Below are 72089 nucleotides of genomic sequence, written 5' to 3' on the forward strand. Positions count from 1 at the left end.
TACATTTTCAAACAGGTACTTCAAAACATATTATTTTTTGCACACATATCTGTACTTTTAATTAAGTACGTCTTCCATCACTAGTATTAACCAGGAAATTCAGCACACAAAAAGCCTGGTAAAAAAAATCCACTCATCAACTCCCACGTGTCACCAAGTGTTTTTGATTATCTTGATTCCTCTTGGGCATGTAAACACAGACCAATAATCTGATCTAATGAATGGGTTATCTGATTATTGAAGTTGTCTGATTTTACACCGGGCTCTGTAAATGCACCCACTGTCTCCTAAACAACACCAGTCGGACCCCCACCTCTGCGAACCTTTGCCACCAAAGACCCTGTGTCTTCCCTTCTGTAACAGGAGATCTGAGGGTTTTCCAGTGGGTGAGGAGGAGAGAGGGAGGAGGGGAAGAAGGAAGGAGAGAGAAGGAGAGCGAGGAGGAGGCGGCAGCAGCAGAAGCAGCAGCAGCAGTAGAGGGCCTTACTTAAACTAATGGCTCCCAGCAGTGTTGAATAGCCAGACACTGTGGAGCCGCGGCCTGAGGTTTTGGAATGCCACTGAAGACTCAATGCCTGCCTTTCATCGACGGCGCACAGAGCGACCCAGAGAGAGAAGGAGAGAGGGAGGGAAAATAAGAGGAGAGAAGAAGAAGAAGAAGAAGAAATACAGACTTGGGGAAAGAGGAGGGGCTGAAAACACTCATTTGTTATGGGTGATACGAGGATGCCTGAAAAGCTTGACTTACAATCCTCACAGGTGGGTGTGGGTGAGACGGAGACACAGTCAAAAGAGAGAGGGCGTGCTGGTTGTGATTTGGAGCCCGGGAGGGGGTAAAGTGCCCGGGTCGAGTGATTGTTTTGAGTGAGAGCACCGTGGGGACCCCTCTGACCAATCGTCCCATTTGTTGCTAATGTGTTTGGGATGAGCCGTGAATGGGCCGCGGGGGAATACAGTGGATTAAAGGAGCGAGGGCCCCTGTCTGTGTGAATGCAGGTAGATGTTAACGTGCCCCCCGTGCAAAAGCCAGTCGTCACAACGGGGACGTAACAAATTAAGTGGCGTGACTGATTGCATACCTAACAGAGATGCCAAGTCTGCTTCTTAATAGACTTTGGGCTTCTTTTTGGGGGAGGAATTTGTCCTTTTCGCAATAATAGATCAAGCCAAATAATGACTAAACTATTGGATGTTACCGCAACTTTTAACTAGTTGCTTATTTTATTTTATTGACTTATTTTTGTGTAGCTGGGTTGCTCCTTTTTGGGTTTTTCAAAGGCTTGTTGCTCATTACTGATTGAAATGTGCGGTTATATTGTTCAATTTTGTGTTTGGATAAGAGAGTGGGCATTTGTGAATTGTTCTTATTGTTGTATAACTGCATTGTAAAAAAATATTCTTGTAAAACAGCAACTGCAGATGGAAATGAGCTATTTAGCTATAATCTGGTGCAGATCAGCTCTGTTTTCTATGAGTTTAATGACTTGTGTCTTGTCCTTTCAAATAAAAACTAAACTAAGCCATATTGTGACACATTACAAGCAAATCAATAACATATCCACCAGAAGAGTTACATAGTGCACCTTATGTTTTTTTAACTTATTGATTTAGTAAGATCCAGACTTTTGTCCTTTATTGATCCTATCTGCCTCTTCATACTATGCACCCATTTTATTTTTGCATAACTTTTGGGCTTATCCTATCTACTTGGACGGTGTATGAGACTGACAGTCCCTTTCATCCATTAGCCTATTCAAATATGAATCAGTTATCCCAGTGTACACATCTGTGAATAGAGGGAGTGACAACCTTTCAAATAAAGAGACCGCTTTACAAATTGCATTGCATCAAAATCATTCAGAGTGAGTCATATCGGTTGACAAAATACTCGAGTACAGGTAATTCCATTTAGTTGCATTTGTGGCTAAATGAGACGTGTCATTTCTAAATAAATACGCAGTTCACATTGTCCACGCCCTGGAACATGATACTAATATTTAAGAGAAAACTGAAACGTGAACCGCCAACACGGGCATTTCAAAACACGCAGCGGTCTAAACAAGTTGCATCTTCGTGGAGACAATAGGTCTACATTTAATTCTCTTTAATAATCTCCTGGAGCAGTTCTCTAACTTTCCATACCAGGAAAACGTTCTACATTCAGAGCTCCTTATTCAAACCAAGTCATTGACAGGACTATTCCAGGTAAGGCTAAACAAGGACTAACCAACCTTTAACATATCTATTTGCAACCGTTAAAAAATACCTACATCTGTTAGACCTTCTAATGTGCAGCTTAATAGAAAGTGTCCGATCTACAGTTCTCATATTTATTGCTTCCCATAAAGTCCGCCGTAACACTCCAGAAACATCCCATTAAACACACAATAGTCATGTAGTCCATCATCTATCTCCCTTTGAAAATAATATCTCATTTTTAGCCCCTTTCTATCGCGCTTTTCCCAGTAAGCGGACTTCCAGACAGACGGACAGCGACCTGGCAGATGACGTGTCCCCATTAAAGAGAAGTGCATGTGGCCGTCCCAGATCAGACAGGCTGGATCAGATTAGCCAGCATCAGGAGTCAGACGCAGAGACACAGGACTGATAAAGGGGCGAGTGGTAAACGGCAGGGGGGAGGGGGACCGGGGGGAGTAGGAGACGAGAGGGTGGGAGGGGTGGCTTCTGGTAACGAGGGATGTGATAATGAACGTTGGTGGGAAACGAACATGCAGCAAAGTTTATACTGTAAAACAAAGTAGGTTGTTTTGTTATTGCAATGTGTGGTTTTCGATAGTAGACCTGTCAAAATGATTTCTATATCAACCCATTGTTTGATACTAGTGTTATTATTATCTTATTTGTATTATTGTATAAGAGTTTTTCTACAAGAGTGTTTTTTTAATAAGTTATCTGCTTTTTATTATTTACTTATTATTTACTACTTCTGTACCTACTCTGGAATTTCCCCATCGTGGGACAAACAAAGGCTTATCTTATCTTATCTTATCTTATCTTGTTTAAAAATTATGTTGAAACTATGGAACAATCATTTTTGGGTTCATATTAATCACTGTTATTTTTACTTTTTCATGGTAAGATTTGAGCTGTAGACGGTTGAATAAAAAACTTCGGAAAACAACCAAAGTGTTTAATTTAATTTATAAATTATACCTTTAAAATAGTTTTGATGTTATATACTGTGTTATTTAATTTGTTGATAAAGTATTGATATTGTGGGCTGCTGTATCGCCATGAGCATTTTTTGTAAATTTTGGTACAGTGATACATTGTTGAATATCATGTGGAATATATAGTTTATTGCTGAGATTGTCATATCTTATTAAGCCCTTCCACTGTTTGTTAAAAATATGCCTACATTCTATAGGCTGGTACCATTCCATACATTACCGCCAATGCATTTTGAATGAAAGAGTTAGCGTCAGCGTTAAAAAAAAAGGCTGTTTTGGCGCCAGAGCCTCGTCAGGGAACGTTATCAAGCGTCGCACCGTTTTGCGTGGATTAATGACGTTAGCAATTAGTGCCTAAATGCTAACCACATAGTAAACATTTCTTATAACGTTAAAGATACTGACGGCATCAGAGGGAACGCCCACAAACGGAGCTCTGTGGGGGAAGCAAACTATTCATTACAATGTAGAAGAGCTGCTTTATCACCCATTGTTCAATATCACTATAAAAGCAAACACAGACTTTAGGAGTTATAATGTGCCAAATACAGGCACAAAGACACGGAGAAGAATAAAGTGGTCGAACGGCCCAAATTTGTATATCCAAGCATGCTAACGGCAGCTGCAGGCTCAATGAAAACCGTGAAGCTAGCGATGCCTGCTGTATTTTTACATCTTCAGAGCAGTTTGTTTATTTTTCTGAGGTAACGCCAGGTCAACAACCTCCTTTAAGACTCAATTGTGACTTGACTTGAATTAGTTGTGCTTAAAATACACAATTTGCCAGGAAACGTATTTGAAGACTTAAAAAGTTGCGTTTCTCTCTCACCAGACCACTCCCCCTAATATGACGCATTAGCAACTGTATCTATACTTGATAATAATGCTGCCAGTTTGACATTTAAATTATAGTTTTATTTCATCAAGCACCACAAAACATACTAATATTTGTGAACTTTAGAAACTGGCAAATGAAAAACAACACAAACATTTATTTGCGCTGCATACGAAGATTCTACTGCCCCATTGAAATGAATGTAATAGAATGTTAATATTAGTACCAGGCTGTGTGGAAAGTTATTTTAAACTCCTGGTAGCTTCTATTATTGTCATATTACGATAATATATTTGAAAGGGGGAAACAAAGTCTACTGTGTCTGCCCAGATTTGGTCAAAATCTAGTTCCAAGACCATCCATTTAATGCTGAATTGTAGTTTCATGTTTTCTTACTTAGTGCTATTCCCATGTTTGAAATAAAAGACAGAAATCAATCAATTGAATACATCAGGGTTAATAGTATTAGTTAATATCCAAAGAAATATCACCGCATGAAAATTGATTGATGTTATGAAGCTATGAAGAGCAAAGTTCACTTGCAAAAGAGACGTTTCAAGTCAGTTATGGCCATGTATCCTCAGTAACTCAGACTTCAATGCTGACATCTTGCACAGAATAAAACTCATTTATAAGGAAATCTCTGTCATCATCTCTTGCTGATTTGGCAACGCACACACAGTTTGGAGCAAGTTTTGAGAACATAATGCTCACAACATGAGCCGTATTATGTTCTTGATAAAAAAGATGTGCCTCCAGCTGCACTTCCTGTTTTCTTTTACTCTCAGAGGAGCTTCAGTCCTAAAGAGAATGTTCTGGAGGATATAGCTCTCCACTGGATTACCAGGGAGAACTGTGAGATACCCACTAAGACAACATTGTAATAATAAATGCACTCCAGCTCACATTTTTATAACAGTTTCCAGCGCTGCCGGCTTCAGTGATGTATGAATACAATAATTACAAAATAACAGCAGCATAGGGCATTACATTTAGTCCGTGGTTTCCATGGCTGCTCTTGTGCCCGAATGGCTGGCACACTGAGCAATTTAAGAACGTTTCACATTTTGGAGGATTTTGATCCACTAAGGACAGAGATTATGGACTGTTGGATTGTGTGATGTGAGTTGCATCCGTACGACCCTGCGTGGAGCTAGCAACAGTATACTAAACATGGTATATGGTCACTCTCAAATCAATTTACAGCAAGGACCCACGTTCACACTCAGACACTGGGGGCAATGCGGGTTAAGTGTCTTGTCTTGGACACGTGGGCAGTATTCACCCTGCCAACCTGTGGGTCAGTGGATTTGACTGCTCTACCAATTGTCAGCAACGGACTATTTACACCAAATGTGGCAGAAGTGGTTCCAGAGGAAATACTTTGAGAGATTGACCCGCCTCCATCCCGGCTCCATCTGGACTCTGTCTGTGAGACTCAGGTCCCAGAGGAAGGACGTTTTTGTCCTGGGGGCTGGTACTCTCCTCAAAACTGTGTCAAAACTTAAAGCAAAAACTAGAAGTACCATAACATTTTGCCATATACAAGGATTCCTGTAAAGTTTCTGTATGAAAAAGAATTCTACTTTTTATATGTCTGCCAGATATGCTCACATTATTGCAATGCATTTTCAATAGAACAGTTTCTTGGAGTATGTGAAAATTGCCACTTGAGAACAGGCCTATTATCAAAAGATCATGTTACAGTTTTTTTTACATGGAAGTCCCCTTCTGTCAGTTGTGTCAGTGACATGCCAGTGAGGTTAATTAGGTCTGTGGACATGCCTGGGCATACTCTGAGCTCAGACCATTTAGAAACCTTATTTCTATTGTAAATACACATGCCTTTTTAGCACAGGGATCACCACTCACCAGGCTGCGGGCCATTTACCAAACTAATAAAGCAAAAATAAGAGTAATAAGAAAAAATAATAAAGGTTGTATGCATTTTTCACTGTTGTTTCTGGCCCTGCCTCCTTCAACCGGACCATGGACATACATCTTGTGACTGCTCTGGCCCTTATGAGAAGTTGGGGGCCACTGTTTTAGCATGCACATGTACATTCACTACAAAACATAATGGAAATAATGCAATTTATATAATACATCCCTATGTACACATGCTTGTACACCATATCTTCATCAATTACATACATCATTTCATCCTATTGAACAGTAGTTGGAAACGTGTGGGACCTTGAGGCGCAGTTGGTTTCCTTGTTAGCGAGTAGTTCTGCTGCTGTTATTGTGATGCTAATTTCACCTCGCCATTGTTCTGTTTAGAAAGCACGCGTTCACAAAGAGAGGAGTTAAATGTGAATGCACCAGGCTTATGTGTGCAAATGACATTCAACGGCTCAGGTGAGAAGGAATACAGGAGGAGGAGGAGGAGGTTAATGCGTTCAGATACAAATAGCAAATGTAAGGTTTTAAGTGTGACAGGTTTTTACAATGTTATACTTTTGGTACATACGGATTATAGTTTTACACACATCGAGCAGGTATTTGTGTGGAAAACGTTGAAAAATGGATGGAAGTGACATCACACTGAGGACACAAGTCCAAGTCCACAAAATAAAGTCAAATTTAAAAAAGTGACATTATATGAGTTTCTGTCTGGTGGTTGCTGGGTAATTTCCTAGTGTGATGTCATAAATTTGTCATCAATGAGTATGAAGTACCGGTATCAATGTTTAGGTGAACATACTTAGGATTAAATGTATTTAGATAAGATTGAATAACAATACAGAATAGAAAAGTGTGAATGCAATTAAAATCATGATAATAATAAAGGCATTCACACAAAATATGTATCAAAATAACTGCAGAAAATAGTAGTACACAGTATATTAGCAGAATTGTGATTGACAGGTACAACATTTTATTTTAGAAGAAGATTTTCGTGCAATTTTTTTAACCTTGATATTATGAAGGTCATTTTCAGCAAAACTTCTTGGCTGTATAACGATGTCCGTATAGATTTATAAGCGGGTAATTCCACCATGAATTCAGCAAGCAAACTGACAGAACCGAACATTGTCCAGTGAACTTTAACCAACATATGACAAGTCTAATCCGCGGAGCCATCACCAGGGCCCTCACATCCTATGATCCCATGTTCCCTCTTTCTTCCCCAAACGCGCTGTTTACTTTCTCTAAAAGGGGAAGTTTGGCGGCGAGCGTGTGAACAGAAACAGATGCTGTACACTGGGGATCTGTGCTCTCTCTCTCTCTTTGCATCTCTCACACACTCATACATCCAAGTACAATGGCAAACAGCTGTGAGCGGCTTACGCTGTGAGGTCCCAGCGCAACATATGCAATTCGCCATCTGAAAACTTCCATCGCTGTTTTCACCTTTGAAGCACATTGAAACAGTTGAGATCAGAACGCGAAACATTTGAGAACATCTCTTTGTCAAATATGTCCGTATGAGCTTGAATTGAAATAAATCCAATGGTGGCGTCACATCTCTGCTGGTCTGCTGGTTACATAGTGCACCTTTAAGTCATTTTAGATCGTTTTTCATCAGAGGACTTGCAGTATATTGTTGCATATCAGACATTTTTGTGTTGAATATTATGCTTAATCAACCTTAATGAGCTTTTAACCTTGTTACAATGATGTTTCCTCATCGTTAGTTTACTCAAAGTTGTATTTTGATTTTTTTTTTTTTTTTTGAAGTGCCCAGAAAATTCCTGTTTTCACCTACCCCATATCTCCGCCCACATCCCTGTACTGAGTTGTGATTATATGACACATTTTAATTCAGAGTGACACATTTATACAGTTAAAACATGTCACGTTGCCACTTTTCCAAAACATGTAAATGACAATCTGCTGCTTGTTCCTGTGAAATGTCACTATGACGAGGCGGGGCTTATCAGTTCTGCAGTTTGGAACAGGAAGTGAATGGCCCTGTGTTTATTACTGAGCCATTTTAGATCAATATTGCAATGTTTAAAATGGACATAATGTTAAATCCTGATCCAGTTATGATATAGTTCAATGTATAAGAACCTGAAAAAAGCTCAATGTCTCACGCTTAATGTCTCTTTTAGTACTGTTTACTTCAATCTATTCCAAGTGCCCGTGCAGGCCCTCTACTACACATTACATTGACCTTCAGTATTTTTATCCTCTATGCCGGGAAGGGAGACTTTAACAGGAATGGCCCTCTGCTGCTGCCACTGCTCTCTACTCTGCTCCCGGTTTTAAATCAGCGCTCGCCTGGCTTTTGTCCAGCGCCGGTGTCAGTTTCAGATCACGTCTCAATAGCGCGTGGATAACAGTAGCCCCCCGTACACGGCATCGGATACAGCGACCCCTGCCCGCGTCGGTCATGTCTCCGTGCACGTCCCCCCCCCGCTCACAGCCCTCAGCCACCTGGCCTTCCACTGAGCCTGCTGCCTGACCAGATGCACGCTGAATGGGGCAAGCCGACGAGCAGAGCGAGGCTGAGCGAGAGAGGATGTTCTAAAGATGATTAGTTAGTCAGATTTAATCTTTGGCAAGGCACAGTGACCTACAAATATATTTGAGAAAGCAATCTGGGGAATCCTTGATACGTTGCGTTGAGAAATTGTACTTTCATGCGTTGTCGTGGACGTTTCTGAATTTTAAAAGGGAAATGCATGGGAAATGGAACATGTTACAAACGATTCTCTCCTCTTCATTTGTGATGCATTGAATTATTCTGTAGTGTAATTTGCATGCCATTATCATAGTTTATATTTTATATTCTTAGATTTAAGTCATTTTTTGAGTTATTTATCATTTTATATTGTGTTTCTATTCTTCTGCTGTTCTTGAACTGTGTGTTGCAACAATTAAAATTACCCATTGGGACAAATAAAGGTTATCTTATTGTATTTAATCTTATCGGAATATTAGTATTAATTGTGTCATGTTGCACCATATCGTCCAAGCTGAGATGTTTTCACTGACAATTGCAATAACACTTATTCTAAATGTGTAATTTTTGTGTCAAACATCATGTAATAAAGACGCAACAAGATTTTACTCGTGATAAGAAAATGCAATATCATAACAGTAGCACACAGTTTTTATACAAATTCATTAAAGATTATGTTAATACATTTCTCAAATATTTTAAATTTGGGGGAACTATCTACACAAATCATATATAAGTGTCATATAATAGCCTAATGGAGCCTAGTATTGCATAAAAAGAAATGAGTGATGACTATGAATAACATAATATCCGCATTGCTATGATAAACAATCTGTAATTCTGTTAAGTCGATGAATGACATTAGTTTGGCTCAATCGACGGACTTAAATCACCCATAAATCAAACATCCCTGACTGAGAAGAAGCCTCCACCGGTCGTGTTTGGTACTCGAGTTCAATACGAACAAAGACTCAATTAGAAGAACTCTAAACAGTGTCAGTAAACAAGAGGGGTCTTCCCACGTGTGTCTGGGCCCTAATGAATTTAACAGCAGTCGCTTGTGTGTTTACAAAGCCAAGTGCCTGCCGAATCTCACACATCCGTGCTCTTTACATTGCTACTTGCCTAATTAAAATCAGATTAATGTCTTTTTCACTCCCAAGCTAGCAACAAATGTTAAACTCCCCATTCAAGAACGCTAACAGAGGTTTTGCGGACGGCTTTTGAACCGAATGTTGTTCAACCGCGATGGAGGGATGACTTATTCATTCCGCGTCTGGCAAGGAGTTAGTTTGGTATAATAAGACGAAGGACTAAATGAAAGGCAATGAAAGGAGGTGTATAGTGTGACCACCTGCCCCTCTTTTGGTTGTTCTGCACAATTATTTAGAGAATGTCCCACTTTTTCACCAAGATTATGATTATTTTGTTCTCTCTTCTCGCAAATAAATCAGTACTTTTTGGGTGCGCTGGCTTTTTAGAGTTGAAATATTTTGACGTATTCCAGTCCCTGTCTGAAATGTGATTGATGACAAGCTGTTAAATTTTCAAAGCGGGATTCAGTTCTCGGTGCACATTTTAATAAACGAGTCCATGAGCAGTAATATTTGAGGGAAGACTGACACATGAACTAAACTGAACTATTAGAGGAATCTCATGCATTTCACAGTGGTTTGGATTTAAGTGTGAAACATTGTTTCCCTTAAATAGACTGGATAGTTTGTTGTTTGTAGTGGGCATTTGATTTGACAGTATTATACAGTATTGTGCATCCTCACTGCGCATTACAAGTGATAAAATGTGAAAATTATATACGGCTCAAACAAGTTGATCAAGTAATTGCAACTAATGGATTGTTGAGATGATCTTTAACTAATTTAGTAATCGAATAATTGTTTTTTTTGGACTATACACAGACATCAAAACATGCCATGTGGAGAGAAGCGGTTTTATGACTCAAAAAAACATTATTTGTTCAACTTAAAGTACAAAAATTCATGATATTGCTGACCTAAGTAATGAAGCCTGCGTAAGTTCACCTGGAAGACCTAACCTAAATCTGCGTCGGCCTCCATGGAAGGACCCCTCTCCCCAGCGCCATCATCGCACTCAAGCGGGCGCCCGCATGTCCGTCTGTGAGAGTCAGATCCCTCACTTCACCATGGACTCTTCCAGGTTTCTGCGCTTATTCCCAAAGAGGTTATGCAGTTTTTCCCGGCCAAGAAGGATTGGTAAAAGGACGGGGGACGTCTGCGTCATGGCCCCTACACCTGCTCCTCATCCCCAATCAACGCTCAGTCACTCCTCCCCGCTCCAATCAACGCACAGGCGGCAGCATTTAAGCGCTCAGGTTGATGGCTCAGTCGCTTCAAACCGTATCTGCGACCCACCACCTCCCCTGCTCCTCCTCTGCATCTATTATTCTCTCCATCTACCACCACCAGTCTCCAGGCTCCGGGGGGAAGGTATCTAATTCAATCAAATCATGGAGTGCCCATGATCGCTACGCCTTCCACCGGGGTCTGAGCGCCAAATAAACTTTGCAATAAAGTTTGCTAAAACATCTTTTCTGCTTTTGAGTCTCTCCAGGGTGAAATGACCTGTAAACACTGAAAGATTTTTTTGAAAGTCTTTATAATTTAAATGAATTAGACATTTTCAAAAAGCCTGTATTCAGAACCAAAGTAGCGTTTCTATAAAAAGAGTGAATTTATGGAATGATAAATCTGTTTGCAATGTAATTTTGTATGTTATCTTACCGCAAATATTTATTGCAATGTGTTTTTAAATATCAGTGTTAAGTACTGGTTGAAAAGGAGGAATATAACATAAGATCGCTCTTTTTTCTGCAACTTTTTCATTAATTCTTTGTGTAACTGTATGTCACTGTTCATGTATTTTATTCATTCATTCATTCATTTTATGTTATGAATGAAATTTTTTTTTGCCGTACTATACTATAACACAATCAAAGTGCTGAACAGAGAGACTGATAGCTTCAATCATACCACACATAATCAATCAACATAAACAGTGAACATTATGTGTGTTAAAAGTCACGGCGTGTTGAGTTTTGCTGAGAGTGTTAAACTGCTCTGAGGCTGAACGATTTGTCAAATAATCATTATAGTTACAGCCCCTAATTCGTTATTATTCGAGCCTCCACATTCAACCACGCGCCCCCTCCTTTTCCTCTACAATCTCAAGTGGTCACCCTTGAAGTGTAGCCAGTATCAAAACACTTAAAAGACAGATTTCTCCAGAGAGGGGGCCCGGGCCGGCGTGGGGGTCTTTTTATCCCCCCTCCCTTGGCACGGCTCCTTGTTTAGCCTTTAGATGCCAAAGCAATTAGTTATGTTAATTGCGGGGTCCGTGGTGCCGCAGGTTCAGAACCGTGGCTCCACTTGGTTCGAACAGAAGCCTGGCGGAGCGCGTCACCGATTGGCTACACGGGGGAGGAGAGCCGCGGTGACGTCACTAGAGCGCGCCCCGCCCATCAGACGCAGCGTGCGCGCCGGGGGAGGCTGGGCAAGGGGCGGAGCCAGAGCGCGCCGGAGCTGAGCCGAGCGCGGAGCCCGAAGCGCGGAGAGATTACGCACGGCGAGCGCCCGGAGAGGATGCAAGTCTGACGAGAAAGAAGAGACGCGAGAAGAAGCAGCAGCAGCAGCGGCGGCGGCGGCGGAGGACAAAGCGAAGGCGAGCACGCGTCTTGTTGTTGTTGCTTTTTTTTTTTTTGAAGGGCTGTCAAAAAAAAAAAAAAAAACACGCGCGGTGTTGGTTCGGTGCGTAAAAAAAAAAAAAAAAAGGTCGACGCGCGCGCGGATCGGGTTCTAGCTGTCCTCCTCCATCTGGGTGCCATCTGCGACTCGGCTCGGGCGCTCTCTCCGCCGCACTGGAGCGCGCATATGTGGGAATGCAAACACATGCCTGACATATGAAGGCGTGGAGAGTCACAAAGAGGAACGGGATAAGAACGCACGAGCCGACCGCCGCAGCTGTTTCCCACCGGAGGACTTTGAAGAGCGCGGGGCCAGTGCTAGAGAGGAGGTAAGGAGAGCTGCAGTTTAAAAGGTCGAGTGGCGTTTGAACGGGTCTTGTCTTGTGTGTTTCAAAATGGATGATGAGTTTGGGCATGTGTACTCTCTCTTTCTTCCTACTCTGTATCGCAGAGCTTCTTGTGCAGATGGTGCCTCATCCTGTTCACTTGTTTATCTGATCAGTTCGTATCAACGCAAAAGGGGAATAGTTCTATCCAAACTCTCAAACTTGTTAAAAAAAATAGAAAATAAATCAACACCATCGTAATATTTCTGATGTAATGTTCAGTGCTTATCAGAGTTGCTTGGTGTTACTTTTCAAAATAAGACGAAATTGAAAAGTATTTGAATATAAACATGGCAGGATTTTGGGCCTCAGTATCATTAAAAAAGAAAATATAATAATAGTGATTGATGCTATACTTCTAGTAAACAGTTATTACTTGCCTATTACCTGAGGAAACGCTTGCTTGAGACAGAAAGGTTCTTGTTCCTTGTCAAAGTTATAACTAGTATATAATGCATGTATGACGATATGATTTGATTCTCTAGTTCAGTTAATTTATTTTTGCAAGATTTGTCATGTTGGTATGTGATGTAGTTACAAGTAATTTGTGTTTTTAAGTTCATTTGGGATTTGGTTCTAGTTTGCATACTGGTTGAAAGCAGATGTCCCTCAAACCTTACCATTACCACAAGCCAATAACAACAGCCAAGAAAACGCTTCTACCTTCTGCTGTCATCATTCGAGTCTCAATTTGACTCTTGGCAAACGTTAGATCTCCCCACACCTGGATTTGATGATTATAATGGCGGAAACGTCTCTCTTTTTTTTGTTGTCGGGATCAAAAAGGCGCTACCTCCAGCAGATAAATAAACCTCAGGAGTGTGATTGGCTCCATATGTGAACTTCCTCAGCTGTCATTTACTCCGATAGTAATCAGTTTTTCCACATGGCAAGCAGAGCAGAAGAAAGTAGGTAAGGAAGACATGTGCATCTGTTGTATCCCAGACATATGGAGAGAGGAGGAGGCAAACTGCTGTGTCTGTCGTTCACGCCGGGGATATGTTACCAAACACTTGACATTGGTGGGAAAGTGAAGCCCGGGGCAACTAAAAGTCACAATTTTGATGAAATCGCTGTAAAGTTTTGCTCTGTCGGGTTTAGGGATGTCAAGCTGATTTGGTTGAATCTGTAATTGTGATTATTCAGGTCACAATATAACCTTAGGAATGAAAAAAAATTTACGATACCACTTAAAAATAAGGTCCCTTAGTAGTACTGTTTATAAGGCATTAATAACCACTAGTTATTCGTTTATGCAAGACATTTTTAAATGGCTTGTACCATATTTTCCGGACTTTAAGTTGCATCTTTTTTCATAGTTTTGGCCGGGGTGCGACTTATACTTATATTTATATACTTATACTCCGGAGCGACTTATATGTGATATTATTTGTTATTTTCACACTTGCAACCGCATTTCATACTCCAGTGCGACTTATAGTCCGGAAAATACGGTAATACACCATCAAAATGTTTGTAAGAGCATAATGGTGCTTACTAAATGATTTTCAACAACCAAGTGATAAATGTGTGTAAAAGCCTTGTAACAGTGCCTATAAACAAATAACTGGTGCTTATAATCCGTTTACAAAGGGCCCTTCTTTTAAAGCGTTACCAATGGGAATTTTGAGTGATTTAGATGCTAAATGAATTCGTTTCAATTGAATCTACTCCAAAAAAGTAAATTTAAATGTGCTTTTTATATCTGGCTGTTTATCTACTTCAGAAAGCTTAATTTCTTAAAGCTAGTCACATAATAGAATGGCAATGCAGACAATGTATAATTTCACTCTTGTTTGGGACCTTGTGGTGTCAATGATCATGAATAATCATCAAATCGTAACGTCTCTACTCACAATAATCATAACACTAAAAATTCACGTCGTTACATCCCGGGCCTTGCTGTACGGGCGGGTTTCCTCGCTTGTTTGTACGGGGGGCAGAGAATAGGCAGAAGTACCTGGCTAGCATCACACGGACTAGACCAGACCACTGGAGAGATACGGAGCTGGACTAAGTGACGCTGGACAGTCTCAAAAGCAGAGCCCCCTGTCTGGTCTGCTGGACACTGTCACGCCTCTTTGACAACCAGCGCTGCTCTGCACTCGGCATTGTGTTTATATCTGTGGCCCCTTCAATTTGTTCAGGGCTCAGGGCGAAAGTTTGCTACTTGTCCAACATCAACACTTTATTGGTTCCATTTGCAGTGATTTGCACTCAGGTTACGTTCCTAATTCACTCTTATTACAGCTTGGGATCAACACAAGAAGCTGTCTAGTGTGTCCTTCCAACCATTTTGGCCCCTTATTCATTTGTGTGTGCTGCCCACTTGTAATTACCATACAATTACCACACAATCACAGTACATTGGCGACACTGTGGCTGAGTTGTCTGATTTATAGTCGTTCTGGAGTTTGCATGTTCTCCATGTGTGCAGCGTGTTTCCTCCGGGCACTCCCAATTTCTTCATCAATGAGAAACATACGTACTCGGAGGAGACATGGTTTCACTATTGCATGAACGACGATGTGTACATCCATCTGTCCATTTTTGTAAACCACATCTGCATTTCCCTTATTAATTTTGCTACATCCAACAGCCCGTTTATTCTCCTTTGAAGTGTTGGGAGCCATAACCGCCACGCTTTGTCCTCATGTGTAAACCAGGTGTCTGCGAGACACAGTGTCTGCTCCGATCATTCTTGTCTTGTAGCGCTTTCCCTTCCTTACAAGCCCAACTCCCAGCTGTGAACTTCTCGGGCCCGGGGAGTGTAGTGTGTAGTAATAAATAGCGAAACAGACAAGCATGACCCTCGCTCACTCACGCTTTTATACGTGAAGAATCCGTCCATAGACTGCCTCCTCTTGTTCGACATACACAAACACTTGCAGCTGCCTTTGGAGATGCCTTCAGGAAGAGCTCTATTAGTTCCACTGGCGAGCCTCGTGATACGTGGCCCCTGGGGTTCAATAAGAGGTTATATGTCTGCATTTGTTCTCCTCGTTTTTCCTCGAAGCGCTTTTCGCCCAAGGTCAACTGTCGTTTTGTCAGGGGGAAACATAAGTTTTGGAGTACATCCGTGTCAGAAGATTGGAGCACCTGCAAAGTGTCCCTCTGGCACTTTGCTGCTGGCTCTGTGTGGGAGCTTTCTCTGTTTGTTGTTGTGGTGGTGGTGGTGGTGGTCAGCACTTCCGTGGAGGGCTGTGATGACCCCTTTACAGCCCTCTGAACATGCTCGCTAACCCATGCAACAGCTCTTGTTTACGGAGGCGGAGAGGCCTTGTGAGTGGGCGCATGGTTCAGAAGAAAATTATGAAAGTTGTCAAGTTGTATTTCAGTTAAAAATGATTTGCATAAGAGCACTTTTACAATAGATTACGACAAAAACATGACGTAAACTTTGTAATAACCAGTGTTAGCCTTGTTAAACATTTGTCATGCCATACATCAAACCAATTCTTTATTTTTATTCTTATTTTTATCTTATAGCTTATTGTTATTTTTATCCCATAGCATATTTAAAATGTTTCTCTTTTGACTTATTCACTGTTCATTGTTTTATGTTGCACCGAATCACCAAGACAACTTCCTGTGTTTGTGAATTCTGTTCATTGACAATGGCAATAAAGCAAGAAACAGATTCTGATTCTGATTCTTACTCCAAGTTGTTTCCAGGGCTTAAAACTTTGAAAGGGAAAATTGTTAATTGAAAGTACTAACTCCAGTCAAGGGCAAGCATTGCGTATTTGAACCACGCATTTACTTCACCAAGTTTGAAACTCTGGAAAGTTTCTGTGGGTGTTATAGAAAACAAAACGAGACCATGTTTCTCTCTGAACAACTGTTACTTTCCAATGTAAAACCCAAAGGGCAAGTTGCTAGCATTCGTGCCTCTGCTCTAGCTGCGCGGTGTAGGCGGATAAGAAATGGGCGGTGCTGCTTCTGTCTAGCAAATTGTCTGTTGCAGTCATTAAATTCATTTTTCTCATTAGTTTCCTCCGCGTTTCTCGAGTGTAGACAAGATCAAGAGAACACATTTGCTGGGTAGGTGACACATTTACAGACAATTTCCTTTTACATAAAAAAAATGACAGCTTGTTGTGGGACATATGTGATGACAACCACTTACCCAGCCTTCTCTTCTTCATTGTTTTAGCTCACAGCTGGTCTCTTTGTTTTACTTATCTCCTCTTCTCAGCAGATGTTGTTCTACAGTCTCTCATACAACTGGCTTAGAGCTCTGTTTGTTGAATATGCGCACGGTACCTACTGCTTCGCCGCCATCCTCCGAAACCCGAGAATAGGAGATTAGCACAAGAATTTACACTATATTCCAATGAAAGTCCAAAACAAATCACTTTCCCAGCATGCCCTGTGAGAAGTCGGCCCATATGTCTCCAGTATGGCCTGAGCTGGTGATGATAGCCACATCTGGTTGGATCCGGGCCAGGGCCATTCGTCTGTTACGGCCCTTGACACCTGGTTTGAAGCAAGGCAGTCCGAGTGGCTTTTTCATTGTTTTCTCATGTCTACAGTTTGTATTATGTTTTATGGACTACTGCTGCACAAGGCCAACCCAGTTCTGCATATTTATGTGTCCTGAATTACTTTGCCAGATTAGGCTGTTGTAATACACAGGAGAAATTCTTAAGACTATGGATATTTCACATAACATAAGCTACAGCTTTTATGGCTATCAAGGGGGCTGTAACTTTATGATGTCATTTTAAAAGTTACACGTATCTCTTTATGTTCATTGTTGTGCAGTTTATCTTTCTCAACTGCTTGTTGAATGTAATTATTAGGGATGTTTTGTATTGTCAAAAGTCTACAATATATAAGACAATATGTTATGAATATAAGCTCCGTTTTTTACCGCAGCAACCAAAAGAACGAAACTAAATAGACCATGATCCTTTACAACAACAACATGAGTTATATTTGGAATTTGACAGTAATGATTCGCACAGTTGGGCCAAAGTCCGTCAAATTTTTCTATTTTCAATTTATGTCCAAATGTAATTTTTCCATTTTCCATATATCACTTAATGTAATAATGTTGGTCCAGTTCTTGATCCTCAGTGTAGTTTGTGTCATAAATGTTTTCCTGCTGCTAGGAGTATACTCCAAATGTATCAATTTACTGTGTCCATGACAGGCTGTTTTAAGGCCCAACTACATAGTTCTGAAATTGTTTAAATTTTTAAAGGAAAAAGTAATATTTTTGTTTAGATTCTGTTAGCCAATATTATTAATTTCACTGATTGACACACAAATCAGTGAAATTAATAATATTGGCAATTATAATACAGTAGAAAATGTCAGATTTCCAAATGAGTTGGTTATGAAATGCGCTGTAACAAGGACACCAAATTAATTTTACAATGTCGTGCATTATGCTTTCAGTCATTTGCAACACGGTATAATGACAAGCTGTTTCTGTAGTCACCGCCCCAGACCAGACTAGCAGAAAACTGGCTCTCCATCTGTGCCTATTGACCAGCATCAATCCTAGCCACACTGATGCATACTAGAACAAGGTGGAGAGATGCAACCTTTGAACATAATGCACTCTCACAATTAATGTTCTATCTAGACCATCTCAAAAATGTACAGCTCAACAACAACAAAAAACAGGTCGTCCTCTGATTGATGGGCAGGCAAACCAATTATTCACGCTGAGGTGTGAAAGTCTGTAACAGGATAGGCAGATAATCTCCTGGCCTGGACCGCTGTGGGAGAGTCTGTGAATGTGGCCGTCTTGTGTTTTCGTGGCTGGAGGCAGGAGGACGGTGATTGACAGGTCCGACGTGTCCCTGTTACGTCACACGGTTGTTCATTGTGTGCGCATCCCTGCCCGTGTGTGTGTTCCTTCAGGGAGGAAAGTGTCTTCTCTCTTCCCCAAACGGCGGACACCTGGTAAATGGGGCCACTACGGGAGCTAAAAGAACCATGACACACATTGACTTTGCCCTGTTCTCTGGGGCCCAGCTGTGGGTGATGCAAGCAAAACAAATGTGCTTCAAGCTTATGCCACTCGAAATATCAAACTTTTTTTTTTACCTATTCGCGGGAAAGCCTGAAACAAAACCCATGTGCAATTATGTGAAGCTTTTGTTTATTTTTCCTGGTACAAGGCCGTATGACGGCAATAGCATAACAAGCTAACCTCAATGTTGACCAAACATTGACAAAATGCTAATGTGCTAATTGCAATGTTTTGGAAGCTTTTAAAATGAACAGTCCATTATTGCTAATAAAAAGGACTGAAATATGTTTATCCAAAATGATAAACTGTGCAAATAGTGCTTTTGTCCAATGTAGGGCTGAATTTAAATCACATCAAGAACTAATTACCTCTAATCGTCAAGCAAGGTGAGACGTCAACAGCCAATCCCGTAGCAGTATTTTACTTCTTATTTTATAGAATTAAGATTAAATTCTACAGTGCTATCTCTACATTTACGATTTTACTGAACTCTGTCTACCCAACTTTCATTTTTCCTGCACTTAGCTGCTGCTGCTGCTGCTAAGTGCATTTCCATCAGTGGGTCACTTCTGTTCGTCCAGTGTTTTTGCAATTATCTCCATGAACGACAAGGTTATTTGAGGGCTTGTCTTGCAGTCTTTCTACGTCTAAAGCTCATATTTGGGATCCTAAACGTTTATTTCGCCGGTGCCCTCCATTGTACCTTTACCCAATTACTCTTTGGCCACCAGCCCCCCAACTTTTCCACACCTTCCTCCGCATAGGCGTCCTTTCTCTTGCCTGTTACTGTCCAACCACGCCACCTCTCCATTTCGTTCCATAGCCGAGCGAGCGAGGAACCCTCTGTTGATATTGGGTCGTGTCCAAATATGTAGTCTACGGGGCTGGAAGGTAGTAATGAGAGCCAAGAAAAACAGCTTGGCTCAGTGTCTGACAACCAGGCTAGCCTTTCTGATGAAACCTAATGAAATCAGTATTTTCTTCCCTTGTTAGTCCCTCCCTCTGGCTCTTTGGCTCCTTGTTTGTGTCCCCTTCATTTCAGGCCCTATCTGGCGCCACTCATTTCCAGCCGAATTCCTGTTGAGGCTTGTCAAGAACTTCTGGTAGATCCATAAATTCAGCGTTGTAAAAATATTTGGAGAATATTTTTGGCCTATTAGAAGTAATGAGTGGACTGGTGTGAAGTGGTAAAAGGAACATACACCTTAGATTTGTTTTTTATATCCTTGACCAACACCGATGACATACAGTCAACAAATCAGATACTAATCGATATGAAAACTAGTATCAAAATATTTTTGCAGTTTGCAGTTTTAGAATTATCTTGAGTGTTATCAGAACTAGTATAAGATAAGATAATCCTTTATTGTCCCACATGCGGAAATTTCATTGTTGCAATGCAGGTAGATACAGAGGAAAAGAACAGATCACTTATAGGAAGTTTGAAAAACACTCTCAGTAGAAGATCTCTTATAAACAAAAACTCCCATAGACAAAACCTCCCATTACCCAACAAGGGAGGGAGGGGGAAAATAATAAAGATAAAATAAATAAATAAATACCATTGCATGCGATCACGACAGTAATTGCAGATTAATATGTGTCACGACAGTAATTACACATGAATTGCACATGAATTTCACAGTAATTAGTTAGTAAAAGACGACCACATAGTAACATCAAGAAAATACCGTATTTTCCGGAGTATAAGTCGCACCAGCCAAAAAATGCATAATAGAGAAGAAAAAAAACATATATAAGTTGCACTGGAGTATGAAATGCGGTTGTAAGTGTGAAAATAACAAATAACATCACATATAAGAGGCTTTGGAGTATAAATATAAATAGAAGTATAAGTCGCACCCCGGTCAAAACTATGAAAAAAGGTGAAACTTATAGTCTGGAAAATACGGTACTTTGTTGTTGTTAGAGAAAAAAATATTTTTTAAATCATCATTATGTATCGAAATCTGTATTGTATATCCAGCGTATTCCTTATTCCGCATTGCAATTGAAATGTTAGTATTGCGATAACTAAACGGGACAACCCCCATATATTCATCCGTTTCAGTGAGTGGGGTTCCATAAATTGTAGAAAAGTATCCAATGTCTTAAGTACAAATGATTAAGTGAACAGCCCTCACCAAATCCAATAGTCGAGTAAGTATCTGTCCCAAGGGAGCAATACAAATTAAGTTCAGTGCATTAAGCCAGTGGAGCGCACTGCTTAACATGCATTTGGCAATTTGACACCCAAAAATGCTCGCTCTCAATTGCTCAAACCTGTTATCTATCGATGCAATTTGCAGTAGTTAGACTTACTGTTGAAAGGTGTGTTTTTTTTAAAAATAAGTGAATGTTGTATCATTTTGTGTGTGCGCGTTAGGGAGGGGAGGGGGGTCAGGACAGGGGAACAGATGTGCGCTGTATTGTGGACGAACTGGGACCAGGTGCAGCCTTTGTCTCCACGGCATTTAAGTCCACTCGCTTGCATTCAGCCGCCTCGTGCCCGGCCCCTCCCCCCCTCCGCTCCTCAGCCCGTCTTGGAGGAAAGGGGGGGTGTATATACCATTAGCCTATACACCCCCGCCTCCCTCTTTCTCCCCCCCTTGCCTTCCCCTCTCACAGGTGACTGTTGGAGGTCCCAGCTGGCCAGGCTCTTGGCCGATTAGATCCATATGGTACAGGAGGCGAGGAGGAGGAGGAGCAGTGCCCATCAGTAGTTGGGCAAGTGAAGTAAAGGGTTCTGTCCTTTCCTGTCCTCGATTTTACCAGAGATTTTACGTTCTTTAACTACAACTACTTTCTACTAATTGGTGTTAGGTAAATGATTCGGCCTGGACAATATCGGACAAAACCAAGACCAAATCATAAACATAAATAATTAATACAAAATAGTTTACATTGCAAAAGCAGTACATTTATGTGATGGAGAACCGTGGTGTAACAGCAACATTTGTATTGTTGCGTTATCGATTGTTATGTTGGCTATTGTTGTAAGAAATGTTTTTTTTCAAACTTGTGCTTACTGCTTTGCCATAAAGTGATTTCTTATTTAGATTTTTTTTACTTTCTTTTCTGATGATATTTGCAACGTTATATACAGATTATTGTAGTTTGTTTGTATGGGACCCCAGGAAGAGCAGCTGTCAATCTGGTGAAAGCCCATGGTAAATGTATAAATTATAAACATACGTTCCCCATATGGCAACCTATGTATTTGTATTGTACTGAATGAGCTAGTTGGCCAATAACAATAGCATTTTAGTAAAATAAAGTAAAACCAAATTAACTTATCTACATTTAGACCCTTTTTTACCATCTCAAATACATCTTCACATGGATTGCAGTTGATGGTGTGTGGCCCGGGACACATACTTGCAGCATTGCACACAGCACCGTTTGTCTCTTTGCCCCCTGATGGATGAACATGGCCTGCGTTGTGTCTCTCCTCACTTTATCTGCCTCGACAGCACGGAGATAGCGGAGCCTACAACGTTCAGACGACCCCTGGGTAAACCCTTATGTCCATTTATTTAAACCTGCCGTAATTACACACCATTCGACCCACGCACGAGTTATCTCCTTGCGGGTGATTTAGTTTGAAGTGATCCTGAAATTCTTCACCCACCCCGTTCTTTTTCTTTCTTAAGCCCGCTCACCTGCACAGGCCGAGGCAATTAAATCCGATTGAATGTTTAAATGCAAATGAGTGTCACCTGAAGCTGAACAAACAGAGAACACCTGGTTAGCAACAACAGCCTGCCCACACTGATCCTCCATCCGGTGACACCTTCTGGGCCGCTTAGTAAGTATAGCCGGGGACCAAGTACAAGCGGATTAGACGGAGAAAGTGTCAAGTGTACGCAAAGAAAAGGTATTTAGTGTTGCGCTTAAATGATTGACATGATTACAGCTTGAATCAGTATAGTCAGTTTCAGCATACTTCTAGTTTTATGATATTATATGGTTGATATCATTATAGACTCATTGATGACATTTGATATATTGTTACAGAAAATCAACCATAATGAAACGACTTTATGCTTCTTAAACAAAAAATGCAAAAAAAGCAAGAAAATCTCATTAAACGCTAATGGGCAATAAAAACTTTGATGCGCTGCATCAAATTAATGGAAGAATGAAACGGGCAAATGGTTAGTTAGTATCTTTAATGAGTCGTAGGGATATCACAATGTCAAATTTTAGTGTTACGATTATTGTGAGAGGAAAAACCCATCACGATTTAACGATTATTCTCGATTATTGAGACTGTGACTAAACTGCAGTGAAATCTCAAATTTTCTTTCGTTTCCATTGTTGTTTCCACAGCTTTATGAAATAGAACTTTCTGAAAGACAGAATAAAGTTAAATTTGAAAAAACATCTTGCAAAAAAGTTTAAAAAGTCTACTTTTTGGACCATAGATTGATCTAAAAAGCTTCCTAAATTGTCATGATTATAATTTTTTGATCCTCACGATTATATTGTGCACTGAATAACCACGTAAGTTGAACCTCATCAGCTCAAATGTTATTGATAAAACAATTTCCCTGTCTGTGCAAAGAAAAGTTATATAGTTCCAGCTTCCATTTATTGAACAATGATAGTTATTTTGCATCTCCATGTTCAAATAATTCAAGAATCTTTTATTTTGGAATTTCCAATCCTCCACACAGCAAGTGACAGCAAGTTCACCCTAAATACAGATTCATTGTAGACATTGACGTCGATCCTACAAATCTCTTTCCCTTTCATTACAATGGCGGCCCCCTTTTCCAATAGCCAGCACACTCATCTAACCTAGCATCTCCCGTCACGTCTCCCGCTACGCTTGTTTCCAGGCACGCTCCGAGATTTACAGCACAGATCTTTGCGCGTTGCCTCCTCTTTGTTCCATTAGCTCGCGGAGGACGACAGGTGGCATCCAGACCGGACGAGCGGCTCCCGTCCTCATCCGAGCCCACGTTCACCTGAGTTCACCGCCCGCCGGACCACTTTGTGTGCCAGCAGCTGTCTCCCCTGACGCCGCGGTGACACTGGACCCAGGTGCTCGCGAGCCAGATGAAGTCATCCAGCAGTGTACCGCCGTCTAATTGGCAGGCAATTCTCTGTAGGCTTTCAGCGCTCCAAACTCACACCTGATGTCCCTAACCCCTGCGTTACTTCTGGAGTGGTTAACAACAGACCTTCTCCACGTCTTAAGATTGCGCAGCTGTAACCTATTTCCCCCCCCCCAGTTTGCGCCAAAGTGGGACGGCGTTAGCTCGATGCAATATGCTCGGGTCTAATTTGTGCGTTTAAAAGCTTCATGGTGCGGACGGTGCCAGGCGAGCACAATAGAGATCTTTTTTTTTCTTCTTCTTTTACGAGGGCGAGACTCGATTTGGATCGGAATCGGCCGCTCGCTGCCAGTGGAGATCTGTTGATGATGTGTCACCAAATAAAACAACAACTACTCGTAAATGCGCGGCGCAAATCCCCAAATGTGCGTCATTGTAAAGTTGTTTATGTGCTAACAGTGTTGACACAGAGGCCATATGCACTGTTGATTCTGTTATTGAGATGTCAGTCTAATTTCCTGGCCATACGGACGGAGTGTGCGGGGGCTTTGTGCTTTCCTCGGGCCGGACCCTGTGGCGCGCTGGCAAGATATGGCCGCTACGTAAGTGATGTGTCCAAATAACGGCGAACAGGTGGAGCGAAGGCAGGCCCGGCCGCAGCGTGGAGTAAACAGAGGGTGACTCAAAATGTTACAATGAAGATATGAACCGCCAGAATAATAGGAGGTGTAGTAAAGAATAACTATTTTCTGATTTGTCTGATCGCTTTCTATTGAGTGGGTGAACGTTCAACTCAACCCTCTAAGCCAACACCTATAAACTTATTTACCTGCCGCTAATTCACTTAAAGTTATCTGTTTTTCAGTTTATTTGGAGTTTGAGAAAGTTCAAAGTAATATTAATTCTGTTCATCCAATTTTGATATTTCTTGACTGTAATATATGGATTTTCCCGCTAATATTCGAACAATATTCAATCAAAAAATCCAACAGAAATGTGGTAAAACGTGTCTTGAAACGTGTTAGTTGAGGTTTAATCATCAGACACGTGTGAAATGTCTGTAAAGGTATTCACAAAAGAGTATATGGTGACCTTCCTGCACTTATTTGTAGATTTTAAAACATTTTTTATTAAGGATATACACGATATCTTCAAGACAATATTCACAGCATTATCTGAATTTTGATGTCTTTCCCACCTCTTAATTGGAATGTCCATGTTTTTGCAATCTTTGTCCGATAAATGTCCAATTCACAGGATTGTCGATCGCTCTTGTTAGAGTTGGACAAATAAGTTCCTTCTTTAAACCAAAATCAATACCCCCAAATAACATGGCGCTGGACTTTCAATATCCAAACACCAAGAGTCGATTCCAAGTTTTCACCCCCCCCCCTTTTTTTTCAGAGCTTAAACCTTCAAAACATCACTCTTTATAAACTGGGACCCTGTGGCTCAAGGCCGGCCAGAGTTCATCGCTGTGAAGAAGACATAAGGGCCGCCATTGAAGCCAAAGCCCTAAAACCATGAAACCATATTTAAAAAGCTGCTTTGGACTGACCCTTAACCTCGCCGCTGCCATACTTGTCTATTAATCGTCTATTCTCCACGCGGTTTGAAAAGTCTGATCCACTCCAAATGGAGACGCGACCCCGGCCCCACGACGGGCGCAGCGGAAGACAAAGACCGCCTCTCATCCCACCAGCGAAAACCCCTGATCTGGTGGTCCCATTCAACGGCAGAAGCATATTGAGAAGTTTTAACATTTAAAAGCATTGCCCGTCTTGTTAGTAAAGCGTGAAATAGCGCCGTGCCCGAGTCCATTATGTCTGCCGGGACCCCTCCTTTCCATTTGTTAGCGAGCTCAATGAGGGGGCATTCTTCTCCCAGACAAAGGCCGTCTTCAGGATTTCTTCTGTTATTGATCTGAATAGTTTGGGAGTGAGGGGCTAAACTTTCGACATCTGGCTCTTTGATGGGAGCGCGGGGTGCAGGGTGCTGGGTGGGTGCTGGGGTCCTGTGTGTCGGGTGATGTGAAGTGGGGCTTTTTTTTCACGGGACGTTTTGTTTCTCTTTGTAAGCGCCGGCTTCGTATTTACTGGGTGGCAACAAAGGCAGCGCAACAAGTAATTTTACTTCAGTCTTTTAACATTGTGTTCAGTAAAAGGCTTGTGTTGTGAGCGTGCGAACTGTTGCCAAGTTAAAAGCAACAAACCAGTAAAACCTTTGGAGCTAACGATTGAATTCTGCTAGGTTTGTTTATTACAGGTATTACTTTATTTATATATTCATTGCCACTATAGCTGTTTGACCTCTATTTGACCTCCACTCTAGTGTTGACATGATTCTAAAATTTCAAACTCTTTTTCAATACTAAGGAATATACTCAATGCCACGATGATGATCTGACAGTGTTTTTTGACGTCAAGGTTTTAAACATTCGATTTTTGTCAGAAAAGCTCAAGATTATTTCAAAACTGTTCAGGAATGGTCAAATTTCTTTGTATCAATACTTGTCTTTTACACTTTTGACAACCCTTGAATAATAATAATATGAGTGCTTTAACTTTATAACTCAAGTTGGTGGATATGTATTGGTTAAAAGTTAATGACCGATTCCAGTTCGATACCACAAAGTAATAAAAAATACTTCAGGCTGTAATTTTCAACACAGAATAATATTACTTTCTTTTGTACTGCTCTTCTTAAATACTTTCTCCTATATCAATTCTGATAAAGCTCAAACAGTTTTGTAAAGGTCAAATTTTTTTACCGTTTTGGGATTTTTTTAGTTTCGTAACGTTCAAACGAGCATCTAGTTTTAATACTGTATAAATTATCAGATTTTTTTTTTTTTATAACTGCTCTTACTTTTGGCAACTGCTTCTCACTTAACCATCAAGCTGAAAAGTAAACATTTTCTGTTCATTTATCCTACTCAAAAAGCTTATTTCAAAACAAAAGTGCACCGTTTTCACCTCTGGCTCCGGCGAGAACGATGCTGTTGATCTTTGGTAGTTGTTGTACATTTCACTACTTTGAAATAAAGCAGCTTGTTCTGTTTTGAATTTGCGACCCATGCATTGGCTCTGGTGTGTTCGCCCTCCGCCTGACCCTCCCCGCTCTCTTTCCCCCCGCAGACCTTAGAAGAGACGAAGAGCCCTGCCATGCCCGGTTCTCCTGTGGATGCTAAGACTCATTCCAGATCAGCCCCCAGCCTCAGTGCCAGCTCCAGCATGCCCCCCCTGCCGTCTGTCAACCCCAGTGGCCCCCGCCCGGCCTCCTTCTCCACCACAGCGTGTAAGTGCCAGCCTTTTACTACACTTACTTCACTTACTGCTTAGTCCTTTTGGCTCTTGACCAAATGGTAATGGGCGACAGTGGCTCGATTACCAGTAGTGCGCGCAGTGAAGCTGATGACAAATCTGTCCATATGTCAGCGGCATATTTTAGTACAATCAAATCGTTTTGGCTGTCGTCTCGGTTTTCAAATACCTTTAGTCGTGATTATATAGGGACTGTGTAGTTAATTGATTCATTTAAAAACTATGCTCGACAGACACAAATTGATGAATTGAAATGTATAATGTCAAGTTTTTCCATCCAATCATATTGCTACAAAAACACTACAAAAGAGGTTTAAAAACATATTTTAACCCATTTCTGTTGGCTTGACTATTATAATCTGACTCTCGTTAATGGAAAGCATTATGTTTTGCCAATTTCACCCACCCCTTTCTCATATTTCCTATTTGGACGATTTTTTAAAAACATTTCTGAACCTTCTCCTTTCTTCTCCAGTGACCAATGGAAACCACCATTCCCCGCCGACCCTAAACGCAGTGCCGTCTCCACCTCAGCGCTATAGCAACGGTCCGTCCTCATCCTCTTCCTCGTCGCTGGCCAACCAGCAGCTGCCCGCCACCTGCGGGGCGCGCCAGCTGAGCAAACTCAAACGCTTCCTGACCACGCTGCAGCAGTTTGGCAACGACATATCCCCGGAGATCGGAGACAGCGTCCGGAGCCTCGTGCTGGCCCTCGTGGTGAGACAGAGATTATTATTATTATCATCAATGTTCGTCATTTCATTGTGCTTCTATCACTGTTCATGACGCTTTTACTCCTCTCTCGTAGAATTCGACAGTAACGATTGAAGAGTTCCATTCGAGACTCCAGGAAGCCACCAACTTCCCCCTAAGGCCATTTGTTATCCCTTTTCTCAAGGTAAACACGCGCTTCTTTGATTCATTATGCTAAATCTTATCTTCCACGGCCTTTCTCAAAGTTGTCCCAATGATGTCAGCTTAAAGATGTTGTCACCGTGGCGTCCATCGACCATAAACCATAAAGCTCCCTTAACCACATAATAGCTATTGGTTTTGGCGAGCTATCATTGCCTCTACATTCATTCAAACATGTTGTATGATGTTTTTGCGGCGAATACTTTTGGGAAAACCCATTCTCCCCAACGTTTATGTTATGACAGTGACTATAAATATGATGGGGGTTCTCTTAGTCCTGCTTTGACCAGCAACAGTGAAGTGGCAAGCCTGTTAAGCCCCTACAACGTTACTCACGAGGTTGCACACAACCTCGTGAGTAACGTTGTAGGAGCTTCCCTTATTAAAGTAAAGTGTAAATCTTCGGCGAAGTTAAGCGGCCGTAAATTTAAGCCCCGTTCATTTTTTCCACGTTTACCTCTTTCTCACCTTTGGCCCGCCTCCATCTGTCTGTCCGCGCGAGACAAGCAACCCCTGTTTCCCTGCTTTTGGGCTAATTTATTACTGGAGGGTGGGGCGCCCCAAACTTAATGCCAACTCTGTAAGAATAGCCCGTCTTAAGGCAAAGAAAAGGGGCGGAGTCGAGCGGGCCACAGACAGATGGGACGGAGACAGGGGGCGAGGAAGTGGAAAACGGAGGGGAAAAAGAAGGCGCTAGGAAGTGTGAAACATGCCTATAAACTGTCCCCTTCCCCGCTTTTTTTAAGGGCCGCGGTGCGCCATATGGAGCCGCTGTCCCGTTAACGGAGCGCTCAGCTGCCAACGCGCTGCCAATTTAACGTCCACCCCGCTGAACGCCACTCGCTGACAAAAACTAAATGAAAAGCGGTCTGTGATGACAAAAAAGTTTTGTCAATTAAATGTGTAAACTGAGTGGAGAATAGATTGTAGGGATGTGTTTTTCTGGACGATTTTATCACTACATACATTTCACAGGACACACTTTACTGGCATATTTCCTCTTTTTAAATCACTTGACAAGCCTCTGATGTGAATAATTAATGTCATATTCCAAATAAGCTTAATAACAATTTAGTATTATTTAGTAGTAGCTAAAGAAACAAATAGTATTGTTTCTTTAGCTGTTGCTGCAACAAAACAATGTATTTAAACACATGGGCTTCAATATATTCAATATATTGTGACAGTTCACAATATTATTTTTGATTTTTGACATAATGATATCCAGATATTGTGGTTATTGTTCCATCCCTGAGAGAAACACATTGAAATAACACCGTTTCATAGGAACGCTTGGATCTAAGAGTCTCATACAGGACCAAATATACTGTAAAAAAATAGTTTTGTTTTGTTAGTATTTTTTCATGCGGTAGAAGGTACTGTACACACCGTAGTGAAATATAATACACTTTTTTGTTAACTGAAGGTATATATTTGAACTGAATTAGCGTGACATTTCATTGACGAAAGAGACGGTAAAAATATTGCTAAACAATTCAGTCGCACTTAACACCGGCACAAACAGCCACGCGGGAGACACGGGAGATGAGCTCTGTGAACCGACGAGGCGCTGCCCACGTCCTTATCGCGACCGCGGGTTCAGTACGGACAGTGCACCACCGGCTTTGATTGATCGCAGGCGTCCGATTGGCCAGCGTTGCCGGATTATGATGGGTTGCAGCCTCGGTTACATTTGGAATATGGGAGAAAAGGGAAGAAAAAAGAAAGAAGAAGTTAGATTTACTGGAAGGGGAGTGTAGTGTGCACGTTTACACAATCCTCTGGTCGGGATGCTTGTAAAGAAATGGAGATCACATGGAGCACAGGACGAGTATTCAGCCAGCAGAGGAAAGTAGGGAGCGAGGAAGTGGCGTAATTGCAAACACACCGCGGCTGCTCCTAATTAGGGAAATACGGGAAGCGATGGAGCAGATAGGACAGAGACGGATCTAAAATATTCACTAAAGCGTATGTGAAATGTTGTTTGGAACTGTTTTGGTGTTCAGGTTTCATGCATTGTTTAGTTGTCGCTAGACGCTGTTTTTTTGAAACGTTTCGGGAGAAAATTGTGAAAGGATTTTGGCAGTCACATTTTTGTGCACTTCCAGATGAAATTCTGGTTAAACTATGATTAAACCCGAGATAACTGGCCAATTTACCGAGAATGAATGACATTTTACTCTGGGACAACGTGAAAAACAAAAACTGGCGTCAAGTTCAATGTCGTCTTTATTTTCATTTTGACTCGAGAATTAAAAAAAAAAGGTTTATTGCCGAACAAAAGCTAGAATTCACAAACTAGAAACTTGCCCTGACATGAACGACAACAAAAATAATAGCAAAATATAAGTCAACAAATAAAAAATAGGGTTATGTGTGAACGCACCCTTTTAAACCTGTTGTTCCTCTATTTCTTTTTGTTTCTCTCAGGCCAATCTCCCCTTGCTGCAGAGAGAGTTGCTCCACTGTGCGCGGGCGGCCAAGCAGACCCCGGCCCAGTACCTGTCCCAGCATGAGCACATCCTCCTCAGCACCACCATGGCCTCCTCGCCCGACTCCTCAGAGCTTCTCATGGAGCCACCAGAGCCCGCCCCCAAGAGACCCAGCCCCAGCCGGTGAGAGCGCGTCGTCAAGGCGACTGGGGAGGCTGTCGATACTATCTTCTGTCGGTTAATGCCTCGTGACCTGTACCTGGGGCCATCTTCAGAACGTTCAGAAAATACGTTCAGAAAATCTGCATAAATGCTCGAATCAATCAGAACGGTCCGAATCTTTGCTGTCGTCATTTGCGGTAGAGGCAAAGTACAAAACTGTAAATACTCGCCGTTTCCAGTAGAAACGACAGATAGAATGAAAAACCCAGATGGAAAGGGTTAAATCATAAATAAACTACTACTACTACTACTACGACTACTAATGCTACTGTTATTAGTGCTACTGCTACAACTTTTACTACAACAATTTCTGAGCTACTTTTATTATTGCTTTTGCTACAACTTTTACTGCTGGAGTTAAAAATATTACAAATCAAATGAGAACAGCAAGATGATTACTAGATTTTGCGGCTTGCATCTCATTGAAATAATCTTAACAGTCCAGAAATCCGATGACAATCAGATGTTGGCATGTGAATATAGCCAGTGTTCTAATCTAAATAGAGTTTCTAACTATAAAAGCATCCAGAGCGTCTCCAATAACTCCCTCTGCTTTCCTCTCCACAGAGTCAAAGAAAACGGTTTCCACGAGCGGCCGCCCCCGTCCTCGCTGGAGCCCTCCGCCAAACGCATCTGCACCATCAGCCCGGCTCCCCGGCACAGCCCTGCCCACCCGCTGCCCCTCAGCTCGCAGCTCCACCCGACCCCTCCGCCGCTGCAGCACTACGCCCTGGACGACATCGCAGCGCCCCACATCCTCCACCGCGAGCACAGCCAACGCATGCTGGAGCTCCGCGACCTCAAAGACCGGCCCAGACTGCCTGGTATGTGGCGCCCGGCCAGACCCCGAAATGAGTAAACCTGGCACAAACACACTGGCATCTTATTTGGGGAGCGATTCAGGGAGATCTGGGAAAGTTTGTCCAGATATTAGTGCTATATTTCTGGAGCGTTTTTAAGCAGCTAGACGCGGTCCAAGCCTGGGACTGTGGGGTTAGTTGACTCTGGCGTAAACGTGGACGTCCAAAAGGTGTGACTGTTTATTACATTTAAGTTTGTTAGGCATCAAAACGTTTGAAATATTGCAATTGATTTTAGAGATATGCAACATTAAAATATTGCGTGTGTAAATGAAACTAGAAAAAAAATGACCGCAAACGAGACAAACAAAACAAAAACAGCCAAACAAGGAAGTATATAGTGATATTTTTGCAGTTTTGTATTGTCTGAATATCATTATCAGGAAAAAATATCCAGATATTCATTTTGGTAAATATCTCTCATTTGTGTATGCAATGTTTAAATATCCAAATTGCATCTTTTTTCCTACTTTAGTTTACAACAAAATAACATGCACTTATTATGCTTTGTCCTGGTTTGATCCTGGTTTAGTCCTGGTCCCAAACATCCCCAAAATAAAGCAATATTTCTGCCCCTTTCAATCACTTTTTACCTGAATCCTGGCATTTCCAAATACAATCAAAACACAACACAATAAATCGAACATAAAAAGTCACAAAACGAGCACAAAGCCAGATTGAGCAAAACGTTTGCGACATTTATGGGAAAACTATAGCATATTTCTGATGGATTGCAAAAATAAACTCGTATAACTATAATCCCAAAATAGCGATGCAGTTTATTTTTACTTCACGTGGCCCTCCCCCTGCCCCGGTCCACGTCTAGCCTCCATGTAGGGCCTGCTGTGTGCGGACAGTGGGAACAGCAACAGCTCCCCCTCTGTCTCCCGCTTAACACCGAGCTCCACACCTTGATATGTTCCTGCTGGAGGTGGTGTGTTTACGAGGCTGCAGTCCCTCGTCCGACAGCCTCCCGACTGCCTGCCGCCACTTAACTCATAGGAGCGCGCACACACACAAACACTTCACTTTGAACTGATCAACACTGATGAGAACCAGAAGTCCGGCGAGGCAGCGTTGTGTCGAGCGCTGTTATTCTCTTCAGATGGTCGCATGCCTCGTTTTTTTTTACGCTTTTAAGACCGGTTGGGTTTGGACTTTGCAACACGCGTGCTTTTCGCCTTTTTTATAAAGAGAAACTTTGAGGTCATCGGAAGACATGGCTCGTAACGGGACGGAACATAATCGTAGCTTATATGAAATCAGGAATGACAAAAAGAAAGCTCTTAATATTAACGTTCCGCCTGGACCAGAGTCTACTCCAAAGTGTCACTAAATCGGCTCCAATTTGTTTCTAAGCCTTTGTGTACAGTGGAGCTAGCCTACATTGGATTTGATGTGCCATCTAACTGATTTGCTAAAGATCTTGACGGATGTTTTAAGAGTTTCCCCATAACAAGACTATATTATGTCAATCCAACAGAAATGTGTTAAAACTCCTCAGACGAACGTGAAATGTGACTTTATACCATTTATTTGAACGTTTACAGCATTACTTTTACAGTTTTTTTTCTCTCTTTTTGTTGCATTTTTTTTATTATAAATGATTGGCAAGTTTATTTGTAGAGCACAATTTGTACATAAGGCAATTCAAAGTGCTTCACACAATGGGAAGAAATGCATTTAAATCACCAAGACGTGACAGGAATCACAAAAAGGTTTACGACTTAAAAGAAAAGAGTGACATAAAAGAGAAAAGTGCAAATAAAATCCAAAAATATACTCAACACTCAAATTTTGTCCCTTTTTTATTATGACTTATTATCATCTAAATTTCGACACATTCCACTCGCCACCTGTACTTTTGAACTTCTCCCCGTTAATCCTCACATTACAACCAAACAAAATAGCTGCTGATTACACGTTTTCCCATGGAACATTGGACGAAAAAAAAAGAAGAAAAAAAAAAAAGCAGCACACCCTGCATTTAACTGGCTCTCGTTAAACGTACATGGTAGCGATGGCCCGGCAGTGAGCTTTCTCCAACGCCTGGTTGTGTTTAGAAGTGGAGCCACACCACTCAGCCTCAGTGTCTCCCAACTGGAATGCTGTGAGCAGCAGGAGGGTGTGTGTGTGTGTGTGTGTGTGTGTGTGTGTGTGTGTGTGTGTGTGTGTGTGTGTGTGTGTGTGTGTGTGTGTGTGTGTGTGTGTGTGTGTGTGTGTGTGTGTGTGTGTGTGTGTGTGTGTGTGTGTGTGTGTGTGTGTGTGTGTGTGTGTGTGTGTGTGTGTGTGTGTGTGTGTGTGTGTGTGTGTGTGTGTGTGTGTGTGTGTGTGTGTGTGTGTGTGTGTGTGTCAGCTGACTTCCAGATGTGCTGTGAATCTGTTTCGCATCATAGGTCGCTCCCTGGTTTCTCTTTTTTTTTTTTTGCAAGCCACCTTTGTTGCTCGCACTAACCCTCCAACCCATCCTTTTTTTCTTTTTTCCACTCTCACTTTGTCCCAAGGCTGTAAAATACTTAACGCCCGACACGTCACTTGAAATATTGCATTAGGTATCGCTCTAGACGTGAAATTCACTGTCAAACTGAGCACGTTCCGATTGTTCGTAATGGTTGTGTTCTCGGGAAATTGGTTAATTTGCGCAATTTGCACTGTTTTACAAGACGGTGGGAGGGACGTTTTGAGCGAGTCAGCGACCGCAGCGTTTGCTACCGCTCCATTTTGAATCGCACAGGACGGTCAAGAGCAGTAGGATTTGAATTGTGATTACACAAACATGAATGATTTAAACTCTGCTCGTTCTGCCCAATAAAACAACATCTACGTCGTCATTTCAAATATGGAATCACAATACATTATGAACTACTACTACACACACACTATTTACCCAATATGCAATCATTATTTAAAACTAGTGTAGTTCTGAAAATTACTCTTAATACTAATTTTGATACCACAATGATATTTAAAAACAAACTTACCGTATTTTCCGGATTATAAGTTGCACCAGCCAAAAATGCATAATAGAGAAGAAAAAAACATGTATAAGTTGCACTGGAGTATGAAATAAGGTCGCAAGTGTGAAAATAACAAATATTATCACATAAGTCACTCCGGAGTACAAGTGTATATAAGGACAAATATAAGTATAAGTCGCACCCCGTCCAAAACTATGAAAAAAGGTCCAACTTATAGTCCGGAAAATATGGTATTTTGATTTCCACATAAAAGAATAGTATAGCTCAAGACCATACTAAAACTGTTATTATATAATTATTTGCATTTTCTATTTTTTTCTATTGATTCTTTAGTACTTAGTTTTAGTATAGCAGTATCGATATTTTTGACAACCCTTTTTAAAACTAGTATTTATTTAAATTAATACCCAAATACGTGTCATTCCTTTGATATGTTTTGCCCACATCAAGCCGCATCATCCTTCATTTATCAGCTTAAAACAAAAGCTTTATCACGCCTCGATGAGCTGATAAGAGGAGATAACCGTGCCATTGTCACTTGTGGGTCGTCTCCCCGTCTGGAGGAATGTTAATGACACCGGCCTGTGCTTTGTCTCTCTCTGTGTTTTAACCAGGCACAAACGGAGCGTACCGCGAGGAGCCAGTGGAGCACCGCCTGACAGACCGCGAGTGGGCCGACGAGTGGAGACATCTGGATCATGTACGTCAGCAGACAAGTGCCAATAATAAGGTCTAATTTGTTCAAAGCTAGGCCTTTTTTTAACAAAACACTGCAGCAGTGCTTTGTTGACTATCTAAAAGATGAATTATTCCTGGTTCAATTTGATTTTTTGCAATTGTATTCACCAGTGAGGTCGTAGCTGAGCATATGGATGACTGTATGACACGGTTTTTGCTCAATTTTGTAATTTATTTCATGTTAAAGTAAAAGTAGTAAAGAGTCAATTTAAAGGAGACGTCATGAGATTTTTTTTTTAGTCAGTAAGTATTGAACTATAATATCAGTAAATCATCACTTTACATTTTGTTCATTGTAAAGCACAATATTTGTCTAAAACGGCTGAGTAGAAACGGGTCCATTGACTTCCTGTTCAAAACTGCCGAACTGATAAGCCCCGCCTCTTCATAGTGACGACTCAGCAGGGTCTTGTCATTTATATCATTTTATTTTTGAAATGTGGCTACTGTATACGACTAGAACCCTATACACGTGTCACTTTGTATTTTTGTCTAGTCATCACAACTAAGTACAGGGATGTGGGCAGGGACAGGGGGTAGGTGAAAACAGGAATTGTCTGAGCACTCGAGCCTCAGTTGCAGGACAAAACATGCAGGAATCAATCAAAATACAACTTTGAGTAAACAAATGATGAGTAAACACTGGAACAAGGTTAAGAGCTCGTTGAAGTTAAATTGTTTCACTTACGACGCACGGTGTAACTTTTCTGGTGGGCACTTTGCCACCTGCTCGTCACCGTGGAGATTTATTGCTTTGCCCGGAATGTTCCGCAGTAAAGCGTTGTCCGTGGAGACGAGCAGGTGGCCACGGTGGTAAGAATGGCCGAGCGATTAAAAAGCCTGTAATTGAATAAATGCAAGTGTGGAGCAATCAATAAACGCTCCTTACTGAACCTTTGAAATATGATATTGTCTGTAAAAATATGTACGACACTTCAAATTGTGTTGTCATTACGGGCATGTTCTTTTTTTATTTTTATTTTATTTTTATTGAAAGAATAAACACAGACCAATCAAAACTTGTGTTAATAAAGATGCAGTCCAGTAACATTGTCAAAAGAGAAAGAAGAAGAGAAAAAATAGATAAATACATTTAAAAAAAGAAAGAGAAAAAAGAAAAAGTGCGGAGTGGGCGGAACCAGAGAAAATACAAAATGTGTATTGTTTGAGATTACCGTTTTTTAGAATAATGCATCCAAATGAAAATAAAAGACAAGGTTAGAGCACACCTGATCCATAATGTGAGTCCCATCTCGTCATTACGGGCAAAGCAGAAAACACAGTATAACCCGGTGTGTGTTTTGCAGGTATTGAACTGCATCGTGGACATGGTGGAGAAGACGCGGCGGTCTGTGGCCGTTCTCAGGAGGTGTCAGGAGTCGGACCGAGAGGAGCTCAACTACTGGAGGAGACGGTCCAGTGAGCAGGAGGACCCCCGAAAAGGAGGCTCGGGGTCTGCCCCCTTCTCCAAAGCGCACAGCCCCAACACAGACTCAGGTAAATGTACTACAATAACACGTGAGAAATGGTGGAGAACAGAGGCTTCGATAGAGCCAAACGGTGGGACGACTAATCCACCGCTGACGCTCATTTGACAGTGGTTTGGAACGATTTATGTGCGGCATTGTCCTCCTTTTTTCCAATTATCTAAAGTGCAAAGTATAGGACATCCAAACATTGGAGAGGCTGACGGTTTGAGTTTGAAAAAAATCTATATTTATTAACAAGACTGTGTCAGATGGTAAATGTGTATAATTGAATCTTCATAATTAGAGTAGAGCCCAATTTGACATAAGTGTTGTCACTACACAAACAACTCTTATTTCAATACAAAGAAAGGATTTAAGTCTCGATAGTAAATTCTTATACCACAGCACTAATAAAAATGCTTTTTTTCCCTCTACATCACGGTTACTTTGTTACAATGTGGCCCTAGTTCTGGTAAAGCTCAAGATATTTTTAAAACTGTTCAGGAAAGGTCACATTTTGTCCCGTCAATGTGTTTTTGTTTTATTACTATCAATTAGTATTTTACTTTCGATATTTTTGACAGCCCTGAATGATACTATATAGTATTATCTCTTTGAAGTGCAAAAATAGACTTGCAAGGGTATGAAGCCCTGCCAAGGCTGGAGCTCGTGTGCCCCGTCCCGTGGCCGAGCGCGGTACTGCAGCCCACACCACAGCCTTTGCTGTCCCTCGGTCTGTTGTGTACTGGCAGTGTTCTCGGCGAACGCCAGCCCTGCCATCCCCTGCTGGTCCGTCCACAGACAGGTGCCAGCTCTGGCCCGGGCCATATCGGCCGCAGAAGGGCCGCGCTGCCGTCCTGCGGGCTCCCAGACCCGGAGCTGGCTCACTCTGTGCAGCACCATCTGGCCTCACAGCCGGGGAGCCTGCCTACTGCCCACCCGATCAACACTGCACACACACATAGACACACACAGATACACACACACACACACACACACATAGATGCACACACAGGCACACACAGGCACACACAGGTACAGGCACACACAGGCACACACAGGCACACACACAGACGTAGGCAGGGTTGCATCAGAGGAGAGGATGTGCAATAGCTACGTGAGTTTTGATGGCTTGAAATGCGTTTTGACTTGATGAGTTGTAGTAGATGGTCACAATATCGAACTTCCAAACTTGATTTTGGTACAAGGCAAAATGCTTTATTCTCCGCACCAATTTTGATTCCACAATGATACTGAAACCCACTATAACACAATATAATAGTAGTTTCTTTCCTTCACGCGATCAAATTTCATCGTAACTTTCATCGTTCATACAAAGTCATTTCAACAACACATTAAAATCACAGTGCAAATAAAAGCAATATTTATTGTGCTCTTACACTAGTTTGGATGCAGATCAAAACCATTATAAAACAGTTGAAAAAAGGTCACTTTCTTTGTATGTGTAATGTGTCGATACTTGCTCAAACGATTATCTAGATTTGATACTAGTTTTTGTATCACTTCCTGTCGAATGTATTTGACCGCCGTGACTTGTGGGTCTAGACTGTGAGACTTGTTTCCTTGTATTTCCAAGTGCTTTTCATTATTTTCTCATTTTAAGAACAACGATTGCATTCATTAATAAGTCAACTAAACAAGGTCCTGGTCTAATCCAGGTTTAGTTTCAGTTTTAGTTCCAGTTTTGCCCAACAAGTGACGAGTGAACGCGCTCAAAGTAAAAGATATAATACTCCACAGACAGATAATTCAACACATATTTAGATTTAACACTCAATAAAAGCATGTAGAGCTGGGTTTCCATTCAAATTTCAAGAATCGATTCGATTTTGATTTTTACGTTTTCAAAATCAATTTTTTTCCCCGATTTCTCAGATCCCATCCCATTCGCTCCGATGTCTATCTGATTTCCGATTTCGATTCGATCCGGGGGTTAATGTTATTAAAAATGAAAAATGTATTTGAACCATTTCCTTCACTTCATGACTGTGTAGAGAAGCAACATATTAAAATTAGTATTATATCAATATTAAACAGCAAATATTAAAGTATTGGTAGTTACTGATGGAAGACTGATGAAAAGGTTAAGGGTCAATCTACCTTCAAGAAAGATAATCCAGGAGTCCTGAATTATCTTTCTTGAAGGTAGATTGTCTGGTACTGGATAAACCGATTGCTTCTAGAATGAATGTCATTTAATTGCACATCATTTAAAACACAAATGGACACATAGTTTGGCGTTTAAAATAGGAGAGCGAGATGGTGGCATAGAGGGAGTCGGTTATTTGAGGAAGAGCACAGACTGTTGACACAGCTTGTTTGTCTGCCGTTACCTCCCCGCCAAACGCTCTCCTTTCAAAAGCTGTCACATCCGCAGTTCGTCCAAAACTCACTCGATAAAACAACCATTACAGCGCTCGTGCGGCCCATTTGTCCACTTTTCTGTCTCGATTAACTTTTGTTTCAGGGTAAACTCGAGGCGCGGCACACTTCTCATATTCCTCTGCTCTTTGTTTGGCGCTCCTGCTCGGGCTGTCAGTCGCGGGGCATTATTTGGATTTTTAATTATCTTTGCGACGCTATAGAGTTGGCAGGTGTTGACGCCGTCTGTTTTATCTCTCGCAGATCTGCAGCGCGATGCGCTCGCTCCTCGACAAGGCTCGGGCTACGTCACGGATGAGATATGGAGGAAAGCCGGTAAGATACGTCCACCTTCCACACATCTGTCATTGTCGGAAATCCAGGCGTCGCGTTTAGTGTAAAAAACGGGCGACGGTCAGATGTTTTGAGCTGGTTTATGGTTGATATCGTTAATGCCGCGGTTGTGAACACGAAACAAAACTGGCCCGATGTTTAAACTCGACAAAGGAACAAAGGTGAGATGTTGTGGCGTGATTCAAACGTACAGGTGCCATTGTTGTCTTTGAACTTCAGATAGACAGTATATGGAACATGGATAATATTGAGAACGTTTGGTGACATTTCTTCACTTTAGTGGGTCATTTTACAGCCCATTCACTTTTGTTGGATACTTAAGTCTCAATTTATACATTTAAAGACACGTTTGTACACATTTCTGTTTGATTGACAAGTAAGACTTGAACCAGGGAGAAACCAGGAGTAAAACAAGATAAAAACTGATCTAAACCAGGGCTAAACCAGGACTAAACCAGGGAGAAACCAGGACTAGAGCAAGCTTTAAACTGAACTAAACCAGGACTAAACCAGGGAGAAACCAGGACTAGAGCAAGCTTTAAACTGAACTAAACCAGGACTAAACCAGGGAGAAACCAGGACTAAACCGGGACTAAACTAAACTAGGACTAAAGCAGGACGAAAGCAGGACTAAACCAGGACTAAACTTGAGAGAAACCAGGACTAAACCAGGACTAAATCAGGACTAAACTAGAGAGAAACCAGGACTAACCCAGGACTAACCCAGGACTAACCCAGGACTAACCCAGGACTAACCCAGGACTAAACCAGGACTAAACCAGGACTAACCCAGGACTAAACCAGGACTAAACCAGGACTAAACCAGGACTAAACCAGGACTGAACCAGGACTGAACCGGGACTGAACCGGGACTGAACCAGGACTAAACCAGGACTAAACCAGGACTAAACTAGAGAGAAACCAGGACTAAACCAGGACTAAACCAGGACTAAACCAGGACTGAACCGGGACTGAACCGGGACTGAACCAGGACTAAACCAGGACTAAACTAGAGAGAAACCAGGACTAACCCAGGACTAAACCAGGACTAAACCAGGACTGAACCGGGACTGAACCGGGACTGAACCGGGACTAAACCAGGACTAAACCAGGACTAAACTAGAGAGAAACCAGGACTAACCCAGGACTAAACCAGGACTAAACTAGAGAGAAACCAGGACTAACCCAGGACTAAACCAGGACTAAACCGGGACTGAACCGGGACTAAACCGGGACTGAACCGGGACTAAACCAGGACTAACCCAGGACTAAACCAGGACTAACCCAGGACTAAACCAGGACTAACCCAGGACTAAACCAGGACTAAACCGGGACTGAACCGGGACTAAACCGGGACTGAACCGGGACTAAACCAGGACTAACCCAGGACTAAACCAGGACTAAACCGGGACTGAACCAGGACTAAACCAGGACTAAACAGAGAGAAACCAGCACTAAAACGAGACTAAAACCGAACTAAACTAGGGATTAAACCATGACTAACATCATAACACATAATATCATGTGAATATTATTATTGGAAAAAGTTTGTTTATATTGTCCACCTCAACGTTGAACCAAAAGATGAATATGCAACTTTTAAACCACATCTCAGACCAAAAAAAAGATATATATATTGTAAATAAAAAAAAACAATAGTTCATAAAGTTTAAAATGCTTAACTCTGTATTTTCATGTGTATGTTGTTGTCACAGAAGAGGCCGTAAACGAGGTGAAACGCCAGGCCATGGACGAGGTGCAGAAGGCGGTGGCCGAGGCCGAACAGAAAGCTTTCGAGATGATCGCGTCGGAGCGGGCAAAGATGGAGAAGACCCTGACCGAGGCGAAGAAGAAAGCCCAAGAAGACGCCATTTCAGTCATCAACGAACAGGAAGACTCCAGCGAGGTGAGCGGAATACAGCGCCTTTAAATACGCTCAGCAATAAGCAAGATATTTGCAGTGACAAGTATGCACCAGGGAAATCACAGAAGCTCTAAGCATACTGCCATTTAAATCATTAACTTTTCGGTCTCCGAGGAGCAAGCAGGGAAACTTTTAATTGCGTTTGCGTGAAGAAGAAAAGATAAAAAGTTGTTTTGTGGATTTAATTTAAAAAGTGAAACAAGATCATACATAATTTTGTTGGTGATTGATTTCCTCCCACTCACAGGCTTCACTTGTATTCACAGGCACAAAATGCTTTCTTTGATACAGTACATTTTGAAAAGACAATCATGTGAATAACGTTTATTATGTAGTGCTGGAGCTTTGTGCAAGTATGAAAAATGTAAATAAAATGGTTTAAACTGTGCTGAGAATCTGCTCAATGTTGTCCAAAGTTTAAGTTTAATGGCACAATAATGTGTAGATAGTGGCAAACCTGAATAATATAAGAGTTTTAGCTAAAAAATGTACTTCAAATGACATGCTAACATACGGATTTTCTTCACTGCCAAAATAAATGTGCAGGTTAGTTAAATTTACTTAAATTGAACACTAATTAAGGTGTATTAACGTGATGGTCCTTGATTACCGGTTTTGTTTGACATGTATTCTTTCTCTATTAAAGCAAATCAATGTGACATTTAAATTAAAGGCGCTGTACCGGATTTTTCACAGTTCAAAAGTTCCAAAGTTATACCTCAACGCATTCCTAGCATTCTAATTTACGCCAGGAATTATTTATTCATTCACATCTGTTTGCAAATAAAGCAGAGTTTTGCTGTCACGCCACTGCAACAAGAACAACAACTAGCATGCTAACGGCACACTTCCGCGTTATCAAATGATAAAACGCTGTAATATTCGCATGCAGACAGCACGCAGCGGTCTAATTTTGAATTCAAGAGCTGCTTTTACAAGTTACTTGGGCGAAACAACTTTTGCTAAACCCAAAAAAATGACTTGGAAAATAAAAGGCTTGGTCTTTTCTTGTATCACACTTAAAATCAGTCGGAAATGCCACAAGTAAATGCATCCAAACCAAAACGAAAGCAAATTCAGACTCTAAAGTGCACCTGAATATAAGCCACACCAACAATATTTGCAAAGAAAAATAGTATTGTATACGGGCCACACCTGTCAATAAGCCGCAGGTGCCCACATTGTAACATGAGATATTTACACAGAAAGATGGTACACAGTAGTTGCAGTCGTTAAATTCAGTTCCTCCATTAGACAAGTTTCTCAATGAAGTCCGATTATAATAAAACATGCATGACTTTGAATCTTAACACACAGAGAACGCGTCTAAACAGTCCCTGATTTATGTGTGTTTGTCTGAGCCTCCACGTCTGGCTCTGCTCCTGCTGCAGCGCCTTTGTTAGCCTGTAAAAATCTATACATTAGCCGCATCGTTGTATTGGCCACAGGGTTCAAAGCGTGCAAAATGTTTTTCTTATTCTTTTAGATCCTTCCTCTAAACACATTTTCCCCGTCTTCTTGCAGTGCTGCTGGAACTGCGGGCGGAAAGCCAGCGAAACGTGCAGCGGTTGCAACGCGGCGCGGTACTGCGGCTCCTTCTGCCAGCACAAGGACTGGGAGCGCCACCACCTCATCTGCAGCCCGGGCCTCCAAGCTCAGCCCAAACCCGCCGCCGCCGCCAGCAGGGCGGCGTCGGCGTGCACGGCCGCGCCCCTCAGCATCTCGGCGGTCAAAACTCTCGACAGCGTCCCGGCGGCGTCCAGCCCGGCCGCGGAGAAGGCGTCCGTCACCTCCAGATCTTCCACGCCCTCGACCCCAGCGTCCAACACCGAGACGAACGCACACTAAAAAAAAAAAAAAAATGACACGCGCAACTCTTTTCTTTTTCTTTCTTTTTGGAAGCGGTGAATCAGCACGGACGCGGAAGCTGTTGCGAGCGCGACTTAGGATAACAGATTATTTTCCGCGTACTCCTTTGGCAGATTTCAAAAGGCACACTATAGATGACTGTTTGAGTGATGTGTCGACTGGGACTTCTTCTTCGGGATTTTGGCATCGATCGCATCTATTGGACGAGCAGATCGTTGTAGCAGATGGAAACGCGCTCGTTATCGTCCAGAAAAAACATTGAAAAATATGACGAGGTGGAAATTTCCTGATCTTCTTTTCTACTGTGAAAGGACGACGTTCGAAAAGAAAACGAAAGACATTCGAAAGACCAATGTTGTTGTTTTTTTTACCTGTGCATAATTTTAAGCTAAAGAAGTGACAGTGGTTTATTTAAAGGTGCACTATGTAACTTTTCTGGTGGGAAGCCTCCATGGAAATGTTATTGCTTTGCGCGTAATATTCTACAATATGGTTTTAACCGTATCTATCTTACATTTATTCAAATAAAGGTGTTTTAATTGCTAAACGAATACCAATAAAAACATACCCTGTGAATTTGACTTTTAAAGGTACTGTTTTAACATTCCAAGCAAGAAAGTGGCAGACCTTCCTCCAGAAAAAGTACACAGTGTATCTTTAAACGTTGTAATTATACCAGACATAAGCATCTGTCATTGTTATGTACTTAAATATTTGCTTGCCATTACTTCCATAATTGTGTGTCCGTGGATATTGTTACGTATATGATTAATGTATGTCAAAGCAATATTACGACTAGAAAAACATCAGGTTCACCACGATATTTCGGAAGAGTTTTTTCACCAAAGTTTGAATTGTAATTTCCAAAATGTACAGTTGTGTTCTGTCGCCAAAAACAACAACAACAACAACAACATAGTAATCGAATAGACACATTTTTACAAAGATGCAGTTTTACCAGGGTTTATAACGGGGTCAAGTTTGTCCCACACAAAATCTCAGGAGCAAGATTATTGTATTTATACAGCTCTTTTTCTTTCTTTTCTTTTTTAAATCCTTGCCAGATCTATGTTCAACTGTTCAGTGATCCTCTGCTGTTCTGTTCCACTCGTTCTTGTTTTATCGATTGTTGTATTGTATATTGACTTTGTACAAAATCTATGAGAGAATGTCTTTATTTTGTGAGCCACATTTCCCCTCTTCTTGTTCATTCAAAACCCTCTTTTGTTATGAGGCGGTACTTCATATTAAAAGATGTCTTGACAATAAATATAAAACTAAAATGAAAAACTCTTGCTTGGTTTTTTCCAGTGTGAAAAATAAAATGCATTATGAATAGCTTTTAGTCTAAATAATTAACTTATCTCTCTTGGGAAAGTGCTTGGAAACTATTTAATGACTTTAGATGACCTTTATTTGTCCCACAATGGGGAAATTCCTGTGTTGCAACACATTTGGGAAAAGAAGTGTAATAATAAAAACATAACTTAATAACATAACTCTTAGGTGAGAGTTATGGTCCAGTATTGATTTGTTCTCATGTACAAAACAGTACAAATATGAAACTATCCACTGACATAAATACAATTCAGTTTACCTACATGCCTTTGTGGTAAAAGTCTGATCTGATATTAATTTGATTTGAATTGCGATCACTTGACTTAAATTATTAGCCTACTGTTGGGAAATGATTTATTAAAAGACCGTTAAATGTTGGGAAGAATACTGAATACTTCAAATGTATTTTGTACAACATTCTATTACATGGGCCAATCACTCATGTTTGTTATTCATTGTACTGGATTCTCTGCGACGAGTTGGCCACTGTCCAGGATGTACCCCGCCTAAGGCCCGAAGTCACTGGGATAGGCTCCAGTCACCTGCGACCCCGAAAGGGAACAAGCGGTAGAAAATAGATGTACTGGATTCTGAACACTTTCCTGTTGATTTAAATTATATTATAATGTAATAAAGTGCTTTAGGATTAAAACTACTTTTAGCCTTTTTCAATTTGACCATTTGTATTGCACTCAAAATCTGATGAGAGATCGATTGGTTTATTTACAGCTTATAGAAAAATACAGATATTTTCAGTTGTCTTTTGTGGAAAAATGTATTAAAATGATATGTTAACAATTTAGATTGATTTCTGAAAAAAGATAAATGTGAGTCTGTTCTTGTTTGTGTTTCCCCTGGTTCAGCTCTTGTTCGGCTCCTGTTGGTGTTTTGCTCCCTGCCCTGTTGTCCCGCCCTCTGCACCTGCCCTTCATCCCCTCGTTGGGCCATGGGAGGTATATAAGCTCCTCTCTTCAGTCAGTCGCTGCTTGATTGTCAAACTGTCAACACAGACATCCACGCCTCCTGTTGCCTAGTACAAATATCTGTTTAAGAAGTCTGCTGAAGTTTATGTTTCATATCTCCTGTTCGTGTTACTCTGCTGGAGACACTTTTAGTTTAATCCATCTGATCGCAGATCTGAAACCTGTCCACTTTTTCCTGAAATAAAGGAACCCTGTCTGGGACACTTTTAGTTACCTTTTAGTCTTTATTGGTATTCCTGTTTTGTTATCCATCAGAGGAGTTTTAGTTACATTTTGTCTTTTGAGTTCACTCCATTCAGTGTAGCATTTGAGTCTGTTTGACCAGCATGATAGTCATTTAAATCATGTTCATATCCAGAAATCAGATAATGATCACATTCTGGTGTGCATGGCAACATGGAGCAGGTTTTAGGTTTTTAGGAATGTAATCATTCTTATTACTACCAAATAAAAATGTAACTGCAAAGTTACTGTGAATGTCTATTTTAAATATGTATTTTGGATACATATTTTAAATTACTTCCCAACACAAGGTAATTTATCAGAGTGGTTAATCATTGTATTGCCACTAGATGGCGCCATAAGAATGTACACCAGTCAAAGCCGTAGAATGACTTTTTTTGAGAGCTTCTTGGAGCCTATACACAAGTAATAATATTGAACTATTCAAATATTGAAAACATACATTTAGCGTCTTTTATATTCAATACATTCAAATTAAAGAAAATCTAAACAAAACATGTTTTAACTGAAAGAAAAGAAGAATTGCATCTTAATTATACCAATATTCAGGTCTGGTTGAATAACTGTACAACAACATGGAAGGATTTAATTGGCCAATGGATTCACTGGATGATTCATTGTATGATTCCTTCTCTTCCATCTCTCCCTCTTTGTGCTATGGCCCAAGAACATTACTTAAAACGTCATATTATCATAAGTTTTGAGTGCAGATATGTCTTTGCAATTGTTTTTTATTGTGCAAATGGTTTCAGAAGGAAAATTATGTCTGAAAAAAGGCACAATCAAATGAGACTTGTTGGTAAAGCAGCCGGTCGTCTCTGTGACGGGTCATACTCAAAGAAACATCATTTTAAACTTTTTGAATATTAACTTTCCATCTCTTTACCCAATATCACAGCATCAATCCTTTTGCCATATTGTTCAGCCCTAAACGGCAGAAGTAGGAATGGTTTATTACCTCCTCGTGAACAATTGATTAATTATCACTCTGACAATGATGGTGATTCAAGAACTGAAAGCAATGTTTGATTTATTTGAGTAATCCATAGTAAAAAATAAGTGAATATCTAGTATTTACATCGCTTCGCTCTCTTGTCCCAAAGAGAGGAGTTTACACTTCGAAATGACCGTTTTCTCCAAAATCTTCTCCAGCTTTGCCAAGTGCTCCAGGCTTGTGTTTGGGTGACTTTTCTGGCTGCAGAACTTTGGCATGTGGCACTACTCAAATGTAGGAGCAGAAGTGTAACAATAAGTGTTCATGTAGTGCAAATCTGCTTTAGTAAAAAAGCAAGTCAGTCAGTGTGGGTCAAACTAAGCTGGGGAGGGAGAGGCACGCTACAAGTGACAAACAAGATTAAAGCAAACAAATCCATTTCCACAACAGAAAACACCCAACAAGTGCCACCATCACCAATAACTGGGTTATTAAAATAAAATCACCCACTAAAGTGATCCCCAATCCTCCTCAGGACCGACACCAACTACAGAACTATTAAATACAGTTTAAACTGCTTAAAATAAGCTATATAAAACTGTATAAAACAAACTATACAAAAACGGTATGAAAACGGCAACCAGCACTGAGCCTTTTTAAAACACTAGACTGTTGAGACCCAGACACCACCATGTGCTCAGGGCCAGTGTTGGGCCTGAACGCGTTCATGAACGAAAATTCATGAATGCGTTCATAATTTTGGTGACCGTGAACTGAACGAACTGTATTACTGCCGACGAACGATAATGTGAACGCGTTCATTCTGGTGTCTGTGAACGACACATTCGTTCTTTTTAATTTTGTTCAATAAAGTGTCAGATTGCTAGAGACACACCGCGAAAACACTTATGTTGCCCAACCAGAGCCTTTGCCTGGCAAGTGTGAGAGCTCCAGTTGTAGAGTTCAATAGCGTAGACCGATTTTGCGTGTCGCACCGCACTGCGCATGCGCATCAAAACAAAAAGCAGCACGGACGCGACAGCAACAGAGCAGCAGGAGTCGCCCTACGACCAGTTACATGAGTTTTTATGATAAGGTGTTCCCATCCTCGGTGAGGATGGGAACAATTTAACATTTCTGTGCAAACTTTGCCTCTGGGGAAGTCTGTCCCTTCAATGTATGTAAATCCTGGGTAAGGATTCAAAATTGGATATGAAGATGAAGTCTGACACATTTTCAGCATTAAACTCATACAATAATTGCTGCCTGTGGTTGTATTTGGGCTGTGGAAATAATTTAGAAAAAATATTGCATAATACAGTGAACCCTCGTTTATCGTGGGGGTTACGTTCCAAAAAGAACCCGCGATAGGCGAAATCCGTGAAGTAGAAACCTTTTATTTTTTTACAGTTATTATACAATAATACTCCATAAAACATTGATGCTCACGCACGCCGCTCTCACCAGCCTCGCAAACTTCAATTTGGCAAGTGGTTTTACGTACGTGTACATATTGCGGAAGTGGGCGGGGCTTTGTATCGAATGCGGTATGCGAATACCGATGTGTGAGTGAATGGGTGACTGGTTCCTTGATGTAAAGCGCTTTGAGTGCCTTGACGGTAGCAAAGCACTATATAAATTTGACCATTTACAATATGGTGAAAAATGTTGATACCTTTTTGTAATCCAGACCTTGAGTCTCATCGGTTCTATTTAGTACAACAGCTTGGTCATAACAAACCAGTTTATGAAAAGGAAATACAATTAGGCTGAGCTAAATAATATGTATGTTTGCCGTAACCTGACCGACCCAGTATGAAACTAGCCGATTGAAAAATCCATACTACGTCCCAAATGGACTGACAACGCATTGCGCGGCGCATTTGCGTTTTCATTTTCGGTCCTCACATGTTTCTGCAACCAAACAGAACGCGCAAAACGGAAAATATATTGCCTTTTACAAGTTGGTTTTTCCTCTGTCGGCGCCACTGAACTGTCCATAGTACATGTCACTCTCTATCACAGTGTGACTTGATTTAAATTTGACTTACGTAATGCATTCTGGGATTGAAACACGCCCAGCAGCGTCATCACAATGAACATGGCGGGAACATGGCGGCGCCCGTGTCCCCCGCATGTTCCCCCCGCACACCTTCGCTACCAAAATAAAGGATAACGGCGTACAAAAGGTCGATTTGAAATATCTTAAAATGGTGAGATTTATTCTCCCAATCGGGTTGATGGAGACGTTTTCCGTCATTGACTATTGAAGCCTGACCCCTGGTGGTCACTCAGAGTCAAAAAATGGCAAAATTTCCATTTTTTTTTTGCCTTCAAAGTAAAAAAAAAGAAGAATTTGCCAACCGTCCGACCCACTTGAAAAATGTTGGGTTGGGTTACAGCAAACAGACAATTTATTTGGGGTAGCCTTATGGACCCAAATGTTAAAATTTTACATTTACCATCAGCCTATTTCGCCCTGTGCACAATGGTTGGACATACCTAAATGGCATTCCTTATTAAAAGAGGATCTTATGTTCCACATGCAAGTGTGATGCATCATTAGAAAGCTTAGGCCTTCTAGTTTCTGCAGATGTGCACATGAACACTGTCAGGGCTTCAGAACTTACACTACAGAAGCCCAAACATAAACAAAACATCCTTTTTTTAGTCTCGCCTGAATATTGTCAATTTGTAATGGTCCTGAGCAAGACATACTTCATTGTGTGCTTATGCTGTTCACTGCACATGATGTTTATCTTGTTGACAACAACTGTGTAAAGTTTCAGATCTCTGGGAACAGGCATTTTGGTGCTGTTGACCTTGTATCAAAAAGTATATTCGGAATAAGTTATCCATTCGTGCCAACTGTGCCAAATTTTGAAAAAAAAATTTTTGATGTTTTGTAGGCCACTAATACCTATTATTATAACTGCTGAAAACAATGTATGTGTAAATATGAGTTTACCCATGAATTTCCCATATAGAGGTGAAACATATATATATTATTTTCATTTTTTGTATTGGTATAATAATGCATATATCCAACAAAATGCGCGTCCAAAACGCTAATAAAATCAGAACCTGATGCGTAAAATCTAGTCGCCTTCTGCCGAAAAATCTAGGCTCTGACTGTCATTACGCACGTGAATAGGGCTTCTTCACACAGAATCGTCTCTAAGTCCCACCCCGCATTCGAAAGCTATAGTCATTGGCTAGAATAATATGTCAAAGTCTTCTACGTCACCATTAGCTCACGCATTTTCAAAGTAGACAGATGAATTTCGTGCGTCGGAAGCGGCGCATTTTTTTTGCGGCGGCTCTAAAAAACAAACCCGTGGATGGTCTCATTCTGTAGCTAACAGTCTGAAGAAAAAAATCGATGCCAAACACCATCTTATAAGTCAAACAGGTCATTTGTTATGGACGGAGAAATGCGCCGGACGAACCTTCATCCCGAATATTTTCAGAGAAGAAAACTTTGTTTAATTGACAATATCTCGAAATCGGAAAACTTCAGGAAGAATACAAGTGGATATTGTTGTTCAATGGTTCCTTACGGACAGACTGAGTACAAGAATGTACAGAATTAAAGCCGTTTCATCCATCATAAACAGGTAGGACATGCGTTTGTAAAAGTTGACTTTCTCACAAACTATTGGCAATTGCTTATTGGGGCATATTATTCACTGTACATCAATGACATATTCGTTTTGTTGAGGAAATAACCTTTAAACTGATGTATAACTTGCTGGTATTGACCATGGAAATAAAAGTGATGATGTAAGAACTTTTCTAATTTGGAAAATGCGCGCAGGTGGATGGTAACAGGTTAAACATTTGGGGCAGCCTTAGGTGGACCCAAATGTTTAAATTTTACTTTTAAAAAGATAATTTGATAGAGATAAAATAAGACACATACAGGTCATTGACTTTTCCCATTTATTGCCGAGTGCAAAATGTGCAGATGTATTCCCCCTGTATAGGAGGGAAACCCATGCATTTGCTGTGGTACCACCGACGACAATGACCGCAAGCAATCTGTAAGGATAAACAGAACCTTGGTCATTCCCACATTCAAATGATTGTGGCCAAAGCAAACTTACCCAGGGATCCTCGTTTGGGCCGCTGTCGTGAGTCCCTCTTCCCGGTGCAGCAGAATACACAGCTGCTGCAAAACTGCCGAACTTCTGTGTACGTTTCCCTAAGGCTTTTCAGACCAGGCCACAGATCCTCTGCCTCCACTAATGCCTGTACGCACTCCTCGATTATCTGTATTAATTGCAAAGCAACAGTTTACAAAGTTGAAGAAGACGAAGAAGACGAAGGTGGTGAAAGTAAAGATCAGTGTTGATACCTTTTTTTTAATTCACCTGGAACCCCTGAGGGGTACCTAGCTTCCTGGCCAAACATGAGAACATACGGCTGTGACAGCTGCATCTTTGTTCAAAGAGCAAACGGAGTTGGCGACAGGAACTCATCCCATGTGTTCATTTTTTTTTTTAACCATCTTATTCAGACATCTTCAAAACAATAGCGTTCATTATAGAGGGCATTTCCACATATCAATTCATTTTTGATCAAAATAAAATCCCTCGTACCTCTGAATGATCCCATTCATTTTTTTTCTTCTATGAGATCATGGTCCATGGGTGGTATGGGGAACAAAAACTCCTGGCTATGCAAAGTTTGGCACAACCTCCAGCATCAAGCTACAATGAAATGAAACTCAGGAGCCCCACCGATCGGGGCACAAACCTTAAAAAAAAACTAAACTTCAGCACGCAGCCAGTCACTTCCTCTGCTGTTTTTCCTTTAAGGGGAATGCCTCCACCCACTTTGTAAAGTAGTCGATGAGGACACAGATGTATTGATACCCCTGCTTAGTAGGGGGAGCTTCCCTACTAGGTCCATGCCCACTAACTCCAGGGGTTCAGTGACCTAAAGGAAAGACAATTATTGCTTGACTCGCATTATGAGAGTGCTTTGCAATAAAATGATTACTTCGATGGACTGGAATTAAATTTTAGCCTTCAGATTGGCCCTCGTCTTTTGGCACTCAGGGCACTGCTTTATCTATCATGCAACAATGAACACAATTGCTTCATTACACTGCTTTTGGTCACTTGTACGGTCCAGGTTTGGATGTCCTGCTGCATCTTGGGCCAGTAATAACGCTCAATGATGGCCCGCTAGGTTTTCTCCCAGCCACAGTGACGACCTATAGCACTGGCATGGAACTCTACAAATATTTCATTGGCCTCTTTGGCCGAGCACACCACTTTAGCGTAGTGTGACTTGCACCTCCTGCACAGGTAATGTAGCGCCCCATGTTGTACAAATTATATAACTTACTATATGTATTGCTTATTGCAATGACATGCGACACGTTAATTTCGCAAGCACCGAAGAATTGCTTAATAATCTGAATGGTGCTTACCTTTCATTGCATAAAACTTGTGCAGCGTTTTTTGGAGGACTTCATGCTGTCTGAGGCAAATGAAGTTAACCTGCCACGCCCCAGGTAGTCCACCAACTGCTGAAACTGCAGGGTCCATCTTTCCCTGCAAATATCCTGCCTAAAATTACGTACTAATTAAGTACTAATACTTTCCCTTCAAAATTTGATCTAGCTACAGGAACTAATAACTTAAAACTGGCTCTCTGGCTCTTCAATACTAATCTGTCTAACTCAAAATGTGCTCTATGACCACTAAATATCTAATGAAAATGAAAACCTATCCTCAAAATAACCCTCGCTCTCTCAAATCTACTTCTTTTTCCTCACAAATCAACAGCTGATTAATAGTCTTGGTGTTTTATGCCATCAGTTGTCGTCAACATGAGGACTTGCGGACATGTGAAATTGCACCAAAAACTGAGCCTTGATTGGTCCATCATAGAACAATTAACCTGAGATTTTTAAGGGGAGGAGCTGGAGAGATTGTGGGAGTCTGGTACGGTATATTGAATTTTATGGATAAGGTTAAGTTCAATTTTAGACAAAAGACTTAAGGGGTTACAGACCGTGGTGGCCGAAGCGTCCAGTTTACATTCAAAGTCTATGTAAACGCGCGTCGAGCGCGTCCTGCGTTTCCCGCGACGCGATTTCTTGGTTTTTGCGGCGCGATTCGTGCGTTTTCGTACGCTCTTGGCGCATGTATGAGGCGACCAAAGCAGCCGGCGCGACATGTTCAGCTTTGTTCAACTTTCTGCGGCAGATGCGCCGCAGCAGCCAATCAGAGATGACGTGCTACGCACAAAAAAGACCCAAAACAAACCCTGCAAGATAAAAAAATATCCTTAAAACACAGTTCTTGGAGCAAATAATGATATTGACTAAACTCTGCTCACCTCTGAAATATATGCGGGTCCCAGACGGGCCCCGGAGCCCATCGCCTCCGCTTTTGGACTTTGTAAAGTTGATAAACCAAAGCCATGGTCCAACATTAAACTCCATTTACACCACGAGAAAAGCAACACTGCGCATGTGCAGGACGACTCGGACGCACGTCTGCTGCTGAGTGTATTTTACGGACATGAGTCCGGGGCGTCGAACGCGCGTCCGGGGCGTTTGTCTTTCAAATGTACACGCGCTCAACTTCTGCGTCGGGCGCGACTCGGCCGCCGCGGTGTGTACGGCCCTTTAGAATGTCCCTGGTTTTCCTCCTGAAGAACTGATTCTCCTCCTGAGTAGGTCCAGCTCCACTGTCCGCCTCGCGGCCGTCTGTGCGAGTCAGATCTCTCCTTCACTCTGGAACTCCTCCAGAAGGTTTTTTGTTGTTTTTCCTGGCCAAGAAGGAGGGTCTAAGGACAGGGGACCCTGGAACATCGTCCCTTGTCCCCACGGACATTGTTTAACCAGTCTTTCACTGTCACCCTCAGAGGCAACTGTTTTTCGGTGAACTGATTTTGGGCATTACAAAAATAACTTGAATTGAACCCCTGCAAAGTTACCGGCCCAGGTATCCGCAAAGTGCCTGGGCTGTGGAAGGTTTCGTGCATTTGCTTCAGACTGTTATGCAGTTCCTCTCTCATGTTCCAATTAAAGTGTCAACTATATGTAACCCTGGGTTATTTCATAACTATTGAATACATTAAAACACTGCATTGTAAACATTTACACGCTTACAATTTAGGCTTATGTTCATTCACACTGGTAAATCAGGGGCAATAAGCGCCGTTGCACTGTGGACTGTGGTGATTGGTTCCTGTTGGTTGTGGAGTGGGCGTGACTTCCTGCCTGCGTGTCTTTTTACGAGGACGACGCTGTCGGCGGGGGTTGAACTTTACGCTCCACGTGAGAGTGAGGAACAATATTCCGGCAGTGGATAAGAAATAGATAAGATATTCCTTTTTGTCCACACATGGGGAAATTTTGTTGTTGCAACGCAGGTAGATACAGTGGAAAAGAACATATAGGGGAAAAATAAAGAAACTAAAATAACGTTCTACTTTTCTCAGTTTCTGAAAATAGAACTTTACGCTCCACGTGTATTTTCAGTAGAAAAACAAATTCAAGTAGTCATCATTTAGTTTGTTGGCGTGACATTACGTCAGAAAAGTAAACTTGATTGTTTTATAGATAATGCCCACATTTCTCCAAGAGACGCCACTGTTCCCTCTAAGCTGCGCCTGCCCAATTGCGCACATCTATGAAAATAAAATTCACCACAAACGGCCACCGGGGACAATCAAGCAGCAAGCGCTAGAGTTTGACACACTGTAGAAGACTCTTGTGGATAGTAGAAGCACTGTCCAGGGGACACGTTGTGTACTCTTTATTTTTAGTTTCAAAACGTTGTGTGTTTTATTACAATCAGAATCATATTTACTGAGAAATTAATCTTATTGGTCTCCACCCGCACCGTAAACGGTGTTGGTGAAGCACTTCTTCCCCCCCAGCACTGCTGTTCGGCCCGTAGGCCGCCACAACAGTGAGACCTATCCCCCACCCAAAAGCGAAGGGACGCGATCTTCTCGTCCACCGGGGTGAACTCCAACACGTGGCGACTGAGCTGAGGGGCTATAAGCCAGCCCCCACCAGCCCGCCGCCTCTCCCCGCGGGCAACACCAGAGAAGTGGAGTGTCCAGCCCCTCTCGAGGAGATGGGTTCCAGAGCCCAAACTGTGCGTGGAGGTGAGGCCGACTATATCTAGTCGGTATCGCTCAACCTCCCGCACAAGCTCAAGCTCTTTCCCCCCCAGCGAGGTGACATTCCATGTCCCCAGAATTAGTCTCCGTGTCTGGAGATCTGGTCGCCCAGATCTCTCTGCACCGGCCCCTTATGGATCCTCCTGCGGGTGGTTGGCCCACGAGAGGGCAGCCCCACGTCGCTCTTTCAGGCTGTGCCCGGCCGGGCCCCTTGGGGAAAGACCTGGCCACCAGGCGCTCACCATCGAGCACCCATCCCAGGCCTGGCTCCAGGATGGGGCCCCGGTGACGCCGATCCGGGCAACGTAAACAGCCTTGTTGTTATTGTAATCATAAAAGGGCTTCCCTTAATTCTATTTGGCTTAATTGCTTTCTTTGTCATAGGCCACTCTTCTGTTGACTCGGGTCAGGATGTGCATCAGCTCTAGGTCTTTGTGGTTCTTGATCGTCTCACACTGCCTGAATAAACCAGAAGCCATGCATTGTGTTTATTATTGCAACATATCCTAGAGGCGTGGCGTATAAGTACAGCCTCCTGGGGGAGCTTTTGTGTCGAGGTGGGCACCACTGAACTAGCATCATACACCTCACCCATAACTCCGACATCCTGGGCTGAGCCACGACATTTCTCTATGAAGAAGAGCTTGGGTTTTCCAAAGAGGGACTTTGCTTTGTCGCCTTTTTAAATGCTCAGTCAGATCCTCCAGATCCACAGGCTTATCTGTCCCGTAAATCTCATCTTTGCTTCCATGGCTCAGAATCACACAAACAAAGGAAGCATTTTAACTGATCCACCTTTGACTCTTCCTCAAGCGCTTTGATCATCTTTTCCGACGTGAGGTCCTTCTTCATTTCAACGACATTGTTGTCCTTGTAGTTTTCCTTTGCTTTTGAGAAGTTCCTTATGCTGGTAGTGTTCGAATTTGACGATGATGGGCCTGGTTTTATCGTTCTGCACTTTGCCGAGACAGTGAATTTGGTGGAAGGTGACGGTACGGGCATTGTAGGGTAGTTTGAGTCGAGTTTGCTTGAAGTTTTGAATGTATAGTCCTGGATTGTCTGGCGTTGTTTCTGGAATTCCTGAGACAATGAGATTATCGAGCAGGTTTGGATGTTTCCTTCATTTGTCTATTTTCGACGATGACATTTTGCATTTGTTGAGTGAGGTTGACAACGGCAAACAGGAATCACGAGGAGTAGGCAGTAATCAGAGTCAAAAGTCAAAAATAGGAATCGGCTTCAAAACCGCTTGAATGCTGGGGGCTAACAGGGCAACGCAGACAATCTTGCACTGAACAAAGGAAAACCAACACCTAAAATACTACACCCAGTGATTATCAATGAGATACAGCTGTGAGTGAGCAGAGACAAAAGGGGCGGTAACCAGAGGGAGAACAAGAAGGGAGGAGGGAACAAAGAGGAAGAGAGATTAAAAACAGTGAGTAAAACATGACAACTACACAACACCAGATCAGACGGTGACCATGACATCCAGTTTTTTATTGATGCTTGTGTGGCAGGAGAGGGCTCCCTAGGACAATTTGACTTGGAAACTATAATTAAAAAAGACCAATGCCACCTGAGAGAAGGCTCTGGACCTAAAATAGACAAAAGCTAAAATAAGGCGCACAGATAAGTAAAATCGATAAGACGGAGGCAATAGATTTACTAGACAATTTATTTAAAGCTGCGATAGTAATTTAAATGAGTTATGTCGTTTCAGTTCCACATGAGTTAAACATGCCGTCTCGTTCAACCCTGTTCCAAAAGTTTCCATCAGTTTTGTCCGGAGTGAGTTCGTCCAACTGCAGCCGACCCGCAGCCACAGTGACAGTGTAAACAGCAGCGATTGTCCGTGACACGGTCCAAAGAAAGGGGAGGCGGCAGCGCCGTTGGAACTCTGAATGCAGATACAAGCACATTACTATTAGTATTACCTACTCTATTTTATTTTATTCTATTATCATTATTTTTATTATCTTATTTTATCTTTATTTTTATTTATCTATTTTATTTCCCCCCCTCCATTCCCTATTAAGATAGGAGAGGAGTTTTGTTAATAAGAGTTTTTTGTTTTGTTCATAAGAGTTCTATTAAGTGTTTTTTTGAAACTTCCTATAATCTGTCCTTTCCTCCTGTTGCGTTACCTTGTGTGGACATTAAAGGATTATCTTATCTTATTACACACAATACAATACATTTTTGCACAACCACAGAAAGCCATTATTCAGTGGGGCTATAAGATAAGATAAGATATTCCTTTATTGTTCCACATGGGGAAATTTCATTGTTGCAACGCAGGTAGATACAGAAGAAAAGAACAGATCACTTATAGGAAGTTTGAAAAACACTCTCAGTAGAAGATCTCCTATAAATAAAAACTCCCATAGACAAAAACCTCCCATTTCCCAACAAGTGATGGAGGGGAAAAATAATAAAGATAAAAATAAATAAATACATAAACACCATTGCATGTGATCAAGGCAGTAATTGCACATGAATATGTGTCACGACGGCACATGGATTGCACATGAATTTCACAGTAATTGCACATGAATCACGACAGTAATTGCACATATGACGGAATTGCACATGGTTAGGTCAGTATTGCGAGTGTTCAGGACAAACAGTGTTTGTTATAAAGTCTGACAGCAGCAGGAAGGAAATACCTGCGAAACCTTTCCTTTACACAGCGAGGGTGGATCAGTCTCTCACTGAAGCTGCTCTCTAGAGCGGACAGAGTGTCCTGCAGGGGCTGACACTCATGGTCCAGCATAGATGTGAATCTAGCCAGGACCCTCCTGTCCCCCACCTCCTGCACCAAGTCCAGAGCACAGCCCAGGATGGAGCTGGACTTCTTGATGACTCTGTCCAGCCTCTTCCACTCCCTCTCTGTGATGCTGCTGCTCCAGCAGGCCACACCGTACAGGAGGGCTGATGCCACCACAGAGTCATAGAAGGTCTTCAGGAGTGGCCCTGTCACTCCAAAAGACCTGAGTCTCCTCAGGAGGTAGAGCCGACTCTGGCTCTTCCTGTACAGTGCGTCTGTGTTGTGAGTCCAGTCCAGTTTGTGGTTCAGATGAACACCCAGGTACTTGCATGAGTCCACTCTCTCAATGTCCCTTCCCTGGATGTTCACTGGTGAGGGGGCAGTGGGGTGGCGTCTGCGGAAGTCCACCATCTGCTTGGTCTTCCCCGCGTTGATGAGGAGGTGGTTCCGCTGACACCAGTCCACAAAGTCCTGCGCCAGTCCTCTATACTCCGTGTCATCGTCGTCCGAGATGAGTCCGATGATGGCAGAGTCATCAGAGAACTTCTGCAGGACACAGCTGTCCGTGTCGTGTCTGAAGTCTGCAGCGTAAAGGGTGAAGAGAAAGGGCGCGAGGACAGTGCCCTGGGGCGCCCCCACACTGCAGGTCCGAGTGTCAGACACACAGTCCCGTGCTCTCACAAACTGGGGTCGGTCCGTGAGGTAGTCCAGGATCCACTCTGCCAGGTCATACTCCACACCAACCGTCTCCAGCTTGTCCCTCAGGAGCAGCAGCTGGATGGTGTTGAAGGCGCTGGAAAGATCGAAGAACAGAATCCTCACAGAGCTGCCAGGCTTTTCCAGGTGAGAGAGAGAGCGGTGCAGCAGGGAGATGACGGCGTCCTCCACTCCGATGCCAGACCGGTATGCAAACTGTGGCGGGTCCATGGCTGAGCTCACAGTGGAGCGGAGGTGGTCCAGGACCAGCCGCTCCAGTGTCTTCATCAGGTGGGTGGGTGGGACACCTATGACAGCACACCTACCAGGAGACCCATAAACCCCCGACAGCCACACCGTAGACCCCGAACGCCTGACTCCGTTCAGCTATATGGTGCGGTCGGCCCAGCATCGGCCCTCTAAAATAATAGCATTTAGATCTCTGCATCGTGCCCAAGTTAGTTATTAAATATGCCGATTACACTTACTCGCAGAGCATAATAGTTGTCGATAGTTGCTGGGTTCACGCCCGACCGCAGGCTTGACGCTCCAACACGACGGATCACACATCTCGCGTGTATGACAGTAATGTTTGTTTGTTTGTTAGGTCCAGGAAAAAATTTAATAAGTTTTAAATCGGAAAAGTAGCCCTTGATTGTTAGCAGCTGTGCGTCGCCTTTATGAATCTCACCTCGAATGCTCAGATCTCGCGTTTACTCACAGCGCCATCCCGCTTGTGCATTGGTTTCAATTTTGGTGTAATGAATATGTGCAAATCTGGTCTTGAGGTCATACTCCAGAAACGCCAGATGAGCTCTTGTTCCTCCACAGCCCAGCAGAGCATGTACGTCCTGAGGCAGCTGAGGAAAGCCAAGCTGCCAGCGCAGATGATGGTGCAGTTCTACACGGCCATCATTGAGTCCATCCTCACCTCCTCCATCACCGTGTGGTACGCTGGAGACACAGCCAGGGACAAACACAGACTACAGACTTCCATCTCTGCAGGACAAAGGTCAAATTTAGTGTTTTTAGTGCCACTTTTCCTAACATAGACATTAGTATCTCTGTAAACGATAACACAAATGATAAACATGGATGCTTTACTTACATCCTGTACCCTGTGACAGAAGCTTCAGTGTTGAGTTGATTCATCTCAGTCCAGAGCTTTGGGCGGTGGTCTCTTCAGTCTGTTGCAGATTCTGCTGTGAGACAAAGAGAATTAGTCACATTCACTGCAATTGTTGAATCATTTTCTAGCAGAAACATACATTTTCGAGCAGCTTTTCTGGGAAACTATAATTGCATGGCTTATTTGATTTAATATATTTTGCTATTATTATTATTATTATTATTAATCCTTGTTGTATGTTACACCTCAATGTCAAAAACAAGTTCCTATGTTTATGAAATTTAATTGACAATGAATGTCTTGCACCCTTTGCTCGGACTATCAGCCTGCTCTTCTCCATGTACACAAACTGCTGCACCTCCAGCCACGACTCTGTAAAACTGATCCAGTTTGAGGACGACACCAACCTCATCAGGCTCATCTCGGACAGGGATGAGTCTGTCTACAGGAGGGACGTGGACCGGCTGATGTCCTGGTGCAGCGGTAACAACCAGGAGTTCAACACCCAGAAGATAGTGGAGATGATCGTGGACTTCAGGAAAGTCACAGCCCCCCAGCTCCCCCCCTCACCATCACAGACTCCCCCATCACCACTGTAGACTCCCTCCACTTTCTCGGCACCACCGTCACCCGGGACCTCAAGTGGGAGCCCACCATCAACTCCCTCATCAAGAAGGCCCAGCAGAGGATGTACTACCTGTAGAAGCTGAGGAAAGCCAAGCAGCATTGATAAATGACACGTACAGTAAGCCCATTACCTCTTCCCATAATTATACCAAATGTTTTTTGTTTTGTTTTTGAGAACATATAAATCAATAAATACATGCTAGTGTTATTCTGCAGCCCTTACTACTACTATTGTTTTGTAGTAAGATGGACCCATGGCATGTTTTCATTCTCATTTGTTTACTCATTTAAAATTTTCAAATACTCAAGCCAGAGAACTCAGGCAATGTGGCAAAAAGTATTTTATATTGATCAATCACAATGTTTGATGCAATTTGGATTTTTTGGATTTTGGGGCTATTTAAAATTTTGAATTTCGTAGATGTGATTTACTGCATTCTGCATTTTAGGCATACTTCTCAAACTATTTGTCATCCCAGGGGGAGATAACGCGTAGTAAAGCGGGAGATTCCCCCCCAGAGCGACCACGGTAAAGTGGCCCGCACGAGAAAATCTGTTGCGTGATGTGGCTGTTAATTACGGTAATCGTAAAAAGCACGGCAGTGGTGTTTGTTGTGGTAAATTAGTAGTTATGTGTGGTTTTAGCAGTGTGTCATCCCGAACAAAAAATCTAATCAGCCATGCAATAGCATAGCGCTCAGTTAAAACTAGTGTGCTCACATTAAAACTAGCTCGCTAGCCGGCATCACTTTGTTTAATCGGCTGTCACTCCGCTATTAACGGAAAATACCTTTCAAACTCGGTGATTGTATTCACAACTGTGTGTGTGTCCTTCATCCTACCAAATATAATGAAACGGCATGTAGTATTGCACCCGTGAGCCAAGCGGGAGTAGAGTTTTGTTCGGTTATCCTTCAATCTACACTATGTAAACAATGACATCATGAATCCACATGGCTGAGCACAATACTAGAACTTCCTATAAATATCACAATTTCATAACCACAAAAAAAAAAAAGATAGCCTGATGTATGCTGTGAGTGAACCCCTGGGTGATCCTGCCATGAAGACAGAGTCCAACTATCACACGCACAATCTCGGGAAAAGGTTCTGGTGTATGTTTTCCCCTTTTCTCTCGTCTATTGGGTTATGTTCACTTCTGGCTTGTCAGGTCCGAGTTGTTTTACAATGAGCTTTTCCTCAAAAGTTATTCTTCAAAGTGATGCAGATGTAAGGAATTGACTGAATTTGCGGCAAATTCATCCGACGTCGCCATTTTACACACTTCGCTGCTGGAATGAAAACATCTGTAAAATATAGCCGCAAGCGGCAATGATTGGCCCTCGCCAATCATTGCCGAAGAGGAGGGGGCGCTAACGCGCCCTAATTGTCCTTTTATTACATCTACTGCTGAATCTGTGACGCTGTCACATCTTCTCCCCTTTGTTTTACCATCAAAAAGCAATTTTATTTTGAATTTTTGGCCAAATGTGCGGCTTTGCCGCACAGACACCGTGACTCTTTGAATAAAAATGTGGATAACTTTAGATGGTCCACCCCTGAAGATGAGTCTCACCAAATTTCAGGTTAATAGGGCTAACGCCCTGGGAGGAGTTTGTGAAAGTTTAAAGTGTAAACATGTTCTGGCGATTTCCCCATTGGAGGTCATCATTACGGCAAAGCCGTAACAATTATGACATGGGTCTCATTGACTTTTTTGATGGGGATGCCAAAATTGAGTTGTGTGTCAAATTTCATATAATTTCGCAAAACTAAACATTTAACCTCCATATAATCTGTAGGGGCCGCTGTGGCGCCAAATTAATTTATTTCACTTCAAGTAGGTTTAGGGCAAAGAGTTTAACAACTGATTCTAATTTGACGCAATTCGGACTTTATCTGCGCAAACGGCAGAAATGTTAAATTTGGGAGATTTCGGAAATTCTAGCTATAGTTTGCGGCTTCGCCGCACAGAGACCGTGAGAGGTATCAATGTAATTTGGATAACTTTTGATGTCCCACTCCTTAGCATTTTCACCAAATTTCAGCTTTTTAGTGCCAACGCCCTGGGAGGAGTTCGTAACAGTACGACGTTTGGAAAAACTCCCGAGTCATAATTAGCCATTTTTGAAGCAATATGGCCGACATTTGGTTGGGCGGACGGCGTTGCCGTAATAATATTTTTTACTTCTCTTGTCACCATCTACCTCTGCGCCAAATTTCATGATTCTACGATCAGATTTTTTTTGGGTCATTTCCGATCTCTCAATGCATTTTTGGTACATTTGGGGGCGCTGACGCGCCATTTTTTTATTTTAGAAAAGGGAAATAGCCAGAATGTAGAGAGGCACGATTTTTAGAGGTGTGAACATTTTTGTGACTTTTCGTCAATGTTCACTGGGTGAAAAATAGGGGGGTTGGTCCCGAGAAGAAGAAGAAAGAAGAAAGAATAATATTCCGATGCTAAAACAATGTTTCCCATTTTTCAAATATCATAAACTATACATTTTCGGAAAGCGCGAGCGCTTTCCTACCTCATGGTGTGGGTCCCTGGTCACTGACGGGTACTTTCGTTAATTTTGAGTGGGCTCCGCCCACTTTGTGTTTTTGGCCCTCTATACAGTAATAATGTTCAATTTTTGCATTACATGCTTATATGCACGGAACATGCAAGAGATGGGGAACATATTCGTGAGCTACTTAGCGCAAATGAGTGCTTTATAGGGGGATGACGACCGCGAAGGTCGTCATCCCAATGTAAAGTGCTCGTTTAGTGCGCACTTTTGCACGGGCTTCGCCCGTTTACAACGGTAATGTTCCATTTTCCTACTACTAATTAGTATGCACGGGGCGTGCATGAGTGGAGGAGTGCGTTAGTGAGTGTTTGGAAGTGGGCGAGCGCTTCGCGCTCGATTTCGTGCGCACTTTCGCAGCCGTGCTTTGCACGGCCTTACGGGACTAATAGGCCTCTCGCCAGCTTGTGGCGCTCGGGCCTAACAAGCAGCTGCAGCGGTGCATCTTGGTACTTTGGGGCGCTAGTCTTCAGCGCCCCAAACCCATAAAATTCCTTGACGATGATTGGCGGATATGTATTCTTTTTTGCCTAGCAACAGGGGAGCCATTGGCTTAAATACAGCACAATGGGGCTGATGGAACAAGCGCCCCGGCAAGACATCCTATTGGCTCCTACACCAAACATGATAAACGTTCACGTTTTAAACGTGGAACTTGAAAGTTAATGTAAATATCATTCTGGAGACTTCTAAACCCATAAAGCAAAATCATCAATAGCATCTAAATTAACAAATTATAAAAAAAAGATTAGAAAATTAAATTAAATAAAAACAGCCAGTCAGGTCAGGCCCCAGCGCCCCCTATGGGCGAGCCGCCACTGGTTATAACGTTCTGATCATAATCTGATAATCTGATTACCCACATTAGATTTTGAGGTTTGCTTGTCATTTAAATACTCTATCCAGAAATCAGATAATAATCACATTGTAGTGTGCATGTCAACATGGAGCGTTTTTTTTTTTTTTTAGGAATGTAACCATATTCAGAATACTACCAAATAAAAGTGTAACTGTAATTAAAGTAAAGTTACTGCGAATGTTTATTTTAAAAATTAGTCAAATTGTCACAATTTGCCCAATATTTAAAATAGACATTCACAGTAACTTTGTGTGTTTTTTTAATTCAAAGGTGCACTCAGTAGCATTTCAAGGAGAGTCTGTGACAGTGACTGACACAACAACATCATCTGTATTTAGATTTAGCATTTAGCTCGCAGGTGCATTTAGCATTCTTGTATAATTATACACATTTGAGCCATTTGACCATTTTATCCTTCTTTCTGTCTTTGTGGCTGCATTTTTGTTTGATTTGTGAGCGGTCCCTCAGATTCTGCTGTGTGTGGTTGTGTGTTTATCATGTTAATTACCCCGAAGTGACTTTGCCGGCTGTTGCTTCGGCTGGATTAACGGTAAATGGTCCCGTTGTCTGGAACATTGCTTTCTCATTGATCATAATGGGTTGATTCTTCTTCTTGTCCAAGTGAACATGAAGGTGCCTTTAAATCCTTGAGCCAGGACCCGCCGAGGCCCCGCTCACCGGGCTAGAGTCCGCCTCCTCACCTGCTCCTCACACCCTCCCCTACGCCGGTAGATACAGAGGTAGATACAGAAGAACAGATCACTTATAGGAAGTCTGAAAAACACTTTCAGTAAGGCATGCAATCATAGTTTCCCAGAAAAGCTGCTAGAAAATGTATGTTTCCGCCCAAAGCTCTGGACTGAGATGAATCAACTCAACACTGAAGCTTCTGTCACAGGGTACAGGATGTGAGTAGCTTTACTGTGCAAAGGTTTTGCCTTTCATTCTCAATTGTTTACTCTGTTTTTAAATACACAAGTCGGAGAACTTCATGTTTAGGCCAAGACAATGCAGCAAAAAAAACATTTTATACTGATCAATCACAATGTTTGATTCAATTACATTTTTTCTTATTCAAAACAAATAAAATTGCTTTCAGTAGTGTCATTTTTACACACAAAAAGTCTAATTTATTCCTCCAATTAATTGCACATTTGGCCACATTTGTTGAGTTATTCAAACAAAATACAGTACAAAAAAAAAAATCAAGCTTCACTGTGCCAGAAAACGAGTGGGATGAACTGTGACTCATGGTGTTTTCTTGAAATAACATGCCACTTTTTCGTGTATATTTTGTTTTACAGCTTACATTTAATTGATTCCGTGATTCATCTGTCCTTCTCTCCCCCACACTGCTCTGGCACTACTTTCACTGATCCCTCTAATGACCTTTAAGAACATTCTTGCGTCACAAAATGTCTCTCCCTTTGACCTTCTGATAAGTTGATTAGACTCGTTTGTCCAGGCATTTGTGCCAGATTCATGATCACGCTGATAGTTTTGTCTATTTTATGGAATGATGTGTGCCAAGGACGATACAGTATACGCACAATCTCTAGCAAAAGAATAGCAGCTGAGAGTTGTTTTTTGGGTTTTATTCTGGTAAATTCTCACATTGTAACAAAAATAGTTTCTGTAATTTAACAATTGGTTCAAACCTGTCAAAGCACATATATTTGTGTCTCTGGGAAAATCAACTAAGTTATTCTAAAACCAAATATGTGACTGACCATGGCCCATCCAGTTACATGTCTACCCGGAGACATTTTGAGTTATTCACATATTCTGAAAGTGTGAATTCAAATCTTTCCAATGATGTCTCACTCATGTAGATCTGGTAATATTTGAGTAAGTTGTGGTCATTTGAATGTATACAACTCTCAAACCCATTCACTGAGAAAACGGGGCTCAAAGTTTCTCACCGGAGTGAGCCCAGAGTCACAGGGGGGCTCATTTGCATCTCATTGAGATAAGCCCTCCCCCCTGTCACACTGACACCACCTTCCCCCTACAGCTGTCACTGAAGACTCAAGAGGAGTGTTGTTATTGATGGTAACTGGACTTGAATTTAGAATTAGAAGTTACTATATTAAAATGGAAATACTTGGATTACAAAAGGCCCTGAATAGAATCAAAGAATCAGAATCAGAATAGGGTTCATTGCATTTGTCGGTAAACATAATTCACAGGTGATTCAGTGCACCAACAATGGTGCACTGAATGATTCAACACAAACAACAAAAGATAAGATAAGATAAGATAAGATAAGATAGCCTTTAATGTTACAACACAGTAGATACAGGGGGAAAGGACAGTAACTTATAGGAAGTTTAAAAAACACCCTCAATAGAAGAACTCTTATAAACAGATGCCAGGGCCAGGTATACGAACTGCAACATATGAGATAATAGACATCATAGGTACACCATCAGAGTCCAATTACGTCCGCAGCCTCTTTTGCACATTCGTCTTCTGTGCTGTGACTCTCGGCGCTGGGCATGTGATGTCTTTTGCCTCGTCAGCACAGAAAGGCCTGATTTTTTCATGCAGATAGGTCTGCCTGTCAATGTTCAGTCCAGGTGGGACCAGGACATGGAGATTGTCAACCGGAGGCACAAGAGCTGTAGTGCGTAGTAGCTGAAATTCCACTGGTTCTGCTCCACAGTGACTTTTCGCAAGCACCACACCTGGTCTCTTGGCATCAAAGCTGTAAACAAATAACAGGACATTTAAGAAATGGCTAACTATTTCACATGAAACACTCATTAACTATTTTTTTTTGTTTGAATATAAATACCTGAAGTGCTGATAGCTCTTGATCTTTGGAAGCCGTCTGAAGAAGGGACTCAGATGCTTCTGCCAGTCCAAGTTCTTGACGAACACTCTGCCATCCGCCGTTCCAACAAGCTGTGGGATATTGAGGTGACTCTCAGGAGAGCTGTTTTCCATTCCCTGATGACAAGGGCGACAATGTAAAAAACAATTAGAACAGAAGAAAAATATCTGCACTGAAGTTTTGCCAGGCTAATGTTTACACATTACAGTAGTCAAATAACATAAACTAACCTCAGCGATGTCTTCCAAAGTGTCAACCCTGGTCTTCATGTATGCTTGCTTTATAAGTCCAAAGCCACAATCAGGGGAGAATTTCGTGTGGCTAGCAATGAGGAAGTGGATGTCCATTGTGTGGTGAAGCTTGTGTCCAACACGCCAGGCAGCATACCACAACATGAAATTGTTTTTGTTTTGGCCACTGCAGTTGTCACAATGAAGATCCATGTATTTTTCTCCAACCCCGAAGTTGTTGAAGAAATGATGCATGTAGCTTATGACTTCATTGCTTCCCTTACTTGACGACATGCCTGCATGCAATGCATACTGATGTCTTTGCTTGCTGGCGGTGAGGGTCCGAAAGACAGCACATTAGATTCTGTTGTCAGTCTGCAGGCAGCAATCAAAGTGTTGTAAAAAGTCCTCTCACTTTGCACAAGGGCAAGATGATGCACTTGCTTCTGGACAACTTCAGATTTTCTTTCATCTGGGACATTTGCACTTCGTATCAGCTGCTCGTTGTTGCTCTGACACTGCCAACAGAGATCTGTGCGTGGCCTGCAGCTTCTGATGTGTGGGAGAAACTGTTTCCACAGTGATCTGAACCTTGATTTACAAACTGCAGGCTCACCTAAAAAACAGATGTTGCTTATGGTTAATTATACTCTAATCATTAAAACATGAAAATCACCAAAATAATGTTTTACACTTACCAAGCTCCTTAGCAGACTTCACGTAGAGACGCCAAACTGAGGCCATAGTCACATGGGTTGGGAGCAACTTCACATGCCAGTCCCTATGGCCAGGATGTCGACCAGGTAGCATTATGGAATGGACTTCTGCATAGTTTTTGATAAACTCTACAACGGTGTGGATGACTTCATGGCTGATGAACCTGCGTGAACGTGGCTGTGGCTGTGCACGCTTCTTCCTCAACTGTGGTGTTGCTCCATTTTCATTATAGTGTTCAATTATGTCAGTCAGGGTGTCTTTGCCAATTCTGAAAAGGGGGAAGAAAAGGATTAGGGTTGACAGTAATATGGGAATAACACGCTTCACGTGGCTAGCTAGCTTGTGATATCATGGCTCACCAGGTTTAGACCAAAACAGGCACTCACAACACAAACACGACCACAACAGCACACCAAAACATAACTTTCAAGCGTGTTTGTGATGCCATTTATTCTGCATTATTCACATTCTGACGTTTACGTCGTATTTAAGACTTAAAATGCGGAGGAGCGGGACACGGCCGGGGCTAGCGGCGCTACGTGGCTAGCTAGCTTGTGATGGCTCAACAAAACAGGCACTCACAACACAAACACGACCACAACAGCACACTAAAACAGGCGTATTTAATATTAATCATTACTTACGCCATGAGGAACAGGAAAGTACTTCTGCAGACTTCCGTGCCTCCTATGAAAAAGCTTGTCCGGCCAAACTTGCGCTTCTTCTGGGGCTTTTTCGTGGACGTCGTCAGCTCAGAAGTGACGACAGAACGTCTGTTTGCTTCCATATGTCCGATAATCCTCATATCCTGCCACTCTCTTTCTGCTGCTAATGAGTCGCTCCGTAGCTTGTACATGAGTTCTGGAGTGAGTTTCCCGCTACACGATTTGCTTGAGAGTAGAGAATTTTCTTTTCTTCTTGAGTAACATTTGCAGTCAAAGTTACGGATCTTTTCCAACTCTTCGTTCTCTCCTGCAAAAGTAACCGTGGCTATAGCGTCTGTTATTTCACGCTCCAGCTCTTCGGCGTGACCGGGCGCTCCTTCCTCTGTCCAAAACCCCTCCAAAACCCCTCCTCATCTAAGGTCAGCCGTAGACTAGGGATATTTTCCAGCTGGATGAAATCGCACTCTTCATCTGTGACCTCATCTTCAGATTCAGAACTTAGATAGTCATCTGGATAAGCGGACTTTTCGCAGAAATAATCCATGTAGGGTCTCAAACTACATGTATTCAGTTTATGATTAAGGGAGGTTTCTTAGCAGAAACGAGACAAGACGGGGCACCAGGGTTAAACCCAAAGAGCTAAGATACGGTCCTTAATCGCGCTCGTTAAAAAGGTCTGAAGGGTGTTTCACGATTCAGGGACTTACACATAGTCTATTCAAACAAACAATAGTCAATAACTCTTTCGTGTAGTTTATTTATCAAAGGGGTAATCAAAACACCGGAGCAGAAATGTGCACAGGTAAATCACAGGTGATGTTATATCAGATTTAACAGCAGATTTCATGCAGATAATGTTAAACCAGGGTTTTGCCTTTGATAACCAAACGTGTCTATGCTAATCTATATCAAAAAGAGGGAAAGTGAGAAGCTAAAGGGAGGAAGAACAGCTGAGCTCTACCCAAATCACGCCACAAGATAACCGCACAATGGACTCGGCTTACGGTTCTGTAGAGACTCGGTCCGACTGGTCCTTGTCCGCGGACGAGGTCCGTAGCGAGGCGTCGCGTGGAGCAGTGTGGCGGCGAAGGTTCGTGAAGCGGGCGGCGGCCGTGGAGCTGGCGGCGGTCGGGGAGCGAGGCGTCGCGTGGAGCGGAGGAGGCTGCGACGTGCTGTAGGGTCCTTGGCGCCGGGGAGCGGAGGAGGCTGCGCCGGGGAGCGGTGTGCTGCGCCGGGGAGCGGTGTGCTGCGCCGGGGAGCGAGGGGTCGCGTGGAGCGGTGTGCTGCGACCTCCTTGAAGCGGCGGCGGCGGCAACGGAGTCGATATCCGAGAGTTCCTTAGTGGTAGAACGCTTTAGCTGCGTGTTAGCTCCTCACGCGGCCTTTACTCAGATGAGGACGTAGCGCTGATCCACGTAAACGGTGTAGATTACTTCAAAAAGAAAATAAACGAAGTAGCAAAGAAAGTCTCTGTCCGGTTTAGCGCTTAAGCGTAGTTCCAGGTAGTTCCAGGTAGTTCCAGGTGGTTTCAGGTGGTTTCAGAGTCCAGGGCTGGCATGGCCTTGTCGACCACGTGACGGACGGATTTTGTTGAGACAAAGGAAAAGTGAAAGCTCGTCTGTGGAGACGGCTTTCAAGAGAGAAGACAAAGCAAGAGAAGAGAACAAGAGAAAAGAACAAGAGAGCGTTTCTAGCTTGGAGCGTCCTTTTGATACCTGGCCCGCAGGGCATGCTGGGAGCAAAAGGGGCGGTCGCTACTGCGAAAACTTCCTGTTTAACATTTTCCTGACCGAGAAAATAAAACTGGAGTAACGTAAATAATAATGGCAAAAACATTGAACCCTGTTTTAACATTTACACGTTAAACACTTTTGGCAGTTTGTGCACATTATTTCTTGAGGTAGACACATTTTACATCTTCTTTCACCTGTGATGGGCGCTCGAGTTAAAGCATTGAGAATATAAAACCTTAAACAGTGGAAAAATACGTAACACAAGGTGAAACATGCGGTGTAGGGAGTTGATTCGGACAAACATTCATGGCATAATCACGTTAAACATAGTTCATCGGGGCGTCTTCCTGTAAGACTGTGGGGAGAAGAAGATCTGTTAGCAGAAAAGTCACAGCGGCTCCCCTGCGGTGAGGGAGACAGGGAGAACGAAAAACCCCCAATGTTCAAAGAGAGATTTTCTGTTATCTGGCCGTGGAATGTCCATCTCCATTCCCCTACATCCAAAAGCGTGGAGCTGTAACAACCTCTGTTAAGCTCCGAAGCGATAGCAGAAGGATCCATTTTTCAACTGATGTTACACAGTGTGTGTTGCGTGTCCCTGTGTTGCTGCTTATCAAGTAGCCATGCGGCTGGCGGCTCAGCCCATTGGCTGACTACAATAGCACAGCTGTTCATATGGAAATGCGGTCACACCCCCTCTGCACGTCCAGAGAGCACCCGAAAACACCACATTTTAAACGGCTTTATTTATGCTTTTAATGCTGCAAATACTGTTATCTGATACATCGAATGGCTGGTCCATAACTTCAACTAGCACATTCTGCAAAAAAACGAAAATCACAAATTTGGGGAAAAAAAAGTAAAATGCTGTTTTTCTCAGTTTCACCGAGGCCGACATGGTCCGACAATTGCCGTGGCGAGTCACATATGTATCTTCTGACACGAAGGGCATCTGAAAAAACTACTTTATCACAATCCCCTGGCCACCTAGCATTACAGTAGTATTGTTGGCTGTACTTAAAGTTGATTAATTAAATACTTTTTACATTTCATTTTACATTAGGAAACATGTCTATTGTATTTTAAACATACAATATCAATTTGTACACTAGTAAATACAGTTCAGGTGCATTTTCCGCCACCTACTGTACTGTATCTTCTTCAAATCCGCTTTAACAGTTCTGTCTCCATTAAAAAATGTAATAACATCTTAACCTCCCTTTCTATAATTTTCAATATATTATTCACACCTAACACAAAAACCCTGCATAAAAATCTCCCTCTTTACCTTGTACCTCCAGCTGCAAAAAATGACATGTTCCACCGTGTCTGGCTCGGCTCCACACTCACATATTCCTGTTGGGTGTTTGCCCAGTATGAATAAAGTTTTATTCAACCCAGTGTGTCCCAACCATAATGTCGTAATAATCACCTGCTCTCTTCTTCTCACTCTCAGGGTTTTCATCCTCAATACCTTCTTTTGCACCTCCAGGCATCTCCCCTTCTGACCTTCATCCCAGGGTCACACCAAATACTCTCTCTTGCTTTAGTTTAGAGCCTCATTGGGCATTTTACACAAATAAAAGTAAGTTTATTGCCTATTTTCTCTCATTCTCCATTTAAAAGAATAGAGAAGTGCCATTACAAAATTGAACGGTGCAGAATAAAGCGAATAAACAGAAAAAACAATACAAATTCTCAATGATACAAACAAACAAAAACTAAAGATAATACTCAAAGATGTACATGTACAAATAAATACTGTCAAATGCCCACAATGAAATTAAGATAGCGTAAATTCAGCCTGGAAGACCTAACTCCACCCAATCTACGTTCACTACTATACCAGAGCTCACCTCCTCTTCACCCAATCAGCACACAGTCTGTCCCATTCAAAGGCTCATGTAGTTGGCTCTGTTGGCGCTGTTTTTCAGTCTGTGCTGCGACCCACCACCTGCCGTCTCCGCCTCCTCTTCATCATCCCTTACATCATCCTCTCTCCCCTCTTCCTCATATCTACCACCAGACCAGTCTCCAGGCCTTGGGAGTAGACTATCATGGCACAACTATAATTGCAATGTCTTCTGCCGGGGTCTGAGCGCCAAAGACCCATGTATTTAAGCTTGCTAAATGCTTCTTTCTGTTTTTGTCTGAGTCCCTCCAGGGTGAAATGCTGGCTATACACATTAAAATCAAGATCAGCAGGTGACGTACACTCCAGCAGAAAAGTCACACATTGCACCTTTGAATAAAAAGTATACATAGTGTGGCAAAGTGGACCGGCGCGTCCACTATTTTACTCTATTTTGTACACTGTTTTCACACACAAATTACCAACAACGCCACCTGAGGTTCTGGCTCAGGACCAGGTCAAGGCACGCAATTTCGTTGTTGGAACGACAGAGGCATGGTTTAAGTTAATAATAATTTAGTGATACAATCGTCGATAGTTTCAGTCCGTTGTTGTCATAGTCCATTCGGTGTGAGACAAGTTGTAACACAAAAGGGTTCACAAGTAGCGCGGACAAAAAGGGTCTTCT

The 72089-nt window shown here is 42.1% G+C and overlaps 1 protein-coding gene and 1 pseudogene across 2 annotated transcripts; one reads left to right on the plus strand and one right to left on the minus strand.

Moving 5' to 3' along the window:
- The first annotated feature begins 12468 nt into the window (after positions 1-12468).
- Positions 12469-44352, plus strand: cbfa2t2 (CBFA2/RUNX1 partner transcriptional co-repressor 2). 2 transcript variants are annotated; one of them, XM_072452597.1, is made up of 11 exons: positions 12469-12487; positions 26734-26893; positions 27395-27636; positions 27728-27817; positions 30265-30449; positions 31056-31312; positions 34941-35056; positions 36372-36561; positions 39180-39251; positions 40985-41175; positions 42718-44352. In XM_072452597.1, the coding sequence occupies exons 2-11, from the start codon at positions 26761-26763 to the stop codon at positions 43039-43041; spliced, it is 1800 nt and encodes a 599-aa protein (XP_072308698.1). In that variant the 5' UTR covers positions 12469-12487; positions 26734-26760; the 3' UTR covers positions 43042-44352. The 2 variants fall into 2 exon arrangements, with proteins under 2 accessions (XP_072308698.1, XP_072308699.1); XM_072452598.1 differs by lacking the exon at positions 12469-12487 and having other exon boundaries at positions 34941-35026.
- Positions 44353-55076: 10724 nt separating this feature from the next.
- On the minus strand, positions 55077-55716 carry LOC140365771 (caspase-3 pseudogene; annotated as a pseudogene).
- Positions 55717-72089: the final 16373 nt, after the last annotated feature.

This window comes from Eucyclogobius newberryi, unplaced genomic scaffold, assembly GCF_026437365.1.
Source record: "Eucyclogobius newberryi isolate DKJ021-1_F unplaced genomic scaffold, fEucNew1.0.hap1 SCAF_19, whole genome shotgun sequence".
NCBI lineage: Eukaryota > Metazoa > Chordata > Actinopteri > Gobiiformes > Gobiidae > Eucyclogobius > Eucyclogobius newberryi.

Excerpts from the sequence above, each read along its gene's own strand:
- cbfa2t2 (XM_072452597.1), top strand. The coding sequence starts at position 26,761 with ATGCCCGGTTCTCCTGTGGATGCTAAGACTCATTCCAGATCAGCCCCC. Across the intron at positions 27,637-27,727 it reads GCCTCGTGCTGGCCCTCGTG|AATTCGACAGTAACGATTGA; the intron begins GTGAGACAGAGA and ends CCTCTCTCGTAG. Across the intron at positions 31,313-34,940 it reads AGACCGGCCCAGACTGCCTG|GCACAAACGGAGCGTACCGC; the intron begins GTATGTGGCGCC and ends TGTTTTAACCAG.